At 43.5% G+C, this 71,461-nt stretch overlaps 4 protein-coding genes across 7 annotated transcripts in view; 3 read left to right on the top strand and 1 right to left on the bottom strand.

Annotated features, from left to right (window-relative positions):
* Positions 1 to 494: 494 nt before the first annotated feature.
* cnga4 (cyclic nucleotide gated channel subunit alpha 4) lies at positions 495 to 9,810 on the top strand (the record flags this gene model as incomplete). Its single annotated transcript, XM_080478149.1, has 7 exons — positions 495 to 646; positions 862 to 963; positions 1,056 to 1,162; positions 1,833 to 2,416; positions 3,502 to 3,747; positions 7,495 to 7,660; positions 9,122 to 9,810. 7 exons carry the CDS (start codon positions 495 to 497, stop codon positions 9,808 to 9,810), a joined length of 2,046 nt encoding a protein of 681 aa, XP_080334275.1.
* A 1,044-nt stretch (positions 9,811 to 10,854) lies between these two features.
* On the top strand, positions 10,855 to 15,137 carry cfap45 (cilia and flagella associated protein 45). The gene is made up of 12 exons (XM_080478758.1): positions 10,855 to 10,982; positions 11,054 to 11,167; positions 12,423 to 12,529; positions 12,893 to 13,037; positions 13,140 to 13,310; positions 13,389 to 13,567; positions 13,672 to 13,801; positions 13,913 to 14,059; positions 14,140 to 14,253; positions 14,328 to 14,521; positions 14,612 to 14,836; positions 14,906 to 15,137. The coding sequence occupies exons 1-12, from the start codon at positions 10,980 to 10,982 to the stop codon at positions 14,970 to 14,972; spliced, it is 1,596 nt and encodes a 531-aa protein (XP_080334884.1). The 5' UTR covers positions 10,855 to 10,979; the 3' UTR covers positions 14,973 to 15,137.
* Positions 15,138 to 17,590: 2,453 nt separating this feature from the next.
* Positions 17,591 to 58,338, top strand: trappc10 (trafficking protein particle complex subunit 10). Its single transcript, XM_080477996.1, has 23 exons — positions 17,591 to 17,768; positions 26,816 to 26,897; positions 28,717 to 28,852; positions 33,621 to 33,820; positions 34,100 to 34,295; positions 34,472 to 34,583; positions 34,660 to 34,907; positions 34,992 to 35,138; positions 35,678 to 35,792; positions 37,812 to 37,888; positions 38,089 to 38,180; positions 39,611 to 39,751; positions 40,211 to 40,320; positions 42,751 to 43,289; positions 43,373 to 43,514; positions 45,199 to 45,357; positions 50,341 to 50,570; positions 50,979 to 51,079; positions 51,247 to 51,370; positions 54,674 to 54,838; positions 54,925 to 55,105; positions 55,887 to 56,081; positions 57,019 to 58,338. Exons 1-23 carry the CDS (start codon positions 17,708 to 17,710, stop codon positions 57,264 to 57,266), a joined length of 3,801 nt encoding a protein of 1,266 aa, XP_080334122.1. The 5' UTR covers positions 17,591 to 17,707; the 3' UTR covers positions 57,267 to 58,338.
* Positions 58,339 to 66,344: 8,006 nt separating this feature from the next.
* hcn5 (hyperpolarization activated cyclic nucleotide-gated potassium channel 5) overlaps positions 66,345 to 71,461 on the bottom strand; it is a 15,637-nt gene continuing 10,520 nt past the window's right edge. For 2 of the 4 annotated variants that reach the window (XM_080477842.1, XM_080477841.1), the window contains exons 7-10: positions 70,535 to 70,662; positions 69,692 to 69,838; positions 69,378 to 69,615; positions 67,576 to 67,971 (exon numbers count right to left, since the gene is read on the bottom strand). In XM_080477842.1, coding sequence (XP_080333968.1) covers positions 67,799 to 67,971; positions 69,378 to 69,615; positions 69,692 to 69,838; positions 70,535 to 70,662 — 686 coding nt within the window. In that variant the 3' untranslated portion in view covers positions 67,576 to 67,798. Of the gene's footprint in view, positions 67,972 to 69,377; positions 69,616 to 69,691; positions 69,839 to 70,524; positions 70,663 to 71,461 lie in introns of all 4 variants that reach the window. The other 2 variants (XM_080477840.1, XM_080477843.1) reach the window with 2 other exon arrangements.

The raw sequence follows: 71,461 nt of genomic DNA on the forward strand, positions 1-71,461 counted from the left end.
AGTGCTCCTTCATGTGTACTATAATGAAGTTTATTCTGTATATCAGGTGGCTTTGTTTAGCACGCTCACCTCACAGGAACAAGATCATTTTTTTCCGCCTTTACATATTTTAGTTTGATGATGTTTATGTATTTTACATGAAAGTTATGGAGCACTTTGTATGTTCATTGGTAGTGAAACGTAGTGATGTAGCTCAGTACTTTAATCACTGCTTGTGGCGTTTAACAGCATCGCAGGTGTGTATGTGTAGAGACCTCTGAGACGTCCAATTCAAGAGAGAGAGATTCCCAGAAGACGCCTGTGCCTCTGTTATGGTTTTCTCTCCATAGAGACCAGCATCACCAAGCAGAGCTCAGCTGCAGGGGTTGTCAGGCGGACGATTCGCCGGTGCCTCACGCTAACGGTGCACCTTCCCGGAGTGAGGAAGCATTCCGGTGAGCTGGGAAGACGCGGCGGATTCAGAAATGCATTAGTTTGAATATGAAATATGCAGAATGGATAAAGCAGGTCCTGTTACTGCTGAAAGGAACCAGTGGCAGAGGCTGTTCAGGTGGCATCGAGGGCAGAAAGTCGACGATGCAGGGGAGGAGGGCACCAAGGATGGAGGGAAACAGAACTCCTTCCTGAGACTGGTGCTGAACTTCAAGTGAGTACATCCAAAAATGACCTCAACAGTTTTCTTCAGACAACTTATTAAGCAATTGATATGATTCGCTTGCGTCAAGTTTGACAGAATTCCTCAAAACCACAGCAACAATTCACTTTAAAAAAGAAGGAAACAAAGCTCTTTGTTTTGTGTATTTCCTGCGAACGTGATTAACGTCTCCCAGTTCATCTCCTTCCTCCCGATCTGCTTCCCAGCTGGACACGCTGGGTGCTCGATCCAGCAGACAACTTTTATTATGTTTGGCTGCAGGGCATGCTGGTCCCCATCATCTACAACTGGGTCATCATCATTTTAAGGTCAGCATTTTATTGGTCTCAGATAGTGTTTAAACGTCTCACTATTTCATGTTCTTTCAGAGTAGAGAGGGTTTTGACCATGTTTTTTGCAGGACTTGCTTCACTGACATCGCACTGAGCTACCTTCCTGTGTGGCTCACGCTCGACTACCTGTCTGACCTCATGTACATAATAGACATGATCATCACGCTTCACTCAGGTGAAACACCTTCATGAGAATCACTCAAATTAATCTTTATTTTTTATAATGCACATGAAATGAGCAATATGAAGATAAAAATTGAGGTGTTCACAGATCTCAACACATATCCCAAATACTGTCGTCCCAATCACCATTTTATATGTTTTGATTAATGATAATATCAAAACACTAATATTTTCTTTAAATGTTAGGCCTGTTGTGTGGTTAGATCAGGGGTTCAAACACCAGGCCTGTGGGCCAAAACGCCGGCCATCCAGAGTAGCTGACAGAACATAATAGTCAGGCCTGAGCTGAGATATCAATGACGTTTTAAAAGTTTTAAAAAGTTTAAGAAAAATACAAAATAATCTAAAATGTGGGTTTTTAGCTCTTTGGTTTTTCTGAGCGCTCAAGGCCGTTGATCATTAGACTTGATCTATTTTAAATAATGTCTCTTCTCAGCTGCAAAGATCTTTTCCAAGCAGAGAGGTTACTTTGCAGCTTGTTCAACCCACCGCCACTTGAGGTATTAGAAGATAAGAACACTTGAAGCACTGCTTCCCTACCTCTAGTGTGAACATTCCCAGTCAGATGCATTTATTACTTCTGGGTAGTTTAAGTGTGGACTGTGACCGTGTGTGTCAAGTCCTTTTTCATGTGTTTCAAATCCTTTTCCAAACATTTTCAGGTTACTTGGATCAGGGCATCCTGATTAAAGACCTGAGTTGCTTGAAGACTCGTTACCTGCACTCTAAAGGTTTCCTAAGAGACCTGGCCTCCTTGCTGCCCACCGACTTCCTCTATTTTGCTTTTGGCATCCAAACCCCCCTGGTGAGGATCAACCGGCTCCTGCGCACGCCGCGACTCAGCGAGGCGCTGGATCGCATGGAGACGAGGACGTCCTACCCCAACACCTTCCGCATCTCCAAGCTGATGATCTACATCTTCGTGCTGATCCACTGGAATGCCTGTCTCTACTTCGCACTGTCCAACTACATTGGCTTCGGGAGCGACCCCTGGGTTTACCCCAACACCACCAACCCACAGTTTGCCTCCATGCGGCGGCAGTACTTTTACTGCTTCTGGTTCTCCGCCCAGATTTTCACCACAGTTGGAGACACCCCTCTGCCCCACAGGGAGGAGGAGTACCTGTTTATGATTGCTGACCTGCTCATTGCTGTGCTGGTGTTTGCATCGATTGTTGGCAATGTTGGCAACGTCATCACAAGCCTCAGGGACCGTGATAATGTCTTCTTCCCCAATCATGAACTGGTAAGTTGTCTGACTGGCAGGATTAAGGAAACATAATGGAATCAAAGAACTGAGACGTAGCAATCAGCCATAACATTAGGACTAATATTGTGTAGCTCTGCCTTTGCTGCCCCGGCCCTCTGAGAGCAGAAGATCCTCTAAGTCTGACAAGCTGTGAGATGGTTTTTTACATGGATGGAGCTTGTTTGTCTCACACGGACCAGGGCATCCACCTTTAGCGCTGTTTGACCGGTCCTCAGGGTGCCACTGTGAACATTCCTGTTATTACTGGCTTTATTACATTATTGGTGGGGTGTAGCAGCTTGGCTAGCAGAGCTAACATTTTGGTGTTTCACATTGGAAAAAAAGATGGTTGATGAAAAAAGATATTTTTTATGTTTTTTTTACTGAACCTGGAATTTAGACAAATATTATGATTTCCAGACAGAGACTAGGATTCTGGGAAAAGTGATCCAGAGCAACAGTAGCTCCTAAAAAATGTTTTAAAAAATCATTCTTTTTGAGTGAAACTCAAGTCAAGTTAATTCTCGGCCCTCAATAGTAGGGATCATTTTTGAGGAAAACTAGCACTTCCTATAGATACTTCAGTCATTGGATCAAGGTTTGGGGAATTTGGAGCTCAGGCCAACATTAGTGAACCATGTTTGCTTCATGTTATGGTGTGACAGAGCCCACTGCCACCAAGGGATTTGGATTCTAGGTTGTACATGGCCTGTAACAATGAGCTAGAGAGCAATCATCATCCACATGGAGGGCAGGACCCACACTCCCCCAAGCATGGCACGGCCTCGGACCGCTTGCTTTCTACCCATAGTGCAACCTGGTGCTTTAGGCTCACCATCCACTTGCTGTTAACAGAAACGTGATTCACCACAGCAGCCGACCTCGTCCCATCGCTCCGTGGTCCAGTTCTGATTCTCAGATAACTGATTTAGCTCTTTCAGCAATGGCAAGGTGTCAACATTGGCAGGCACCCACTGGTACTTCTGATGGACTCTAACCACTGCAGACCAGTGACCAGGGGTCATCCTGTTCCTGCTGATCGGTGTTATCGCCAATGACACTCTCTTTTCTTCCTCTCTCAGGTGAAGGCATACCTGCGTAGCCACCACATTAGCAAGGAACTTCGACAGCGAATCGACAACTGGTACCAGCATCTTCACATTAACAAGAAGATCATGCGGGAGAATGAAATCCTGCAGCAGCTGCCTGTGCACATGAGGACAGAGATTGCTGTCAGCGTTCACCTTTCCATCCTGTCCAAAGTCACCATCTTCCAGAGCTGTGAGAAGAGTCTGCTGGAGGAGCTGGTTCTCAAACTCACACCACAGGTCAGGGCAGACAGACTGTAGTGGGCTAATGGTGAACGAGAATACACCACAGACACACTGTCAAACACAGGGACGGATAATGTCTCACTTTCCTTCAATAGGAAAGTGAGACATTATCAGAGTGATACCTGTTATAGGAACACTGAATACTACTACTACTACTACTACTACTAATAATAATAATAATTATAATAATAGTAAAAATACTACTACTACTACTACTAATAATAATAATACAAATACTACTACTACTACTACTACTAATAATAGTAAAAATAATAATAATACCAATAATGATAATACAAATAATACTACTACTAATAATAATATTATCAATAATAATACATTTTATTTCAAGGTGCCTTTCTTGGCACTCAAGGACACCGTACAATCGGTTGGAGCAGTGCATTAAAACAGTAAAGTTTTGAACAAAGTGTTTTGACTTGAGATTTGAAGTGTTGGAATGAGTCCAGGTTTCTCAGTTGATGAGGTAATGAGTTCCAGAGATGAGGAGCAGAGTGGCTGAAAGCTCCTCGTGGTGGAGAGACGGGTGGAGAAGTAGAGTGGCTGAAAGCTCCTCATGGTGGAGGGACGGGTGGAGGAGCAGAGCTGCTGAATGGAGGACGAGCTGATGGAGGACTGGAGTGATATGGTGGTGGGAGTAGCTGATGGAGGACTGGAGTGATGTGATGGGTGGAGGAGCTGATTGAGGACTGGGGCTGATGGAGGACAGGAATGATGTGATGGGTGGAGGAGCTGATGGAGGACTTGAGTGATGTGGTGGTGGGAGGAGCTGATGGAGGACTGGAGTGATGTGATGGGTGGAGGAGCTGATTGAGGACTGGGGCTGATGGAGGACAGGAATGATGTGATGGGTGGAGGAGCTGATGGAGGACTTGAGTGATGTGGTGGTGGGAGGAGCTGATGGAGGACTGGAGTGATGTGATGGGTGGAGGAGCTGATGGAGGACTGGGGCTGATGGAGGACAGGAATGATGTGATGGGTGGAGGAGCTGATGGAGGACTTGAGTGATGTGGTGAGTGGAGGAGCTGATGGAGGACTGGAGTGATGTGGTGGGTGAATGAGCTGATGGAGGACTGGAGTGATGTCATGGGTGGAGGAGCTGATGGAGGACTTGAGTGATGTGGTGGGTGGAGGAGCTGATGGAGGACTGGAGTGATGTGATGGGTGGATGAGCTGATGGAGGAATGGAGTGATGTCGTGGGTGGATAAGCTGATGGACGACTGGAGTGATGTCGTGGGTGGAGGAGCTGATAGAGGACTTGAGTTGATGAGCACAGGAGTGATGTGATGGGTGGAGAAGCTGATGGAGGACACGAGTGATGTGGTGGGTGGACGAGCTGATGGAGGACACGAGTGATCTGGTGGGTGGAGGAGCTGATGGAGGACTGGAGTGATGTCGTGGGTGAAGGAGCTGATAGAGGACTGGAGCTGATGGAGGACTGGAGTGATTTGGTGGGTGGAGGAGCTGATGGAGAAGTTGAATGAGGTGGTGGGTGGAGGAGCTGATGGAGGACTGGAGCTGATGAGGACAGGAGTGATGTGATTGGTGGAGAAGCTGATGGAGGACTGGAGCTGATCTGGTGGGTGGACGAGCTGATGGAGGACACGAGTGATGTGGTTGGTGGATGAGCTGATGGAGGACTGGAATGATGTGGTGGTCCAGACAGGCAGGAAGTGGAGAGAGTGTTTCAATAATCCAGACAGAAAGTGGAGAGAGCTACAATAATCCAGACAAGAAGTGACGAGGCTGTGGACTAAGATGACGGCAGTGTGGGGGTGGGGGAGGGGCGGAAACGATTGATGTTTCATAGATGGAAGTAGGCAGACCGGGGAACGTTATTGATGTGACACTTGAATTATAGATGCCAAGTCAGAGCTTAAAGTCACAGAGGTGCTTCACTGGGATTGTTATCCAGCGAGTCCAAGTCAGTCACAACACACATATGTGTGTGTGTGTGTGTGTGTGTGTGTGTGTGTGTGTGTGTGTGTGTGTGTGTGTGTGTGTGTGTGTGTGTGTGTGTCTCTCAAATGTCTGTTATTTGACTGTAGGAGGAAACTGGATTATACAGGCAAAACCCACACATGCAGAGAAACAACATGCAAACTAGACTCAGTCACCCTGACTGCTCTGGAACCAGTTCCCCTCACACATTCTTCTTCCTGGGATGAAGTCAGGGTTATCATATATAAGCAGTTTTAGTTCACATTTTTTCTGTGTAGTTTGGAACTTCTTAGGTCATTTTGTCAAACACATTTTATTTCAGGAGCCAAATTTCATCTTGAGCAGTAAAATAGTTCCATAACAACCATTAAATTTAAACTCGAACTTTATTTTCTTTGTGCAGCTATACCTGATGGAAATGTCTACATTTCTGCAAAACAAAACAATTCCTGTTGAAAATAAGTACGATGGCAACATAAGGCCAATTTTAATGGTGCTTCTGGTGCAAGTCACAGTGAAATGTCCACAAGACGTCTCCTGAGCTGTTTTTACCAGACGCCCCCTGACAGCATGGCGTGGCAGCTACTTTGCTCACCATCAGGTCACTACCTTAAGGCATCATCAACAATATGAGCTCAGGTCGAGTGTGGAAGAGTCACAGTGACGCTATCAGATGAATTAACAGAGAGGGTAAGTGGTAGCACTGGGCCACGGCCTGACTCGTCCTTCTGTCAGAGCAGGAGTGTAAAATCCTGCTATTCTCACTGCTCCGACACGTCCCAGGGTCGGGCTTTCTGCACGGCTCACTGAGGACACATGCTGTGGATTGTGAAGTACTGGAGCGGAGAACTTGAATTTGTACAATGAAAAAATGAAGAGACATCACAGACAGAACCAACGGACCTTTGCACTGCCTGCCATCACACAAACCCTCCGACCGGAACCACCAAGCAAAATAACCGGCAGCAGCACCGGACTCATTGATAAACTATCAAAGCAATAAATAAATAAATAAATAGATACATAGATAAATAAATAAATAACGAGACAACTAGATAAATAAATAAATAAATTAATAAATAAATAGATATATAAATAAATAAATAGACAAATAGTTACATAGATAGATAAATAGATTAATAAATAAATAAATAGATACATAGATAAATAAATAAATAAATAGATAAATAAATAGATACATAGATAACTAGATAAATAAATAGATACATAGATAAATAAATAAATAACTAGACAACTAGATAAATAAATAAATTAATAAATAAATAAATAGATATATAAATAAATAAATAAATAGACAAATAGTTACATAGATAGATAAATAAATAATAAATAAATAAATAGATACATAGATAAATAAATAAATAAATAGATAAATAAATAGACAAATAGATACATAGATAACTAGATAAATAAATAGATACATAGATAAATAAATAACTAGACAACTAGATAAATAAATAAACAAACAAATAGATTATAAATAAATAGATACATAGATAAATAAATAAATAGACAAATTGATACATAGATAAATAAATAGATTAATGGATAAATAGATAAATAAATAGATAAATAGACAAATAGATACATAAATAAATAAATAAATAGATTAATAGATAAATAAATAAATAGATTGATAAATAAATAGACAAATAGATACATTGATAAATAAATAAATAGATAAATAAATGGATACAAATAAATAAGTAAATAGATATAAATAGATATAAATAAATAAATAAATCGGGTCTGTCTTGCAGGTGTTCAGTCCAGGAGAGTACGTGTGCAGGAAAGGGGACGTGGGACATGAAATGTACATCATCAAAGACGGAAAACTGGCAGTTGTAGCAGATGACGGGGTGACGGAGTTTGCCGTGCTGAGCGGGGGGAATTTCTTTGGGGAAATTAGTATTCTTAACATCAAAGGTAAGTCCTTCGCACATGTTCTCACAACGTCTATTTATCGCAGGAGATGAAGACGTGTCGTTGGAAAGAAACAGACAGATCTTTGACTCGGTGTTGTGAATAGCTGCAGTCGAGAAGCTTTTTTTATTTTACTTTGAAAGTCAGGAATATTAGTACCCACAGTTTAACAGTGTTGGTTGCTGCAGCAAAGCCAGAAAGCTGACGTAATAAGAAAGGTTCATTCATACTGCAGATTTCTGAACATCGTTACGAAATGCATGTATGCCAGAAGAAAAACAGAGTAACAGACCGCTGAATGATTTTAAGATGCTTAAGAGTTGACAAGAGGCACAATTAGACGTTTTTATCGTCATTGAAGAACGACGATTCCCACTGAGAAGGAGGATTTAATGCGGCTGTGGTCTGAGAGCAGGTTATCTTCCAGTGCCAGGATTAATGGTTCGACTGCCATTTTCACCTCTGAATCAAGAGTTTCTCCCAGTGGTCACTTCCTCCTCACTCTGAAAGACCTGACTCAGCAGTTTGCATGAGCAGTGAATTCAGCTGTGGATCAGTCTCCCACTGCCTCCCATCATGCACAGGATCTCACATCCAAGTTTCCCCACAAGCCCAGAAGCAGTGAAGATTGATTAGTTCACTGGACTAATCGATCTTACTTTATTGTGCTTTACTACCGTTTATATTTCTTTGCGGGAAGCATCATGTGGTGATGTTACATAACTGACATGCCCACTAAAGTCCTATAGAGGGTCGTAACGTGACATTCCCTCTACATCAGGGCTGTCAAACATAAGGCTCGTGGGCGAGAGGCTCCAATCAGCCAAAGCACCGAGCAAATGGGAAAACATGTCAAAGAAAACATTGATTTTTAAAAAAAAGGAATGTCCTAACAACACTGAGACGCGAGCTGAGATATCGGTGACGCTGCCCTGAAAGAGAGCAAGCTCGGTGCTCGCAATCTAGAACATATCTAAAACATTCTTTGTGCATGTTTTTTGGACATTTCACTATATTTTGCGTCTTTAAAGTCAGCTTTATGTTGAAATTGTTGTCATTTTTGTTTATAATTGTTTGGACTTTAGTGAGAATCGAGACTTTTCATCATGTAAACAAAGAAAAATGTTAAAGTTTAAATGTAAAGGTTATTACGGCACAGTTTTACCTGTCCGCTGTGTGAAACTATGCAGTATGTGGCCCCTGAACTGAAATGTGTTTGACACCCCTATAGAAGTTTGGCACTATAGAAGTAACAAATGTAGTCAAAAGTGAAAGATCAGACTTTGTCACAAACAATAAGCAGTCACATGGACTGAAACAGGATCAAATTGAAGATTGTAACAGGAAAAGCCTTACATATTATGTGAATTAGTGACATCATCCCCTAACAGTTTGTGTTACACCTTTGCCTTTGGCTTGCAAGTATCGTTTGAAGTTCAAACTGAATTCCCTGTTTTCCTGCAGGAAATAAGTCTGGCAATCGTCGCACGGCCAACATCCGGAGCATCGGCTACTCTGACCTGTTCAGCCTGTCCAAAGAAGACCTGACAGACGTGCTGTCCGAGTTCCCTGCAGCCAAACGTCACCTGGAGGAGAAGGGCAGACAGATCCTCATCAAGATGGGCATGTTGGAGGAGAACGGGGAGGCGGTGGAGGCGACGGTGGAGAAAGTGGACGCCAAGATAGGGAGGCTGGAGAACAACTTGGAGGTCCTGCAGACCAAACTGGCTCGACTGATGGTGGAGTTAGAGTCCAGCAGCCGGAAGATGCAGGCCAGGGTGGAGCAGCTGGAGGTGGAGGTGGCAGCATTGTTGGCACTGCCAGATGACGGGCAGGAAGAGGGCAGGGCACAAGGAAGAGGGGAAGGGGTCGGAGGAGAGGTAGAGTGGGAGCGAGAAGAGGCCGAGGGAGAGGAAGAGGAAGAGGAAGGTGTTAGTGATAAGATGGATAAAGAAGGACGGGGAGACGATGGACATGAGGTGACCAAAGAGGGAGATGGTGAGAGCACAAAAAGTACAAAGGAGGATGTCGAAAGGACGATTGAGAAAGATAACTCAGGGCTGAAGAAGGAAAATATAAAAGCAGAGGAAGGAGAGAATGGAGATGAGAGACCCGGGAAAGGAGATGGTGCTGAGATTCAACCTAAAGATTAGAAAAAGGAGAAACAATCAGAGGACGGTAGAGAAACGTTGAAAACGATTCCAATAAAAAAGATGATGGGCAGGGAGAGTGAGAAAAAAAAGTCACCAAAAAAATGGTGATTAAAAAAAGTTTGAAGTTCATTTTGTGTGTAGATCGTAAAAGCAGATCCTGGAAGCCTATTTGTATATATTAGTGTTATTCACGGTTTCGCCTCCAGATGGCAGCATTGTATTACTCACGTCTCTCCTATAAACTTGTTAAGGGACTTTACAAGCTTCCGTCCCGTTAATTGCAAAATGCACGAAAACAATTATAAATTAATTACAAGGTTCTGAATGAATTTCACCAAACTGTGACGAGGGATTATTGAATTTGTTGAATCTTATTTGGAATCAGAAATACTCTATTCATTTTTGGGGGGAAATTCTTGTAACCTAGCTCGACACAGAATGAATAGAATAGAAGTTGAAGTAATCAATATTGCAGAATCAAGGTAAATAAGTAATATTAAATGAAATACTAATATATACAGGGCTAAGCTGGTGTAAGCATGGCAGAGTAGGATTAACAGGCAAACACAACAATCGCGATTTACAAGGAGGACTTATTGCCACAGAAATGAAGGATCTCCGGTGGCGCTGATGTGCACTTTGGTGGAATGAGTCTTTAACAATTTCAGTTAATACATTATTATTATAGATTATTCGTAGGCTGAACCACCGAATAAAGACTTGTGTGCATCACAAAATCCTTTAACCCTAGTTCATTCAAGTCGCTTGGTGTCTATTACTCTTGTTTCGTGTCATTTAGCAGCTGTGTTAATCATAAACCATGTTCTGGCAGAAAGGTGGTCACAGCGGGACTCGAACCTGCGACCTCCTGGTCCGTTTACAGTTCTAATCCCCAATACCCTCTTGAGTTCTGTCATACATGAAACATAGAGAAATTAATGGATAAATAAATTAATTCTTCCCGACTTCGCTGTCCTCTGGGTTTGTTCGCTATACAAAAATACATTTAAAAAGTTTAAAACCGGAAACAACTCTTCTGGCCCCGCCCCACGTTTGTTCCCATGGCAACAATCAACAAACCGTGTCACCCTGGAAAACCGTGCAGCCGTCGTTCTGGTGAATTTATTGAAGTGAATACTGCGCACTGGTGAACACTGCTGAGCGGAACGATGGTGAGTTGGAACGGTTTGGTCACGTTGCGCCACTTGACGTCGAAATACTTCATCGGTAATGATCCCGACAGAGACGCGGCGGATCCGGCTCCACGTCCTCCAGAACCACGTCTTTACCCGGCCGGTACCGGACGATTGCACCGAACTCTCACGTGGATGAAAACCTGTTCGGGGACCCGGACCCGGTAACAACACTTCCGGTCCTTGTTGTGATGTGGTTTATAAAGCCACCGAATTTAAGTTAATTAAAGAATGATGAAGAGCCGTGTGTGTGTGTGTGTGTGTGTGTGTGTGTGTGTGTGTGTGTGTGTGTGTGTGTGTGTGTGTGTGTGTGTGTGTGTGTGTGTTTAAATATGTTTAATGTTTAATGAAAAATAAGACCAAAAAACCCCCCACCCACAGAGAAGGAACTGTTTACCCCCCTCCCCAGAGGAAAGCCAGGATGACCAGGATAGAAGGAACTGTTTACCCCCCTCCCCAGAGGAAAGCCAGGATGACCAGGATAGAAGGAACTGTTTACCCCCCCTCCCCAGAGGAAAGCCAGGATGACCAGGATAGAAGGAACTGTTTACCCCCCTCCCCAGAGGAAAGCCAGGATGACCAGGATAGAAGGAACTGTTTACCCCCCCTCCCCAGAGGAAAGCCAGGATGACCAGGATAGAAGGAACTGTTTACCCCCCCTCCCCAGAGGAAAGCCAGGATGACCAGGATAGAAGGAACTGTTTACCCCCCCTCCCCAGAGGAAAGCCAGGATGACCAGGATAGAAGGAACTGTTTACCCCCCTCCCCAGAGGAAAGCCAGGATGACCAGGATAGAAGGAACTGTTTACCCCCCCTCCCCAGAGGAAAGCCAGGATGACCAGGATAGAAGGAACTGTTTACCCCCCCTCCCCAGAGGAAAGCCAGGATGACCAGGATAGAAGGAACTGGCCTCAGTCACAACACAGAATGTAGATAAATCACTTTCTTTATTTACATGCTGACATGTTTACATTGATTCACAGCAAAGTTATAACATTTTCACATATTGCTCCTTTCCTCACAGAAATGACAGCACAGGGTCCCATCTGGCTGCTCTCTCAATTGGGAGGTCGCAAGTTTGATTCCCTACCTGTCCACATGTCAAATGGATTTCACTTAATATTCACTCTTCAGCTGCTTGAGCAGTCCCAAAGCACTTCACATTGTCAATCACATTCACCCATTGAAAGACATTGACACACCAGCAGAGGCGGCTGCCACTCATGCAAGGCGCCTCGTCCTTCCATTGGGAGCAATTAGAGGTTCAGTGCCTTGCTCAAGAACACTTTGACGTGCGGACAGGGGAAGATGGGGAATTGAATCAGCAACCTTCCGTTTGAAAAACAGCCAATCTACCAACGGTCCATGAGACATATTATCTGCAAAATGTGACAGTTTTCCTTGATGACTCTTGTCCAGGTGGGGACACGGGGACACTCAGGTCCTCAGGAAAAGGTGAGATCTCAGAGGAACATAGAAGGAGAGACGATTCAAATCATCACCAAAGACCTGATCCGGAACCTCAGGTAGGATCGATCCGTCTGTGGGTTTTGAAGAGCACCTGTCAACAGACACAATTAAATAATTAGCTCCAAATGTAAAAAGTAATTGTCTCAGTGAGATTCTAAATGTCCAGTGTGAGGACAGTCTGCCTGCTTTACGCTCTGTCTTATTTGGGAACCAGAGGGAATCAATCACTCCAAAGTCAAACAGGAAGCTGCTTCCACTCTGTGGTATGAGTCGCCATGGCGAATCAGTCAGGACAACTTACTTCCTGATTTTTAATCAAATGCATTCTTTTTCCCTGGTTGGCTTTTGCCCTTTTTCTTCTCGTTTTGAGTCTTTTATTGTTTCTATTTCTGTAAGTGAAGTTGAGTTGATTCTGCCAGGGTCCCGTCGAAGGATCCTTCAGGACCGTCCCTCATTCTGCCACGTGCTCAGTTTGAACGGATGACCTCTGCGTCCGGCGTCCTCACCAAAGAAGAGAGGGAAGCCAGAAAGAAGGCTTACCAGATAAAGAAAGAAGAGAAACTCGTAAGAAACATGACCCTCTTCTGAAAAGCAGTGATATCTGAGTCTCAGATTAAATATAAAACGACGAGCGTTTCACTGTTTTTGATCCGTCTCTTCGCCCAGAAAGCCTCGGAGGAAAAGAAGAATCTGATCCTTAACGTGGACCGGTGGCGCAGGGAGAAGCCGGTGCTGACTGAGCTGGAGCTCGAGGCCCGCGACAGAGCTCAGCGTTTGGTGGATCGGTCCAACGCTTTAAGAATGGAGCAAGAGGACGAGATCAAACAACTCAACCAGGTAAGACGCAGCTGCTGAAATGCAGTTTAAAACCTTAGAGAAGAGCGCGAGCCCCCTAAGCATGTGTGTTTCGCTCAGTTGATTCTAGGAGCTCAATGTCAAGCCGTTCGCGACCTCCAGATCCAAGAAAAGAAAATGACCCAGGAGGAGATGGCTGCGGAGGAGAGGCGTCTGGATGCCATGATGGAGGAGGAGCGCCGCAAAGCCGTGGACACTATAGACAAGATTGATGAGCTGCGCAAACAGCAGCGGATCAGGTGCAAGACACACTCAGGAAAACCCCTGAGACATCTGTCATATTTAATATATGACTGATGAGCAGAGAGCATTTCTGAGTACGGTATTATGTGTTTCGTTGCAGAGGAATGCAGCATATTTATGACCAGATCCAGCAGCACCAGGTGGAGAAGCAAGTGCAAGATGAAATGAAAGACCAAGAGAGACAGCAGTTCAGAGACAAACTGGAAGAAATGAACCTGGAGGACTTTAGGGTAGGTTGAACGAAACTGAGACAGTGCCAATATGCAAATTGATAAATGTGCTAAATACTGTACAGTGGCTTTGGGTTGAGTTTTCCTCTGTGACTGTTCGTCTTCTTCCAGGCCCTGGAGAGGAAACGAGAGGAGCAACAGCTTCTGCAGGAGGAGATCATGCGCATCAATGCTGAGACCATGCACGCCAAGGAGCAAAGGAAGGAGCAGGAGAGGCTGGCTGACTGGAGAGATATGGAATACATCCAAAAGAAAATGGTCAGAGGAAAACCAATCTGACCTTATAACCACGGAGTGTTTTCTCATGTTTTCTTTATGCTTACATTTCATTTCTACAGGAACGGGAGGCCGAATATGAAGCAGAGCAAAAGCGAATTAAGAAGGAGAAAGATTTGGAAATCGCTCAACTCCGAGCCCAGCAAGAAAGAGCAAAGGACTACAAGGCAGAGCAGGTCAGGAACCATCCCAGAGGAGGACTTCAGACGGTCACCAATGTAAAATCTTTAACGTGTGTGTGGTTTTGAAGGATGAGCTTCGCGCTCGGAGGAACCAAGAAGCTATGGAAAGAGAATGGAGAAGAAATGAGAAAGAGAGAGCCACCAAGAAAGCCCAGGAGGAAGCGATGCTGAGGGCGGCACGCTTGGAGCAGGTCCGTCACAAAGAGCACTGCCTGTCCACCCAGGCCGGGCGGGAAAGGGCCGAGTTCCACAGGGTGCTGAAGTAAGACTCGTCTCTGTGTTTGCAGCTGAATTTCACCTTTTCCATAAAAATTCAAAACGTTATTTGCAAGGTTCGGTGTCATCCACCCAGAGTGCAGCAGGCAGCGATCGTCAGAGAGAAGGAGCAGCAGGAGAGGCAGCGTCAGGACGCTCACCGTAACGTGCAGGCCATCCGGAAGCAGATGCAGGAGCGCGAGCTGTCGGCCGTAGCCAGGCGCCGGGAGTTCTTCATGGAGGCCGATCGGCTGAGAGAGGAGGCCCGGCTCAAGCAGCTGCGCCTTGATGAGATCAAAGAAAAGAAGCTGAAAGATCTCATGTGAGTTCTGGAGATTTGCCCACCAGTGAAATGACGGATCGGGTCTCACACGTCTGTTTCCGTTGGCAGGGCGACGGGACTCTCTGACAAATACTGCAGGGAGGTGAAAAGAAAGACTCGGGTCTGCTTGGTGTGATTCAGTCGTCACTGGATATATTGTCAAACACTTTTCCGTGGCCTTCGTCACTGTGTTGAAGCTAAAAAAACAAAAACACAAACAAGCAAAAAAAACATGTTTGCTTATTAACCTGAACCTGAATCATGTATCAATGAAACAATAAAGATTCACACTCAATGCTCAAAAAGTCAAGTGCACTTGGTAGCTGCAGCTCATCTACTGAATCATTCCGATCATTCCGATCAGAATGGGTTATGGTTATGGTTAGGGTTAGGGTTGGGGTATAGTTATGGTTATGGTTAGGGTATAGTTATGGTTATGGTTATGGTTATTGTTATTGTTAGCGTTATGTTATGGTTAGGGTATGGTTATTGTTATTGTTATGGTTATGTGGGGTTATGGTTATGATTATGTTATTGTTATGGTTATGTTATGGTTATGTTATGGTTAGGGTATGGTTATGGTTATGGTTATTGTTATTGTTATGGTTATGTTATGGTTATGTTATGGTTAGGGTATGGTTATGGTTATGGTTATTGTTATTGTTATGGTTATGTTATGGTTATGTTATGGTTAGGGTATGGTTATGGTTATTGTTATGGTTATTGTTATGGTTATGTGGGGTTATGGTTATGTTATGGTTAGGTTATGGTTATGGTTATTGTTATGGTTGTGGTTGTGGTTATGGTTATGGTTATGGTTATGGTTATGGTTATGTTATGGTTAGGTTATGGTTATGGTTATTGTTATGGTTATTGTTATGGTTATGTGGGGTTATGGTTATGATTATGTTATTGTTATGGTTGTGGTTATGGTTATGGTTATTGTTATTGTTATGGTTATGTTATGGTTATGTTATGGTTAGGGTATGGTTATGGTTATGGTTATGGTTATGGTTATTGTTATCGTTATGGTTATGTTATGGTTATGTTATGGTTAGGGTATGGTTATGGTTATTGTTATGGTTATTGTTATGGTTATGTGGGGTTATGGTTATGGTTATGTTATGGTTATGTTATGGTTAGGTTATGGTTATTGTTATGGTTATGGTTATGATTATGTTATTGTTGTGGTTGTGGTTATGGTTATGGTTATGGTTATGGTTATGGTTATTGTTATGGTTATGTTATGGTTAGGGTATGGTTATGGTTATTGTTATGGTTATTGTTTATGGTTATGTTATGGTTAGGGTATGGTTATGGTTATTGTTATTGTTATTGTTTATGGTTATGTGGGGTTATGGTTATGATTATGTTATTGTTATGGTTATGGTTATGGTTATGATTATGTTATGGTTATGGTTATGGTTATGGTTATGATTATGTTATTGTTATGGTTATGGTTATGGTTATGATTATGTTATGGTTATGGTTATGGTTATGGTTATGGTTATGGTTATGGTCAGGGTTAGGGTTAGGGCAGGGGTGTCCAAACTCGATGCTGGAGGGCCCCTGTCCTGCAGGTTTTAGTTCACTCCCTGCCTCCCTCATTGCAATCAAGTGTGCTGCAACTGGGGGGAGCTAAACCTGCAGGACTCAGGCCCTCCAGGACCCAGCTTGGACACCCCTGGGTTCATGTAAACAAGAGTGATATATGAGCACACATAGAAGAGTCCAACCCAGCCTCATAATATGGACCTAATATTCTTACAAATGAGTAATGAGTAACCATTGCACTTTCATATGCTGCTGTTTACTGGCAGGTAGGTGAAACCAACACACACACACACACGCACTCGCACACGCACACGCACACGCACACGCACACGCACACGCACACACACACACACACACACACACACACACACACACACACACACACACACACACACACACACACACACACACACACACACACACACACCTCTATCAGTAAGACAAAGGTTCAAACAAACGTCCTATTTCAGCCGATTGTAAAAAAAAAAATCATTACTTCCATAAAACTACAATGAGCATGTGGGTATTTGAAAATGTTATTGAAGAAACATTTTTTTCAAAAGTTGTACTTCAGTGTATGAGGTTGTTCTTTATTGACTGTTGATAAATTGACATGCATTTGGATGGTGATATGGATTGCTATTGGTAAATAGCTATTACATACAAGATATACACAATTCAAGCTTTTTATATATATATATATATATATATATATATATATATATATATATATATATATATATATGCATATAAAGAGAGAGGGATAGAGAGATAGATACATGGATAGATTCAAATTAGTTCAAATAATTTTGTGTCTACCTATATTTTGAATATGTTTTTGACACGTTTGGAATGAATTTCAACAATGAAAATTAATATACAAAATTAACAATAATAATAAATCCAAAAAACGTGTGATAGATATAGAAATATATTTAAACTCGAGTTAAATAAGTTATTTTTAAAAAAGAAGAAATTACAATATCACAACATTGTGGGGGTGGATCGCTTTCATTGCTCAGTTCCTTCTATTAAAGAAAAACAAATGAAAGAAATCGCAAAATTATTTGGCAATTTGGCTTAAAGTTGATCGTTACCTGTTCATCTTTGCACAAAAACAAATTAAGCAGCGATAACAGTTTATAAGCAAAGCAAAATGGGGCGCTGGCCCTTTAATGACGCACAGGTGACGCACTTCCCGGAACTGCTGTGGGGACACGGGCCCCATCGATTCAACACAACCGCACACATAAGCACTTGCTAATAATAAAGCTCTGTTTGTATGTCATTTTCATGGAGTTCTACCGCTGAACACCTATGGAGTGTCAAGAGGAAAAGCCGATCATCTATACCATGGAAAACAAGCCGATTGTAACATGTGAGTTTAAAGGAGACGTTTTCTTTCTGCTCGCTGTCTTCGTTAGCTCGCTCCGGCTAAAGCTCGCTGTCCCCCTCAGCCAGCCTGGAGACGCTGTTTGTCCACCACTGTTTATAAAAGGTGCTTTTTCTGCTCGTCGGGGCTGCGCCAGACTCATGTCGGCACTTTAGGGGACTGGTTGTCCAGATGTCTGATGCTACGCGGCTGTGTGTTGCAGCTAGCTCGGAGCTACATTGAGTACCAGGCCCAGCTAACGATGTCACGTCACGGTTACTTGCTGCAGTTTTGTGGAAGGATTCGTTCTCGTTCCCCGCCGTACGGCCACACCTTCCCCACTCCTCCACATTGGGACTGGGCACTGGACTCAGTTTGCCATTCATAAATTGCTGGGAGTCTAATGAAGGCGTCTCGGAGGGGTTATTTTAGGAGGCGACGGTGGTGGTGGGTGCCAGCTTCATCTCACCCTGCAGGCTGCTCCATTTTTAGAAACGAACACCGGTGCAGGAGCAGACACATGCAACTCCGAGGTCCTCATGTCGCGATAAATCGTGGGTGTGACAGCTTGCCAGGGATATATTTTACTATATAGTGAGCCATGTGGGACCTGCTGGGCACCTGTGTTTCATTGGAGGCTTCTCAGACCTGCTGTATGCTTAAATCAGATTGTCCACTGGTGACGGATTATTAGGACGAGGAGCAAACATTACCATAAAGAGCCACAGCACACTCACAGGTTTCTCTATCTTACACTTATATATGTTCAATAATGCAATCTGGAACCTGGATATGCCGTAAAAGCCTCCCAGTCACACACTAGATTGAAATGCATAAAAACCTCCAATGTCTTATCTCTATACATTCATTTGAATGAGTGGACTTGAAGGGCAGGGTGTCTCCAGCAGCTGGATTGGCAAACAGTGGTTTACTGGATCACCTTCATTTCTTTGAAGCAACCTTTCATAATTTAACCCCTGCATATCTTTGCAGACATGTTTTAGATGCATGCCTCCACTCTAACACACCCTACCTGAGTAATGAGTGTTTATCGTCATTGGATTTATCACTGCAGTTGTTAAGACTGTCTCCTCACAGCAAGATGTAGGTTCAAATCCAGCCACTGGGATCATTCTGAGGTTTGCATGTTCTCTATCTGGACCTTGTAGTCCACAGACATGTTTTCCTAAGTCATGAGGTGACTAAACTGGATATAGGAGTGAATGTGTGTATGGGTGATTGCTTATCCAGGAGCCCTCAGAGTCATTGGCAACCTTCCCAGGGTGCACGCGGCTTTTCACTCAATGTCAGCTGGAATGAGGAACGATGGCTGTAACCTTAGGCTGCATATAGAATGTGTAGTTAGCACAGACAGACATTTGAACTGTGCTCTGCAGGGAGTCCCCGATACCTTGGTTGGAAATCACTTGGAGGGGTACCTGGGGCATCCTACATGTTTTAGATGTTTCCTATTTGATTATAATGAATGAAAGCACTGTGAAATCCGCTGAAGGCCCATTTAACAGTAAATTAGATGTTATAGATGAGAAAAAAAACACCTCAAACAAGCAAAACAGGACATTTAACACTTAAGCATATGATGTTGATGTCTTTGTGTTTTGTAGTTTTTTTTATGCTGTTACCGAGGTTTTTCAGGGATGGTTGACTTTGCTGTTTTTAGTTATTTCTTCATTCTGGTGCTTCCGATTTCTGGCTAGTTGCCACTGTTTATGTTAGTGTTGAAATAAGTTCAATTTAATCCATTTCAAACACATTCTTCAGCAAAAGAGCTCCATCTGATCCATTTACATGCAGAGAGTGGTGTGTAAGCAACACAACACTTTAGCATGTAGCATGCCTAGTGTGTAAGCAACAAAACTCTTTTGCATGTAGCATGTAGCATTGCTGGTGTGTAAGCAACAAAACTCTTTAGCATCTAGCATCGCTGGTGTGTAAGCAACAAAACTCTTTTGCATGTAGCATGTAGCATCACTGGTGTGTAAGCAACAAAACCCTTTAGCATGTAGCATGTAGCATTGCTGGTGTGTAAGCAACAAAACTCTTTTGCATGTAGCATCACTGGTGTGTAAGCAACAAAACCCTTTAGCATGTAGCATCACTGGCGTGTAAGCAACAAAACTCTTTAGCGTGTAGCATGTGCCGCGGCTCGGTGTAAAATCCTCCTGATCCACTGATCAGCTAAACTGCTGAGTGACATCGGGCGAAGTGATGGTCCAAATGTCTCTGGTGATGAAGTTGCTGGTTGTTGTCTGAACTGTCTTTCAGCTGTTGATATGTTGGCAGAACATAGTTTACAGTCTGATTTTACTGTCTCATGAGAAGAATGGCTCACATAAGGTTTACTCTTCTCATTCTATTTAAAATCTCTTAATCCACGACATCGCTCGTCCTCTCTTGCATACCTGCGGGCGACGTTGCTGACAGATGATGTCACGTAATATTCGCCGGGTTGTATCAGGGATCTTTAACAAGTACAAGTATGAGTACTTTGTAATATCGAAACAGATACTGGTATCAATATCAGTGCACCCCAGATGAGACCATATATTGCTTTTAATAGAGGTTGAGCAAATGCCATTTTCATGCTATAGCAGAGATGATGTGGTAAATAGGCGACGTTCGTTTACTACGTTTGCTTGTTGTCATCGACTGCTATGTAGGAGTCTCTTTCATTTTGAATTCTTTTCCCATTAAATAAGGAATCTACGTCACTTTATCTCTGTTTTTCATTGGCCACCCATGACACCCGGAGATCCTTCCGCTCACTGTGTTTGATTTAAATTCAGATCACCTGCAAACTGTATCGACATGCAATTCTTGTAGATGAGGCACATTTTCATTTGGAAAGCAAAGGCACGTGTCGCAATGTCAATTTCCCGTTGTTTGCACAACATCCAAACAAAAATTCTTTTTAGTATGCAGCGCTCTGCCTGTGCTCCCCGAGATGAGCAGCACTGTGTTTTCTGCCGAGTGTGACATTGCCTCACGCTGTCACAGGGATCCAACGGCTGTTTGCTTTGCTGCCTTGTGTTTGATAGCAGCTCAGCAAACATTCCAAGTTCAGATTTCTTAGAACAGCGGTTCTTTAGCGTCACACTTTACTGCCAAATGGTAAAACAAATCAAAAAAAACACTCAACTTTTCAAATACACTGGATGAAAATATGGTCTGAATAAACCTGAGATAGCTGACTAGAAGATCAAATGATCAGCAAACGGGGATGTAGAGAAGGAAATATTCCCCTTGTGTTCAATTAGCTGCATCATCTATACCAGATATCTTCACTTTAGTAACTTAAGCCATTTTTTTACAGACTCAACTGTTTTCATGCACAAATATGCAATAAAATTAACCTCCACTCAGATGCAGCTTTTCACTTTAGAAGGCTTCATCCCCTGCAGAGGTCTCTCTCCTCTCAGCATCATGAAATTCATCCCTTTGTCATCAGGGACTATTTGCATGTGTGAACAAACTTTGTCACATTAGTATCACAACATAGTGTCAAGGAGTGTGAATTACCAACACTTCATTGAGTTTTAGCTTAACTTTTTATCTTAACTGCTGAAAACAGACTTCTGTGTCACAACTCACAATTTGAGAATCAATGTTTGGTCAGTTTTAGATGTACTGCAGCCTGAAAATGTACCATCAGCTGCAGTAACTGAAATGTGTGCAATGCTCCCTCTTTAATTCTTTTGGTCGCTAGTTTCAGATCAAGGGGGGAAAATGTGGATTTTTGCCAAATTCATTCTGAAAAAACTACCAATTGGGCTCAGAAATGACGACTTTGGGATGTTTGCTCACCTTATTGCATTTGATAAGATAGCTTGCTCACAATATCCAATTCAAGCTGCATTGTTGTTGTCAGTGAACTCATGTTTGGCTGTGCTACAGGACTCTGGACGGATTGGGCTCACGATGACTTCATTCTGCAGGTTATTTGAGGATTTTCTCATCCTAACTGTGAGCTGCACAGTATTCTGTCTTTTATAGAACAGGCTTTGTTCTCAGTTTAATGGCCCACTTTCAATGTAGCTTGAACAAGTGCCTCAGTCAGTGTTGATGGAAACACACAAATTACCACCATCAGTGTAAAAATACTCTAAAAGAAACTCTGATATTAGTTAGACTTTATGGTCATTTTCCACACCTGCTTATCCAGCGTATTCATGGGGGGGGGGGGGGGGGGGGGGGGGCTTAAGCTGATCAGAGCTGATGTTTGGTAAAATACAGAGTACACCCTGGACAGTCCATCACAAGTCAAACACAGAAATGTATGTAGTACCCTGTTTACCCCGACCCTGTTACTGTGTATATAGGTTTGTACATTTTCTGTTGTACAAGAGGGTTCTGCATTTTGGGATGGATATAAGGACTTGGTTGATTTAGGTTTTTCCTACTGTTTTTGAATGTACCATGTGCCGTTCCGGTTGCTCATAGGGGGAGACAGATGTCAATCAAGAAGGGAAACGTTGGTGACATTCTGACTTTTAACCTATTGAGAGAGGGGGCGGGGCAGAGAGAGGGGGACGCGCGAGAACTACGAGAGAGTAAACGAGGAGGAAGAAATAGTTTGATTCGCCGGCAATCAGGAGAAAAAGGACAGAGTTTTACCCTGTTGAGGGAGACGGTGTTTGTGAGGACTGTGGTCTGGTAGCGCACTTGTTTCAGTTAACTCCACCGGAGCAGGAGCGAGCTCGCTGGTTAGCATGGCCACCAGAGGAGGAGCGTGGTGCTGAACTGTCGGCGGGAAGACCACAACCGGGAGACGGGAGGACAACGCAGGTGGCTGAGACTGGGACGTGGACGTCATCCCAGCAGCCGTGAGGATCCAGCTACTGGCCCTCTGGAGAGATGGTCTCTGACGGAGGCACACAGCAGGCGTCACTACTGGGGTGCAGTTGAATCTGTTTCAGCACCAGAGGTACAGATCTTCTTCACGGTTTGTTTTGAGCTCCAACAAGCGCGCCAACTGGTACCAACAAACTAAACTATAAAATCCTGGGTATTTAACAGGTATTTTCACTGGAAACTGATCAGAGTTCTGATATTTTGTTTGTGCAGTTCATGTAGTGAGTTATTGTTGATGTTAAAGTGTGTGATTATATGTATGTTTTCCAATTTGGTTTGAATGACGGGCTAAAGTATATTTGAGTATTTGGTTGTTGGGCTTACTCACTTGACTAGGAGGGCAATGTGTACATTTATTTATGCCGACTGTAAATTCAGAGCCATCAACGAACTTGGCAAGTCTTGAAGCCCAATTCGGATTTCTTGCAACCTCCGTCAGACTGCAGTGTGAATGTTATTCAACCACAGAGTGACTCGCATGTGCAGAAGAAGACGTCACGTCGAGTGTTTACGGGATACTTATGGATGCTACACATGGTCAGCGCGTGTATATCCATTTTCAGGTGGTTGTGCAATAGGAGCCAACAGAATCTGGACAAAATGACGAGAGGAAAAAGAGGTTAAAACAGGTTTTGTGGAGCAGCGGCTGCTTCCTCCGGACAGAGGCATGAGTGGATGTGGAGTCGGAGTGGTGGGGTTGGGATGTGAGGAGATTCACTGACAGTTTTTCCAAACATTAATCCTGTCACCTGTGTCTACACTGTCTGTTCCTTCCATTGTCTCTTCACACATTTTCCAGTTCCACTTCCTCCGACGCAGATTGGTCACATCAGTCTAAGGCCCCGTTTACACGACAACAAATACGAGTGTATCCACAAAACTTCCTTCCCTTTTGGGGGTTCTGTTTACACGACACCGGTGTTCTGATCCACTGTATCCCTCAAGTTTTTATCTCGGCTCCCAAGGAGGAAGATTCTTTCATGGTCACTGTTCCCTCCTGCAGAGACTGATGGAGGCTACAGAGCCTCTTACTGAGCCTCTCTCCCTCCCTCCCCTCCCTCCTGATCATCCAGGTGTAAACAAACATTGCCGACCCGTAGTGGTACGACCCGTAGTGGTACGACCCGTAGTGGTACGACCCGTAGTGGTTTGACTCGCGGTCCATATTCTAGTTTTGTGGTCCAGATCAGTAGTTTAATAGTTGAGACTCTCCCTGATATCATCCGATGCCTCATCAGTCCATACGGATGTCAGGTTCTCTCCATTTTCTTCAGGTTTATAGTGTTTTGTTCTCTGCACACATCTGTGTAGTTTCATTACAAAATCAAGCAACAGCGCCCTCCTGTGGCCCGGCATACTAACTACATTGTTGTCATGTAAACGGGGCCTAACGTCAATGAGGTGGAAATCACTTACCCTTGACTTGACCGTTCAGACTCTGGTCGCATTGAAAGACATCAGGTACCTATCCCATTTGGTACCACATATGATGAGGCCTGGGTCTGCTGTGTGTCATCAGGATTGTAACCTTCACAGAAAATTGAAACTGGGTCACATTTGCATGCAGTGTGAACATCGCCTTGAACTAGAATATCTTTGGACTGTGTGAAAGCCTGAGAACATGGAGGCGGAGTCAGTGCTACCTCTCTGGCCTCCTATTCTGACCTCAGGATCCTTCTGCATTTAGTTTGCATATTCTCCCTGTGCACACAGTCTTCTGGCTGCTATAAAGTAGGTATGGAAGCTGGATGGCTGAATGAGCAGAATCACTATTACTACTTTCACCCTGCTTGGCACAAGTGTCCGTGCTAAAGTGATGACTGTGTGAGCTTTCCCACCCTTTGGCTCCCGGGTCAATTGTTGCAAAGAGTCCAGGATTTCATTTCAGCTGAAATGCCTCTTGTTCAGCTACGGTGTGTTTTTTAAACGGCTTTGTCAATGATGCATGAATGATAGTCACGAGGAGAGAGATAATCAAAGCTAAGTTTGCAGTAAAGAGCTTTTAATAGCTGTGCTTCTCTCCTGTGAGCAAGTTGAAATGGCTCATCGTGCACTTTGGTACAAGACACATCTACACATGACGGAGTCTAAGGATAGCATGTGCCAAGCTCAGCGGTGTAAATAATATGACTGTATTGACCTGTAACCGTGGCTGATTCAAGCCTGGCTGGTCCATATAAATATCACACATTAATCCGCAGCACATCACACACATTAAGGACATTGCGCTGCCTCTTTAATATTGTCAAGGATCCACACAGGAAGCCAACAGTAGGCTTCAAATATAAATGTACACAGGAATTCACTGCAATACAGCACTGCTTTCCAAGGTTTTTATTCAAGGGCTTAAATAATGTGCACAAAAGATAGAAAGAAGGTTTTGAAAATCTTTTCAACTTTCACCTCCTAATTGAGAGCTGCTTCTTGCTTCATTTGGTTTTTGTCAACGAGTTTGGAAGTTTTGTTTTTCCTTTATTTTTTTTAGTGCTTTTACCACCAAAGTAAAAGTGGCATTGTTTTTGTTTTGCTTTTTGTTTTGCAAGCCCCTGACAACTTTATCCAAACCCTCTTTCGGTTGCTCCATTTCTGTTTTTTACTGAATCTATTTTACAATCTTTAATTGAAATTCTCCTGGTTAGTTTTTTTTCCTTCTGATGACGTTTAGCTTATGTGCAATACAGCGGTAATGTGGGCTTTTCTGTGTTGAGTTTGCTTTATCTCCCTGTGCTGTGAGGACGGTTTCAATGGGGTACAAAAGTTCTGGTAAATTTGCAGAAACTGTCCATGAGAAGTTAAGCTGGAGAATTTTGGAAATATTCCAAATTGGAAACTTGTCATGGGAATTAAGGGAATTTATGGGAATTAACTGGAAATTGGGGGTAATTTAAACAAACTGTATCATATACAAACATAAATGTAAATATTTGTGTTTTGTCAGAAGCAAACATCCATGTAAAATAATACAATTAAAAAAACATGACATTTCAACTGATTTATTTGAGTAGAACTTTAGTGACTAATTCTTGAACAATGAACAATTATTTTAATGAACAACAAGAACATGAACTCCCCCACCCAATCAAAAGGTAAAATGCCCCCCCACCCCCCAAAAAAGTCCTCAATAGCCCTGCAGTAAGCAGTGCTGTGTGCATGTGATTGAGGAGTGGACTTGCATTAAATCTGATTGTTTTAGCCAAGATTATGCTAAAATATATTTTCCCCAGCTATATTTAAGCTCCCTGTGGAGGGCCAACCTTCAATTTAGTAAATTTCTGTTTTAATCCCGTTAATTCAAATGGAAAGATTCCAACTTTGAAAATTCCCGGAATTTTGCAACCCCAGCTGTGAGTACTAAATTTTCCTCCCACAGTCCTAAAACACGTATTTGAGGCAAATAGTTGTGACTCAAAATTGCTTGTAGTCGTGTTTTTGAGTGTTTGTCTCTGTGTGTTTGACCTGAGATGGACTGGAGCTCTATGGGTCCACTCTGGATAGCCAGCTGGGCCACAGCCTTATATTTTAGGCTCAATTCTCAAAAGTTTCTAGAATTAATAGCTTCACTGGTAATGATGGGAAATTATCATTTGAGGCACTTTTGCTTGTCTTTGATTGCATCCATGATTGTTATGAATACACGATTCACCCCCTGTAGGACATTCTCATGTCCTTCACACTGATTGAAGTTTGCCTTCCCTGCTTTAGATCTTTAAAGCAGTTCACTGAAAGGAACAGACATGATGCCCCCACTGTGAATCTGTCCTGACAAACCCTCAGCATCCCATGATGCATCAGCCAAATTACAGTCATACGACCAGGAATTATTCTGGATGCTTAAGGGTCTTCTCATGGTTTAAAAGTGAATACATGTGCTCTACAGTATCATCAAACAAGACTTCTGATATTTGCTTTTTGTTCTTGAAGTGAGTAAAACTTTTGGTCAGAATTACAGAAAATTTCAACATTTCCGTACCTTTTCCACCACTGTGTGTAAATACAAAACGCTCCTGAAACGAAAATACAAAACCGACGCGTTTTCTCTTGGAATGCTGTCTTGTTGATACTTTTCTCATAAGATGACGATTATTGCTTTTGCTCACAATCTGGAGTTTAGATTTCCCTTCACCCCCGAGCTGATTGATATTTCTTTTATGACCTGTTCTGTTTTTCCTGTTTGATTCTAGGTGCTGGAGATCAGGGCTTGTTCACATCTCTCTATACCTCGTTGGCTCAACAACTTCCCCGAGAGCCGATGGAGTGGAGGAGGTGAGTCCAATATTACAAACATCCATTTCACAGAAACATCCCACACACACTCTGGTCAGCTTGAAAGGGTCACAGCTCCAAATTTAACTGATCAACACAACAATTTTAAACTGCTGCTTTGAAAACACAATGTCAACACCTCAGGGAACAGCGCATACTCATTGAGGAATGCCTGGGAGCGGTCAGTGCACATATCATGAGTTATGACACTCACAGGTGCTGTCAAGCAGCAGGAAGGAAGGAACAGCTTGTTTAATGCCTGTGCAATTTTCCTCCATCCCAGACAAAAGATGAGAGAATCGTGGCAACATCTTTGGTCTTGGGTCTGAATCAGTGGTCCTACGTCACACTGTGAGACCGGTTCAAGGACTGCCGTTGTCATGGTCTTGCAACCAAAAACAATCAGCGATGAAATTCAACCCAAATAGATGCTTTGTGACTAAAATGGCAAAACGCGCCCAAAAAAAAGTGTGTGGGACATAAACAAAACATAAAACATCGTAGGCTGACGTTCAGCTTGTGTTTTCATCCTGCAGTCTGCACACCGCAAACTTTATCAGATTCATGTTGTACTGGGTGGGACTCCCACATGATCTCGCCCCATTTATTTATTTTTTGATTAGAAATTAAGATAAAGACACATGAGCCAAAGGTTAAAGTATTAATTAGTTTAGCTGTATAACATGGCTTTTTTTCTTTCTTAACCATGCAGAGACAGTGTTTTAATAGACATGGGTTTTCAGAATCAGTCAGTCAATTGCATCAAGGTGCCGCAGTGGACGCTCCTTACCAGATCCATCCTGTGAGGCTGATCGCTGCAGAGATGACCTTGGCAAGGGAAAAAAGCCTAACAACAATATTTGTGTCGGAAAGGATCTCAAATTGCAACTTTTGAAAAGCAAATAAAGGGTTTTCTTGTTAGATTTTTGTGAAAAAAAGGAGCATTAAATGTAAACATTTGGAGATTATACTCACTGCGTTGCACTAAAAAGATTGTAAACAATTGGAAGCACAGTGAGGTCATCATACGTTTGTTTGAGGCCCTGTTTACACAACATTTTCACTGAAAGGCTAAACTTTCTTTGCGTTTTTGTTGTCCGGTTACATTTCCGGTTACATGCTCGGACTCACTGAAAGCGTAACGTTTTGAAAATGGCCCCCACGGTGGAAGTCATTGAAAACACTTGTGAAAACACAACCTTCTGCAAAAGCTCGGGCCCCATCTCGTGGAAACGACGGTAACGCCATGTTCACCACGGCCGTAGTAAACATGTGCAAGTCGATGGACAATAACAAGGTTTCCTCCAGAGTGTCATGACTCCTCGTCCAGATTCTGTGTGAGAGTTGAGTCACTTTAATACCAGTCCAAGTTTGTCGTCTGTCCACTAGAATGTCCTTGTACGCAACATTGTGAATGTTTGTAGTGTATTGTATTCAGCACACGTGTGTGTGTTCTCATTACAAAAACAACCAACTCGTGGTCAGGCATGCTAAATACTTCGTTTTCAGCGTTTCTGCCGTTTCCGTGTAAATGGACATGGTCATTTTCAAAACGAAAATGCAATATCGATGTGTTTTCACTTCACAAAACCTTGTCATGCAAACGGAGCCTTAACGGACCAGCCTAAGGCCCCGTTTACACGACAACGGATTCTAGTGTATCCGCAAAACTTTCTTCACTTTTGGAGGGCCCCCTGAACCGAAGTGAGTTTGGGAGTTTTGAGAAATCTCAGGTTTTCATATTCAATAGACAGATTCAGCGAGGCAGTGGTCGTGCTCACTTTAAACACTGTAACACTCTGCTTTCTCTCCTGTGCAGGACGTACGGCCGAGCACCGAAAATGATCCACCTTGAGGCTAATTTTGTCCAGTTTAAAGAGGAGCTCCTCCCAAAGGAGGGCAACAAGGCGCTTCTCACCTTCCCATTCCTGCACATCTACTGGACTGACTGCTGTGTGAGTACTTTGAGAACAACACCCCGATCCCACTCTGTCCATGCAAACAATTGTTCATGCTATAGTCCATTACATGCCAGAGGGTGTTGGCACACACTGGGCTTCACATGCACTTTGCAGGGCTGCACAGGGAAAGCAGATGAGCAAAGCAAGAAGTGGAGTGGGAACCTGCTGCTGCTGACTGAGCAGCTGCTCAGTTTAAGGAAGTGCTGTCATCAGCTCGTGACTCATGGCATTTCCCAAGAACCGTGCCTGTTGTTATGCCTGTTGGAGTAGTCAGTGAGCGATTCAATACAGTGGAGAAGTTTGAGTGTTTTGGTCTTTATTTGGTCCTTTGATCCAGACAAAAAGGTAGAAATATAGAGATTGTTGCATTTAGGTGTGATGAGCTTTAATTATCAGGTAAACGAGGTGTCTGATCACCAACAGAGACATGATAAGAAGAGTATTTGTAATATTTTTTGTGGAGAACGTTCAAACAAATGCCCGGTAAAAATAGCCAGAAACATGTAGAGACGGGGGCCAAAACGTGCTGCCTGTTCAGAGATATTCTGGGATGCTTGCTGTGTCCTCACGCTCTCGTTTTAATGGACTTACTGGCACCACGCTTCAAGCCCCGTCTAAGTAAAGTGAGCTAAGTGGGCAAACAGGCCAGAATCAGTCTTAACCAAAGCCAACATTTGCACTGCTTAAATTTTAATGAGTGGAAATCAATACCGCCCTGAGAAAGAACACTGTATGCAAAGTGCATGTGGGTTTATTTCGCGATTTTGCTCAAGAGTCTTGGCATGAAAAAGTCTGCTTCCTTCACAGATTTGTTCCTAATCATTGGAAATGTTGCATTTGCTGCACTGGATTGACAAATCATTGTAAGAAGTAACGACCAGAAGATTTCAACATGTAAACTTGCAAATATATTATTCCTGAGCAGCTCTTCACCCGAACTTTCACCTCACACATGTGGCTGCAGCACTGCTCTGGAGAAAACAAAGAGCTAAGCCGTGTCAGAGGAGTGATCCCAAGGCTAAATGGAGAGTTACGGAGAAGTCCACACTCATGCACAACCTTAATATCGGAGGATTTTTATTTATTCCTGGAGCTCCAGCTTATCCTCATTTTTCTGCACAGTGCAGCAGATTCTCATGTGCGCAGCAGCACACGACCACAGGTGGTTTGAACAGGTGGGCGGAGCCCTAGACAAGGTTTACCGCGGTGAGTTACGACCTGACAGGCAAATAAACCCATCGTGGAGAAAATAGTGTCAGTTACAACGCCTGAGAACCGAACTCGATGGCTTTACTGTCATTTTTCCCACACGGCTGAATGACTTTCATAGGGAAGAAGAAACATAGCTGCAACACGCCAACATTAGTTCCTGCGGGTGTCCCAGGGACATTGTCCCCATCACATTTTTTAGAATTGAGTATCGGACGGTTTTGATACTCGTTGGCGTATTTATGGTGACATGAGCTTGTTCTTTGTTTATTGTTCAGCATCTCCTGGACTTTCCTCTTTCACACGCTCTGCTGTTTGAGACCTGTAGAACTGTGTGTTTCAAACACCTGGATTAAGTGGAACGTGAACATCAGCAGTGACATGCGGCAAACATCAGAGCTCCGGATGTTTGGAGGAAAACTCGGGCCGACCGATATGGATGTTTTGGGGTCGATTCCGATATATCAAACGATTACATTGTCTTTGTGCCGGGGTGATGTGGCGATGTAAGAACGTGAATTAGTAATGACATGCGTCACTTCCAAGATGGCGACGCCCGGCCATTGTGGTGGCAGTGATAAAAGCATGGGCGTAGAACCAGCGAACATATCGATAAAGCGTGAATGACACGACGAGGCAGGTCATGGGAAACTTATTGAGTTGTTGTTTATTTCACAACCTAGTTAACTCACCATCCAGTAAACATCCAGTTCAGTAACGGCGGTGAGTTTCAGTTGGTCAACTTTTGGCGGATTACTGAATATTCTCCGGTGGCTATAATCGCCTGATTTAATCGGTCACACCCTAAGTAAAACTAATAGCGGTCACTTCTTGGCAGGCGGTGTCTGGAATCTGAAATTGAGATGGCAGAACCTTCCACAGATCCAAAAGCTTTGTGGGATTCGCAGAGCAGAGTTTTCCCCCTATAAAGAACATTTAAAGCGCACCCCCCCCCCCACAAGTCATTTACTGGACATGGCATAGCGTTGTGGATATATTTGTACATATTCAATAAAAATACTTTCATTCATATAATTTGTGCAATTTTGACATGTTCAAATGACGTAAATATACTAAAAGGTAAACAACAACACTGAGAAAGTGACCTTTGCAACATAAAAACTAAACTGCTTCTGGCTTTTGAGGAAGTTTCCACATCAACAGTGAAACATGAACATGAAAAGTGATATTTTGTTGTGTAATTTTTATTTCAAACTAATTAGATATTACTTCATACTTATTTCAAATGGGAAAATAAAAAAATCTAATTGTTTAAACTAAGGCAACTTTGCAAAATATACTTTAACACAGTTATTTTAACAGGATTAAGGAACCAAAACACTAAATAGCTCAGAGAAAAGAGACAAATCAAAATGCAAACTTAAGTAACTGAGGTCATTTCATTTCATAACATTTTTTTTATTTTGAACATACTCAAATTAAAATATCAAAATCAACAGTGCTCACTGATAAACCAAAGATATTTAACCAATCAAGCAGCCGTGAAGTAACAGTAAAATAGATTAATTTGGCATGTCCAAAAAGGAGTACAACTTATTAGATTCCATCCCTTCTCCATGAATAAATATGTTAGCAGTTTTATATTAAAGTTAATTATCTTTTGAAAATGTTTGAATACATTACATATATTTATATAATTGTATATCATATATATCTAATAATGTACAATCATGGTTATGGATTGATATTATTTGAAATATAACGAGCTGTCTGCTCTTTTTGGGACCGTTATCTATTTGAGCTTAACCACCGCTGCTGGCTTTAGCACAGCAGCGGTGCTCAGGTTCACTGACAATGCTACTTTTTGAAAACGGCTCCCAACGTGGAACTTTTCCAAAACACTGGCACTCCGTTGTGTAAACAACGAACACTCTCTGGAAACGTCTCAATTAGAAGGCAAAGACGCTGTCACTGTGCGTGCGCTCCACCACTCCACCGCCACTGTGCGTGCGCTCCACCGCTCTGCCGCCACTGTGCGTGCGCTCCACCACTCCACCGCCACTGTGCGTGCGCTCCACCACTCTGCCGCCACTGTGCGTGCGCTCCACCACTCCACCGCCACTGTGCGTGCGCTCCACCACTCCACCGCCACTGTGCGTGCGCTCCACCACTCCACCGCCACTGTGCGTGCGCTCCACCGCCACTGTGCGTGCGCTCCACCGCCACTGTGCGTGCGCTCCACCACTCCACCGCCACTGTGCGTGCGCTCCACCACTCTGCCGCCACTGTGCGTGCGCTCCACCACTCCACCGCCACTGTGCGTGCGCTCCACCTGTGCGGTAAATGGTTCTGCTCAAGCACGGGGAGATGGACAATATCAACAATGACGGCCTCCTGAGTGTCATGACTCCCTTTATTTATGTAGTACCAGTTACAACATGGCCACCTCATGGCTTTTTACAAAGAAAACCCAAACAAGCGTGAGCGAGCGTGGATGACATTGGACCAGACGACAAATGTACATACAAAAGTTACACAAGCTACACTACCCCCCCCCCCCCCCCCCCCCCGGGGCTTGTTACATAACAGCTGACTCATCATATTATCATATTATATCTCTCTTCTTCTCATCCCAGCCAATTTTAAACGAACACGACCGTCCCTCCAGCATCCGTCCTCCTCGCTCACTCACTCACACCCCCTCGGTCACTGCAGGTGAAGGAGTTCAGCTGTAGGACGTGAACCTGCTCGTCAGCATAGTTTCCTTCTTTAGATCATATCTGATGTGTAAACAGCCTCTTTGCTCAACATACCAAGACCAGTTTACTGTATAATGGGAGAGTTATGTTTTATGTGTTGTACGTGTGTTTACCTTTGTATGTGCATACATATAGTGTATTTCATCATTTGTTTATCATTCATTTATTTTAAGTGTGTGTGTGTTTACGCGTGTGGTTACATAGTGTAGGTTATATTTCTTATCTTTGCCTATGTGTCATCGACCTTATATATAATTATATCTTGGTTTATGTTGCTTTAACATATTCAAACATAGTTTATATTTTATAGCATTTATTTAGTGAAGTGACAAATAAAATGTTCTCCTGGACACTTTTTTTTTAAGAATATTTTGAGTATGATATTCAGTTAAACCTCACAATTTGCATAATTGTAAAGAACTTAAATTAAGTGACTGTCCATCTATGTTACTGCGAGTGTCTCTTTGTGAGAAATGACACTTGATGACCGTTAACAGTTGTCCTCGACCTGGACTGCAGGTCTCTTTGGGGGGTCCTGCAGAGATCATTCAGGAGCTTCATCTGCTTAAAGGCTGCCAAATTTAGATTTGGCAGCTGTTTGAGAAGGAAACAACCAGACCATTTTTAAAATTGTGGGGGGATCAAGGAAGGGAGAGTTGGAGTGTTGCTCTTTGGCATAACCCTTTGTTATTAAATAAAGATTTAACAGTGGGTCTAAAACCGTGGGGGCTACAAGAGCTTAAGATACTAAAAATAGCCACTAAAAAACCCACTAAATCACACACACGACCAACAGACAGCGTGTTTGATAAAAAAATGCACCTTATTTGCAGGATACAGAGTCTTATAAGAGCACAGTGAAGGAGGACATGATGCGCTGGCAGAACAGCCTGCGGACACACAGCTCGCCCGACTGGGTCATCATCGTGGTGGAAACCAATGACACCAAGAAGAAGAACAAGACCAACATCCTGCCCCGGTCGTCCATCGTGGACAAGATCCGCAGTGATTTCTGCAATAAACAGAACGACAGGTAAGAGATTTAATTTTCCATCACACTGTTTGAAATATTTTAGACTGAGTAGAAGAAAAATCTGGACTCATGAGACACAAAAACCAAACAACTACTCACGAAAATGACTCGAATCTCAACATGAAGCTATTAAATTATAGCCACAGATTCATTTGAAAAATGACTGCAGTTGATTAATATTCCATTTATTGGTAGAGGAAGTGTATGATTAAGAATTGTATGTTGAAACATAATAAAAGCCTGCGATCTCTGATGAATGCCTCCATGTTGCCCTGCCAGGTGTGTGGTTCTGTCGGATCCCCTGAAGGACTCGTCCCGGTCGCAGGAGTCCTGGAATTCGTTGCTGCTGAAGCTGCGGACGCTCCTACTGATGTCTTTCACCAAGAACCTTGGCCGATTCGAGGACGACATGCGGACACTCCGAGAGAAACGCACTCAGCCGGGCTGGAGCTTCTGTGAATACTTCATGGTCCAGGTAAGCACAAATGCTTGAAATGCTGTCAAATGTCGGATCTTCAGGCTCTCAATTCAACGTTTTCAAGTGAGATCAGAAAACTTTTGTTCCCATTTGGATGTCCGTGGACGTGACCCTTGTGTTTGATCTGTGGAGTTTGCGGTTGTGTCACGGTTCTGGCGTGTCTGCTTGTGCAGGAGGAGCTGGCCTTTGTGTTTGAAATGCTGCAGCAGTTTGAGGACGCCTTGGTCCAGTACGATGAACTGGATGCTCTTTTTACCCAGTATGTCCTTAACTTTGGCGCTGGAGGTATGTCACCATTCCTCAGGACGTCTGTGAAGTTAGATTAGGGAGTACTGTAGTTTATGTCGGTTTCTGCCCACAGACACTGCAAACTGGCTGGGCTCCTTCTGCTTGCCGGTGCGGAACTGGAGCGGCCTGCTGCTCCGGAGGCCCATCGACATGGAGAAGAGGGACGGTATCCAGCGTGGAGAGGCCAGCCTGTTGGACCTGAGGAGCTACCTGTTCTCTCGCCAATGCACTTTACTCATCTTCCTCCAGAGGCCCTGGGAGGTGACCCAGAGAGCGCTGGAGCTGCTCCACAACTGCGTCCAGGAGCTGCGCCTGCTGGAGGTAAACACACCCGTACGGTGGCATCTTTGGTAAAGCTCAGCCGTATTTCGCTGCCTGAACCCTCTTGTTCATTGTGTGTGTCAGGTGTCGGTAGTGGAGGGGGCGCTGGACTGCTGGGTGTTTCTCAGTTGTTTGGAGGTTCTGCACAGGATCGAAGGCTGCTGCGATCAGGCCCAGTTAGCAGCCAACTGCTCCCACACTGTCGGCCTCTGGGCTTATGCTACAGACAAGGTAGGACATTGTAGTTCAGCGAGCAATGTTTCATCTCAGCTGGGCCGCACCGCTAAACCACTTTCTTTGCCATGGCTCAGAGCATACGAGATGAAAATTTCTGTGTTTTCACAAAAAGCAAAGCCAATTTGAATGAATCCTTCTGATGCAAAATACAGTGAAATGTCCACCTGAAATGTTTTCCTGGAAATATTCACAATTTGCTTGGTGGTTGGGCGGGCCAGATTAAAGCCTCTTGCAGGCTGGATTTGGTCTCATGTTTGACATCCCTGCCGAAACAAAAGCATTGCCAATAGACTTAATGTCAGGTAAATTGTATAACCCTCTTGGTTCTACCAACCAATCAAAACTATTCAAATATAAGTAAGTGTGCGATTTTCTCTTAATTTCTTTCTTCAAAACTTACGTCTAGTCTTTTATTTTCTCATTCTTTTACCTCCTTATTTGAAAAATCTAACATAAATATTAAAAGTAATAAGATTTTAAACATATTTTCAGTTGAAATCTTAAAATTTTGCCGTGTTTTCTGACGTTTCCAGCTGAAGTCTTTAGGGGAGCTCTGTGGCCTGGTGTCGGAGAAAGGACCCACATCGGAGGACCTCAACAGGACAGTGGATCTGTTGGCCGGGCTGGGAGACGAGAGACCCGAGACGGGTGAGTCGTCTGCTGCCAAGTGGAGCGTGTTAAGCAAATATTTGCATATCTTGCCGGATTCTAGCCAGCAGTTTAGTCCAGGCAGATGTTTTCCATCGCTTCGAGTATCTTCTTCCTTATCAGAGGGCAGAAGCAGACACTGATCAGTAAACACTGACCTCGCCTCTCAAGATTACAAAGTGTATACCAAGCAGTAGGAGGACATAAAACCTTTTTTATTTGATTCTAAATCTTCACTGCATTTTTCAATGTCCACAAAACATTTATTCTCCCGTGTTTGAGGTTTTAGTAAATATTCTAGCTCTGATCACCACACGGAGATGCACTTTGGCTTCAGGCCTTTCTGTGTGTTTGCCTGTTCTCTTTGTGCATCAGTTAGTTTTCTCTAAGTAGTTTTCTTGAAAAACAAAAGTCACAAAACGTACATTTAAAGTTAATTCTCCTCCTTTAAGAAGCGAGGTGCAAAGATTACTATCCTGGGCAGCTCAGCAGCGAGCGGCAGGCCTAACAAAATGTCATCTGCAATGTTCGAGTTGGTGGCTGAAATTGAGCGTATGTAGTTGTGAGCACCCCAAACTACAAGATGAATGGATCTTCAGTCTATTGGTTCTGTACCTATAATGAACTTGTGTTTCAGCTACATTTGACATTCTGCCCTGTTCAACATACGACAGGCGCAGATTATCCAAGAGTATGGGAACTCAACCAAACCCGAAGAATAATGTCATAATGTATGGAACGTGACCATTCAAGAGACGCGTCAGTGCAGCATTAGCCAGAAAACCACAAGAGCAGCGGACAACAAAGCTCAAGCTTCACATGTTCTGAGTGTTATTATCTTCATGGTGTCCCCTGATGTTTTGCTCATGATGTTTTGTGTCGTCACGTAGTTTGTAAAACATGTCTCCTTGCAGCATGTAACCATCTATTCTCTTTTTTTTTTATTTTGCAAAAACTGACAAATACAAGTGGAACTATAAAGGACTTGTACTCTATACTCTATTAAGCATCTTCAAATAGATCAATTGGTTTCTTCTCATTTGCTCTTCCATTTTCTTTCTTTGCAGGATGCTGCTTGATAAAAATAAATGATCAGTTACAACTTTTCTGATTGTTTTGATCCAAACTAAAAGATGCCATAACTTCCAAATGAGTAGGTAGTCATGAGCATTGATTAACCCTTTATAGGGAGCTCACTAAAATGTGTCAATCAAAAATGTTACCAATAACTGGCAAAATATAGAGACACTATGACATGCACATTGTGAGATTAAAACTGGTGTAAAACTGACAAATCACCGAATTTTTAGTAAAAACATTTGGAATAAATGGGCCTCAGCCAATATTGAAGATTCCCTATCCACATTGTATTACTGCTGTGTTGCAATGCAATGTGCTCTTTATTAAAAGAACACTATATATGACTTATTGTGCGTTTGTTGAAAATGGGTACTGTCGTTTGCAGGTTGTTTCAGGTTTCATTAAATTTGGCTTCATGTTGAGGTTGCAGTAATTTTTGGTGGTAATTGTTTGCTTTTTTGAAAATATAGACATTTTCATCACGTATACTCTGCGCCACAACAAAGAAAAACTTTAAAGTTTATATTAAAAGGTTATTAAGGTATTATTATATTGGAAAGGTCCACTCAAGATGAAATTGGTTATTTGCCCCCTGAACTAAAATGTGTTTGACCCCCTGGTTTAGAAGAAAATATAAAAAGATGCTCAGATTAATAATTGTGGAGTTCTATCTGAGACATGTTGAAAGTTGTATTGTGGCAGTTTCCATGTGAGAAATCTCAGTTCTTGTTCCTGCTTTTGAGCGTCTGTTGCAGCCCCGGCTCTGTCAGGGCCCCCCCGGCTCTGTCAGGGCCCCCCCGGGCTCTGATTCTCTCCCTTCTGAAACAAGTGCCAGCTTCTTCAAGCAGACATGTCAATTAAATGTTAATGATGAACACTGACGTCGATTCCCAAACCCAAATCTGGTTTTTAAACTGGTCTTTGTTTTTCCCTCCACAGTCAACAGTTTGCAGAGCCCGTACAAAAAGCTGAAAGAAGCGTTGTCGTCGGTGGAAGCTTTTGAACGGCACTATCTCGTAAGTCCCGCGGCTTGGCGGGAGCCGCAACAAAATGTGTTCGGGGGGCCCCCCAACACATTTTGTTATCTAGTTTTTTCAAAATCAGTTTTCTGATGTGACGTCCAAGAATCTCAGCGGATACAGTAAATTGAATTATCTTTTTTCCTCACTTCCCCTTCGCCCTCCTCCAACGCCTTGTTGTCTCCTTCTTGCACCAGGAACTGTCTCACGCGGCTATGGAGATGTACAGAGCCATCGGCCGGCTGAGGTCGGCGCGACTGGTGGGGAAAAGCCTGGCTGAGTTCTACATGTAAGGAAATGTCTGCTCTGGGTTATACAGGTCATGTATGTGTGTTTTCCACTCGTCCCTGTGTACACTAACAATAGATCAGGCAGCAGTTCATCTTCACACCGTGTGATTTCTAGTTTCTCCTGGTTCAGTTGTGGCCAGTAGGTCAAAGGTCATCCGCAGGTACTTTGCTAAGGCAGTACAGGTAGATGGTCAGTCCAGCTTTGTTTAATAAACAGTGTAGGAGTGTGGCCGTTGGTTTCCATGGTAACAACATCAGTGTTTACCGTTTCTTAGCAAATGTTGACAATGAGAGAAAAGAGTCTGTTAGTCTTTGTATTTTATTTGTATTTATGAGGTTCTCCTAAAGGCATTAGTGGATGGTTTGAGGAGTCTTTGAGTGATCGCATCATGTGTGAAGAAGTTTTCAAGCCGGGCAAGTAGGTAAATCAGTGTTTCACCTCTTTGTACTGTTATTACAACTGCCTGATTTGTGTATGAAGTGTTATGTAAGTTAACAAGTCCAAAAGTCCACAACCTCATTTGAAATGAGTAAAATTCAGTCTGTTGCTCACAAATCTAAATAGTGTGAAGAACCCTGGTTTATGTGGATGTTATGATATAGAACTGCTCCACTGGTGCATTTACACAGGAAGAACTTCAGTTCTAATATTTATTTTACCATTATTTACCGATAAGATGTGTGTTTGCTATTAAAAAAACTAAAAATACAGCTTTTCAGGATTAAGGACATCACAATGTTTTCAAGTGACAAACAGAAAACTTAATTTTTTTAACTTTAGTGTTTTGGGTGTCTGTTTACACTTGGAGCAACTGAAAATGCAAGTCAAAACGATGCATTTTCACTGAACATGTTGTCTGTAAACAATCTCCCTTTGAAACATTTAAAAAAAGTGACTCTTGACTTGGTTTCTAGACAGACACAAAATGTCTTCAGCTCCACCGACAGAGGCAGATTCAGTGTGTGTACAGATCAGTGGTTTGTTAAAGCAGTTTTAGCTTTTTTGGGGAACTGTCATTCACTTCCAGCTTCAAGACACCCACACAGTTCCAAAGAGAAATGTAATCTCCAAGATTTATAAAAATGTCAACCGTTGTGAGTGGAGACTTTCAAAGAAGTGCAAATTATGCAACATTAATTTGTATGAGTTACTGAAAACGACTGCAAATTGATGTTGCTATAAGATGCAAAAAACAATGAGTCTCTCACATCTCATGGTGGGAAATGAAACGTATCTTTCTCTTTCTACCTTCACTTCTTGATCACACTTTAACACTGTAAATGCAGATTACAGTTTCAGCGTAGCCACATTATTGTGAGTAAAACCTTATGGATCAGTGGCGCTACAAGCACACCACTCGTCTGTAATTCTTTCTGCTTTTCTGTAAAAATACGCTCATGTATTTGTGTGTTTGTGTGTGATTATCAGGAGGAAAGGGGATCCCGAGCGGGCTGACAAGTTCTTACAAGAAGCCCTGAAGTCGTATGTCTCAGAGGGTTGGAGCCTCCCTGTGACGCACACCAGAAGACAGATCGCAGAGTGTCAGAAACTGCTGGGCAGGACTGAAGAGTATCCTTTCAAACCACTGAGATCATCTATATTTACATTCCACCTCATGCAGGCTACATGCAGCACCTGAACACAAGAAATTCAGACCAGACCAATCCAGCTCACTTAGGTTACAAACACAACAGTGTTAAAAGAGAAGAGATGGGTGAAGTGAAAGTGTGGAAGCCCGGTTCATTATCAGTGTAATATTGTTCCATAGCACCAGCTTTAATACTTCTGCAACTCATAATTGTATAAAAGCTGTCTGAATGGACACATGGCTGGAGGTATTTTCTAAATAAACAGGTGGTTTGTGCAGAATTGATTAGTTATTGAGTCTTGCTCATTGAACTAATATGAGGGTTTTTCCCATCTATTTCTCCTTGATGATTTAAAAAAACAACATTAAAGTCTTCCTGCTTTGGCCTCACATCGATGAGATACTCTGGTTTGTTTTCTTTCCTTTACAACCGCCCGCAGATATTTACAAACCAGTGCCTTGTTGGCTGGTGACGTGAATCTGACCACAGAGGAGAGAAATCACTTTTGTCAGGAGATTCTGACCTTCACTGGGAAGACTGGAGACCAGTGTAAGTGATAACCAGAGCAACACGACACAGTCGAGAAATGAAACCTGATCTGGATCTGCGTCATGTCACAATACAAAACGGCTTTTCTTTGGAACTGATCAGTAATCGTAATTTCCTGGAAACTTTCGGGACCCCGTCACCTTGAAACGCTGCTACCACGCATGCGCACCACGGCCGTGTTAAATAGTTCTTCTGCACATGCTCAGTAGATGAACAATAACAAAAATCTTGTCATGCCTCCCAGTCCATATTCTCCTGGGACTTTTACAGTGGAGAGTCACAAATACAAATCTCTGTGTACTTGTTATTGTTAATGTTTGTAGCATATTGTTCTCTCTGTGTATGTCTGTGTGTGGTTTCCTTACATAAACAAAAACAGCACCCACTAGTGGCCCAATATGCTAACGACATCGTTTTCACTGTTTCAGCCATTGCCGTGTAAACAGATGTCATTTTTTCAAAACGCTGTGCAAAAGGCAAACTTTTCAGAAACAAAACAATCCGTTTTTACAGGGAACGTCTTGTAAACGGGGCCTCAGCTGTTAACCTCCAGCAAAAACCAGTTTGTGTGCTTCAGTGAATCTACTTTAACAGTGAAAAGTCTTCAACTTTAAAAAAAACAAGAATGTTTCTTCTTCTGGCATGTGGCCCAACGATGAGCTGTCGCTTCACGACTTCTTAGGGTGTGCGCACGCCTGTTATGTTTGGTGTGGCTTAAACAAACTCAGGTGTGATTTCTGACTTGAGGTTGTGAAAGTGAACATTGACATGTGAACCCTGGAGAGCAGAACCCAGCGGACGTAGTCTGTTGTGAAAGGCAGGTGCTGCGTTCAGACTTTTCTCAAGGAGCTGTTGTAGGAACAAACGCAGGATGTGACGAGCATCGGAAGCACCACGTCCTCACAATACACACATTCCTGACACCTTTATACACTTTAAAACCCATGCAGGAGCTCTCAGCTTGTACAGTCGGCCATTACAACAACTCAACATGCACTGTTGAAGACATCATGTGTTGTGGTGTACGTCATCACACAGGTCAGCAGCAGTCCAACATGTTTGGTTTACATTTGGTTCTATGTTAAAAAAACAAAAACAGCAGTGTGAGCAGCAAACAAGCCCAAACTTTCTCTTCCAAAGTCTGACACAGGAAAGTGTAACACGAGAGTGAACCCTGCCTGAGTTGGTGTAGAAAGCTTGCATCCCGTTCCAACTGTGTCGCGGTGCTGTGCGATGACTATTGGTGCAGATACTAGTGGGCTCATCTTCTGCACTTTGTGATGTCAGCAGGAGGTTGAAAAGCCAGGACATGTGCCAGACGGTGTTAATAACAAGCGGTTCAAAGTCTTTAAAATGCTGCATCTTATCTGCTTCACATGGCAGTGTTTAGAAACCTGAGAGAAACTTGTGTGAGGAATTGGTTTTCAGACTGAATGTCACCAGAAAACATCTGAAGAGTTTAAGAAAGTTGCAATGTTAAGCCTGTGAGTCCGTGTCCCTTTGCTGGTATATAATAATGTTAATATCTGGTTATTCCATGTGTTTTTATTGTTTTTATTTTAGGATCTGTTTAACACAGCAACATTTTCAAGTGGCCACAAATAATTTTCATTGCATTTTCCGTTGCCGTGTCGGAGGGTGAAAATAACGCGTTGTGGAAAGGCCAATGGGTTCGTGTTGGGTAGACGGCAGAAGTCTGGCTGCTGGTGATCTGCTGCACGGCTGCCCAATCTACTGCCTTAATCTACTGCACAAGTGCCAGTAGATTAAGAATTAGAACAAAGATTCCTCCAGAGTGTCATGACTTCCAGCTCATATTCTCCTGGACTTGGCAGTTTTATTTTGACAGTCACCGTAATAACAATCCAGCTTGGCAGTTTTATTTTGACAGTCACCGTAATAACGATCCAACTTGGTGGTCTGTCCGCCAGAACTTACGTGTTCTCTCTTTGTTAATGTTTCCTGCATATTGTTGTCTGCGTGCATGTGTGTGTGTTTTCATTACAAAAACATTCAACAGCTCCTACTAGTGGTCCGACATGCTCACTGTATAAATTTCAGCACATTGCCATGTAAACGTGAAGCTTTTCTGAACCAAAATCAAATTTGCTTTCACTTGAAACGTTGTGTAATTGGAGCCTCAGACAACATTTATCTTTCCTTAAACTTTTTTCCAAATTTGAGCCTCGAAAAAAATGTTTTCCTATCAATAGGGTGGCACATTTTCAAACATACACATTTTCATCAGGTATACTCTGCACCACGACAAAGAAAACCTTTAAAGTTAAAGGTTATTATGGCACTACTTTGCCGGTCTCGCCCACTCGAGAGGAAATACTTGTAATCAGGCTGGTCCTGTGTTTGGACTAATACAGTATGAAGATCTTCAATCTCCGCCTGAATAGGAACTTTTGTGCTTTTTGTCCTCAGCTCACAAAGTTACTCTCAGCATGAGTGTTTTCACTCAGCTGACGCGGCTGCAGTTCCACCCGGCGACGGCGTCGGTTCACTCTGGAGCCGTCCTGCAGGTGGAGCTCACGCTCAGGTGCTTGATGCCCGTGACGGTGCACATTCAGCAGCTGGGGGCCATCATCCACTTTGACCTGGATCATGGAGGGACCCTTGGGAGAGCTAAAGGAGCTAGGAGACAAACCAAGCCAGGGACAATAGAGTTTACCCAGAGTAACTCGGCGGCGGGCCCCCACACATTCTCGTCCTTGGCCGCCGGACCCTCGTTGGAGCTGGACGAGATTCAGGACAGGAGTCCCACGGACAATTCCCTCAACTCCACGGGAGTGGTGTGTAAAAACACTCATCTGCTCATGCGTCGGCACGACAGCACCTCGCCGCCGGACACGCCCAACTGCATCAGCCCGCCCACTGTGTCCATGAAGGAGGGAGCACAGATGCTGAAGGTGCAGGATGTAACGTTAGAGCCCGGCAACAACAGCATCACCTTCACAGCACCAGTAAGACACGCAAAACTGTAATTTGGCTGTTCCTTCCTCTTTTTTGTGGTAAACTTGTCATCTTTCATCTGTTTTTATTCCAGAGTGGACAACCAGGCACTTACACACTGCGCCAGCTGTGTGCCACAGTGGGTGAGGTGCAGTTTGTCCTGCCTCATATCTACCCATCAGTGCGCTATGAAGTGTATTCTCAGGAGCCCCAGCTCACCGTGGAGCCTCTCTCTGGTATGACTCTTGTTCTTATCATCTGATTGTAAGGGTTTTCCACCAAAGAGAACCAGGTTCTAGTTCAGGGCCAGTTCTTAAATGAGCACCACCAAAGAACAGGTTCTTTTTCCACCGTTAACGGAGCCAGTGAGAGCCAAAGTCTTGGCGTCACTCCAAAACGTGATACGTCACTGATTTCACCAATTTAGCACTGACAGCGCTCGTAGAAGAACCAGGAGACGGACTGTAACAGTGGTTTGGTCCTGGTCGCTCCATCTAGTCTGACCTGAACCTCGGATGAAAACATTGAGTCTCCTCGTCGCTCTATTGCGGGTTTTTCATGTCCGTCTTGTTTTAGTCCAGAGACCCGGAGTGGACATAGAGCAAATAATAATGTGAATGAGCTTGGGTCTTATTTTTCAACATTTGGGCATCCATCCATCCATCCATCCATCCATCCATCCATCCATCCATCCATCCATCCATCCATCCATCCATCCATCCATCCATCCATCCATCTCCAGGTGTCAGTCTGAGCACCGTCACCCAGATCACATAGAACCCATTAAGAACCTTCCTGCAGGTGGTGAGCCCACAGGAAGGTGGCGCCCAGCGTGGGACATGAACCCTCTACCTTGAGACTGAGAGTCTCATGCTCTACCAGCTGAGCTGGCCGGGGGCTACAATTTGGGCATTCCATAGTGACTTTCTGCTCCTTTCACTTTATTTCTGGACGTTTCTGATTAAAGTTCTCTTTCACATGAAGCCGTTAAAAGGCTAATTTTATGTCTAAAAACTCCAAGCTTTCATTTACAGTAGTTTGTAGTTCATTTAGTAGTTCCCGATGAACCAAAATTCTGGCTTCATTATAAAGAAGTTCTGTGGAGCGTCTGATAGCGGGGCGCCCCCTGCTGCCTCATGCAGACCTCAGCCTGCGGTCAGAACGCCAGACAAGACCTGGAGGTGAAGTTAGTTACAGTGATGTCACCATGAAAAGCCTGAAAAACACTGATTCTAGATTCTAGATCCACCAGCTGACTTGGTGTGACAGCAGGAACTCTGCAGCTCAACACTTCAATTAAAACCACGGCTCTACCATCGCCTTGAAATTATCTTCTTCCCTCATTTCATTAACTTGAGGGAACAACTTATATCGTTCCCACACATTATTATTATTATTGTTTTCTCTATAACCACTCCAGGGCAACCGGTTCACAATCTCTTTCCCCTCGTAGGTAGTGATAACTCCAGTGATAACTCTGCCCCCAGCTGATGACGTATCAGGTCCCGCTCTGGTCCAGCAACAATGTGGGGCCGACTTAGCACCAGTTTAGCCCCTGATAGGCCGGGGCTTTGGCAGTGGAAAGACAAAGAACTGGTGCTAAGGCTGGCCCTGGATCAGAACTAGAACCTGGTTCTTTCTGGTGGAAGGCTGAGAGGTGGAAGTTCCGAAGGGCCTCAGTCTTTTCAAATATCAGTAGAAACTCCATTTTATCATGCAGGAATTGTTGGTCAAAGTCCACGAACAGGACCAAAATTCAAATTAATGCATTTTTGTGTTTATGTTGCTAATTCCATTAAACATGAGCGTTTTGACCACTGTGGAAGAAGATAGATGACTGTAGAGCAGCATGTGTGTGTTCCCACACACACATGCTGCTCTACAGTCACTCAGTGTGTGCGTGTGTGTGTGTGTCTGCAGAGCCGCTGTTGGCCGGTCTGCCTCAGATGGTGAAGTTCACCTTGTTGACGGGTCACTACGCGGTGAAGAAGGGAGACGCCCTGCAGCTCAGCAACACCGACACCATGCCCCTCTTGCCCTCCACCAGCTGCACCGCCTGCATCAGCAGCCCCACCGAAGGTCTGTCTTACACAGCTAAAGTTAAAATCTGATTTATCTCACTGAGGCCGTTTTGTTTCAGGTGTTTAATGGGCACATGACCTCAGTCTGGTCACACTAAAGCCTGTGGAAAGCCCAATCACAGGTTGACTTCAGTAGAAAGCACTTCTGGGTGACTTTTCCAGCTTTGTGTCATTCTTAAAAATGTTTAATGTTTTTTTGTGCTTGTAGGTTCTCCTTAGAGATCAGTAAATAATATGCACCAGTAAAATGCTCCACACTGCAGTTTTCTTTACGATAAACACACACATTGGACCTTTAATGATCGTGGTTTTACAAACTCCTGCACTGGTTTTACGCATTGGATCAAATGAAATAGTCTCAGAAATACAAAGCTTTGATTTGATTCATTGGTTCTCACTGACCTCAAGCTGAACAAGTCAAATTAGATGGATCAATGTACTTTAGCGATCCTGAGTTCCAGCAGGTTTATACAATAGATGATAAACATACTTTCTCCTAGTGGTGATACAAAAATATAGAACTCTATATAATATCTACATTTATTGCAAGCCCATTTAAGTTATGTCCAAAAAAGAGAAAATAACTAATATTAATGTAAATAATATTTAGTCAGTACAAGTGTATGAAATCCGTTGTGTCACTGAGTTTGGTTGAAATAATCTCTCACACTCGCATCATGTTGATAATTGATGGAAAGTTTATTTATTTATTTTTCTCTTTTTATTGAACTTTTTAACAGACATTCTGCAAACAACTGGTACACAATGGATGGATTGATTGATTGATGGTTGATTTTACAGTTAACATAATGCTGGTTCTGATAGAAAAGAGCACACAGAGATTCTCAGCTTGTTGTTGGTGGGAAGTAAAAGAAGTTCCTAAAGCAGGACTGACCATGTTTAGTTTATGGGCCAGATAAAGCCTCATGTCATCTTAAGTGGACCGGGCTGGTAATATTGTGCTATAATAACCTTTAAATTTAAACTTTAAAGTTAAATGTGATGGAAAAGGTCTGTTTTTGCTAAATCTTTTGCAATTCATCCTATAAATGTCTTCAATCTCAACATAAAACATAAACATCAAACTTTCTGGTGCAAAATTCTGTAAAAGGTCCACAAAACTCCCATCACCGCAGCGTTTTGCATGTTTTTACAAACTCACCCTGACCATGTGGCTTCAAGGCGAACCAGCATTGAGGAAGATCGCAGGTCTCAGTTTTGCCTTATGTATGCTACGCTTCACAAAACTGTTATAATCTTCATGGTTTCATTGGGATTCTTACTATTTGCTTGTTTATTTCCTGGGACCAGATAGAAGCTTATTGTGTCCCAAAGGAGACTTTAGTTTAAAGCCTTCTTGAAAAGGAAAGTCTTGATCTGGCTTTTAAAAGCATGAACGTTCTCTGTAACCGTCGGGTTCTCTAGCAGGCTGTTGCATAAAAGAAGTGTGTCGTGCTGGAAAGAAGCCTCAACGTAGGTTTTTGTATGAACGGCGGTAAAGATTAAAAGGTTGGTGCCGGAGGACCTGAGGGTACGCGATGGTTCAAGAGATTAAAGTACATCTGTAGCTGTCCTTAAGACTTTAAAAAAAAAGCTTTAAATCCATCCTACGTTTACCTTACTAAATAGAAAAGTCTTGAGTAGAACCTTAAAAGTAGAGCCTGTTTCAGCCTCCCTAACTGAAACTGGGATCTGGTTCCACATCAGAGAAAGCTGAAAGCTCCACCTCCATTCTACTTTTAGAAAAGCTAGGAACCTCCAGTAAGCCAGCACTGTGAGAACCAAGTGTTCTTCTGGGGAGATCTGGGACTAGCAGTTCTTTAAGATCTGATGGAACCTGGTTGTTTAGAGCGTTCTAAGTTAGAAGGAGGATTTTAAATTCTCTTCTAGATTGAACAGGGAGCCAATGAAGCGAGGTTAGTAGTGGAGTGAGCTGATCTCTGGTGCTGGTTCTTGTCACGACTCTGGCTGCTGCATTTTGAATCAGTTATTGTTTCACCCTGATAATAGGGAGTTACAATAGTTACTCTGGAAGTAACTAATTATGGATTCCTTTTTCAGCATCACTCTGAGTCAGCATGTTTCTAATGTTGGAAATATTACGGAGGTGAAAAAAGGCAGTCCTGCAGATTGGTTTAATGTGGGAGTTGAAGGATAAATCCTGGTCTTAAAGAACTCCCAGGTTCCTCACAGTGATACTGGAGGACAAAGTAATACCATCTTGTGGTACTAGATCTTTAAATCATTTCTCTCTCACATGTTTTGGGCCAAATATAATAATTTCAGTTTTATCAGAGTTTAGGAGCAGGAAATTAGGGCTCATCCAACCTTTATATCTTCAAGACAAACTTCTAGTTTAGAACGTTGGTTATTATTGTTTGGTTCCATAGATAAATAGATTTGTGTGTCATCTGCATAACAATGGAAGTTAATGGAGTGTTTTTTAATAATATTCTCTTCAGGAAGCATGTATAAAGTGAAAAGTATAGGACCTAAGACAGAACCCTGTGGAACTCCAAGTTTAACTTCAGTCTGGACTGAAGAGTTATTATGAACATGAACAAAGTGGAACCTGACTGATAAATATGATCGGAACCAATTTAGTACTGTACCTTTAAGCCAAATGATGAGTTCTAGTCTCTGTAATAGGATGTTATGATCAATAGTATTAATGTTCTAATCAATAGTGTCAATGTTCTGATCAATAGTGTCAATGTTCTGATCAATAGTATCAATGTTCTAATCAATAGTATCAATGTTCTGATCAATAGTATCAATGTTCTGATCAATGGTATTAATGTTCTGATCAATAGTATCAATGCAGCACTGAGATCTAACAGGACCAGAACAGAGACCAGTTCTTTGTCTGAGGCCATTAGAAGATGATCAATAACTCTGATCAGAGAGTCTTTGTGCTCTGATGAATCTAAAACCGACTGGAAAGACTCAGATAAGTTATTTTTGCTTAAATGGTCATAAATTTTTATTTTAATTTATTGAGAGAAAAGCCCCTTGAGATGCAGCGTCTTGTTTACAAGGGGGACCTAAGGAACACAGAACATAAAGACACAAAACATAAAAGAATTGACAAGCAGCTTCACTAACCAGCACAATACATAATAAGTGTAACTCTGGACAACAATAAGACATAAAGCACCAGACAATCTTGCTCACACAACCCACTCCCGCAATCATATCAGTGAACCTTTACATACAGTCAATAAGAATAAAAATACAGCAAATTGCATATCACATGGAATCAATTTAAAAAAATAAATAAAAAATAAATTGTCACAAGGATAACAATCAGTCCTGAGGTGAGTATATAGTATATAGGGAAGACCTAAAGAGTCTATTAGAGGTTCTAGACTTCAGTGAAACAGGGAAGGGATTCCAGTCATTTGGGGCCTTGAAAGAGAAAGACCTCCGACCGGCCTCCTTTTCAGCCGAAGGAACATTGAAGGATAAATATTGAGAAGTTCTGAGAGAATAAGTTGATGTGGATGGAATTAGTAAAAATTTTAAGTACTGGGGTACATTAAAGTATACACATTTGAAAATGAATTGCAGCCAGTGACACTGTCGTCTTTCATCGGGCTGTAACCAGTTCAGTTGATCATATAATATACAGTGGTGCGTTCTATAGGGGTACTTAAATATAAATCTACAGAGTATTAAAGAGGACTTTAAGTGGTTTAAGATATTTATCGGATATATTTTGGTAGACTATGTCAGCATGGTCGATAATAGGTAAGATTAATTGTGTCATGATTTTCTTTCTTATTTGTTGAGTAATGCAGATAGATGATCGATAAAGAGGCATTAGACATGAGTATGTGCGTTTAATTATATAATTAATATGTGGTTTAAAATTTTGTTCTGGATCAAGCCAGACACCTAAGTATTTGATAGCAGTTTCTCTTATCATTATAGAGCCTTTATCAAAAGTAATGTTTAAATTGGCAGAGCGAAGGCGATGGTGTGTACCAAAGAGAATATAGGTTGATTTTTTCAAATTCAATTTTAACAAATTCAGATTGATCCAGTTTTGAGTTAAAGTCCTCCTGTAAAAGATGTTGTAGCTGAGAGAGGTTTGTACTCGAGAAATAGACAACAGTGTCATCGGCGTACAGATGAGTATGACAGTTTTTACACATTTGAGGAAGGTCGTGGATGAAAATGGAAAATAAAAGTGGGCCAAGAGTAGAGCCCTGTGGCACACCGTTTCAACAATGCAGTGACTGGACTGAGTACCTTCAAAAGCAACAAATTGACGTCTATTGTGAAAATATGCTTTAAACCATAAAAGAGCATTCCTGCTCAGGCTTATTGATTTCAGTTTGTCTCGTAGCAAATAATGGTCAACTAAGTCGAAGGCTTTTGAGAGGTCAATAAATATAACACCTGTATACTGATTTTGATCACAGGAAGAGAAAACATCATTAGTAAATTTAAGTAAAGCTGTGGCTGTGGAGTAACTGACTTGTAATCACTTTTTCTAGGATTTTAGAAATAAAAGGAAGGTTGGATATTGATACTCAGTGACTGAAACTACTTCCTGTAGGATTTTAGAAATAAAAGGAAGGTTGGATATTGATACTCGAGTGATTGAAACTACTTCCTGTGGGATTTTAGAAATAAAGGAAGGTTGGATATTGATACTCAGTGACTGAAACTACTTCCTGTGGGATTTTAGAAATAAAGGAAGGTTGGATATTGATACTCAGTGACTGAAACTACTTCCTGTGGGATTTTAGAAATAAAGGGAAGGTTGAATATTGGCCTGTAACTTGCTAAGACACCTGGGTCAAGGTTGGGTTTTTAAGAAGAGGCACGTTTTACACTAAAGAATATTCAGAGGGTAGTGATATTATTTTGAGTGCTCATTATATAGACCTCAGCACACAGGAAGATTTGATTAAATGAGACTTGTGGATCTCTAAGTGTGTTTTAGTTCTCATGTGGCCTCCTCTGTGCTCAGACTCGGTCAGGGAGAGCATCCTGTCCATCCAGTCCTCTGAAAAAGTGACCAGCATCAGCCTTCCTGCCACGCCGCCCTACCACACGCTGGAGTTCCAGCTGGAGGTCCTGTGCATTATCCCGTCCGGGGCCGAGCGGCCCCCCAATGAGAGGCTGACCAACGGGGAGGTCCGCCACCGACCACGCAGCTACAGCCACCCCGACACGCCCATGACCGCCATCGATCAGAGGGTGAGACTCCGGTGACAGATTGAACTAATGATTTCAGATTGTTTCCAGAAACATCCATTCTTCCATGTTGCTTAAAATCAGACACATAGAATTACTCCTTTACGTTAAATTATTTGTTGTAATTCTCATAAACCGTTGTGGGACATGTGCTCAGTCACAGTTTGATCCTCTGGAAAATTCAGTTTAAGAGAATTTAATACTTCGTAAACATCTTAGTGTGGTTTCTGACTGTTGGTGGAACAACACTAAATAGTTTTAAGAATCTTTACTGTAACTCACAGTACTGACCTTTGTTGTATAATTCATTCAAAAAGAAAGTAATAACTTTTCTGCTGATTGAACCACAAACCGCCCACTTACTGTTTAGTTTGGGTTTTAGTAGTTTCATCGCTTAATCTCTCACTGCAGATGTCTATTGACTGTCCGTGGTCGATCTACTCCACGCTGCTCGCCCTCACTTTCTACATCCCCTTCAAGACCAAACATGCTCTGCTTTCTGCTGGTAACAGGTGAGCTTCCAATGTCTTCAGAATAAAATACCTGGCATCAAACTTTCAACTCGTAGATTTGTATATCCGGCAATTAGTTTGCCAATAGGAGTGTTGCTTAATGCCAACATTTCTCTTTCAACATTGACTCTATCCAGCCGTAAACATGTCTGACCTCTGACCCGCAGAAAGTACATCCAGGTGTGTGTGCAGAACGTGTCGGAGGTGAACTTCACGCTGGCAGAAGTGAAGCTGGTGAAGAAGCAGCAGGCCTCTTTGGAGCTGCAGTCACTCAGCACTAAAACACAACAGGTGAGCTGGACAGGACAAACATGAAACTGCACTCATTAAAGATTATTAGATAAAATAGGCTGCAGGATGTCTGAGACTATGATGATTACTGTGAAACCTGTGATGTAGGGACACCCTACAATCCAAGGGCAAGTATCCCCTGAAGACAGGTGTCCTCTCTTCGGAGGGACAGGTCACGAGGACAAATTGTAGGACCCAATCCCCGGACACAGAATCTGGCTTTTGGGACATGGAACGTAACCTCGCTGGGGGGGAAGGAGCCTGAACTTGTGCGGGAGGTAGAGATACCGTCTAGATATAGTTGGGCTCACCTCCACCCACAGCTTGGACTCTGGAACCCAGCTCCTCGACGGGGGCTGGACACTCCACTTTTCTGGAGTTGCCCGCGCTGAGAGGCGGCGGGCTGGCATGGGCTTGCTTATTGCCCCACAGCTCAGCCGTCATGTGTTGGAGTTCACCCCGGTGAATGAGAGGGTCCCGTCCCTACACCTTCGGGTAGGGCACAGGTCTCTGACTGTTGTCTCGGCCTATGGACCGAACAGCAGTACAGGGTACCCGACCTTCTTGGAGTCCCTGGGAGGGGTGCTGGATAGATAGTGCTCCAACTGGGGACTCCGTTGTCCTACTGGGGGACTTCAACACCCACGTGGGCAACGACAGTGAGACTTGGAAAGGGGTGATTGGGAGGAACGGCCTCCCTGATCTGAACCCGAGCGGTGTTCTGTTATTGGACTTCTGTGCTAGTCACAGTTTGGCCACAACGAACACCATGTTCGAGCACAGGGGTGTCCATAAGTGCACTTGGCACCAGGACACCCTAGACCGGAGGTCAATGATAGACTTTGTGGTCGTGTGGACATGTGTCTTGGACACTCGGGTGAAGAGAGGGGCAGAGCTGTCAACTGATTACCACCTGGTGGTAAGTTGGATGCTCTGGACGGGGAGGAAGCCGGACAGACTCGGCAGGCCCAAATGTGTCATGAGGGTCTGTTGGGAACGCCTGGCCGAGCCCTCTGTCCGCGCAGTCTTCAACTCCCGCCTCCAGGAGAGCTTCTCACGGATCCCGGGGGAGGCTGGAGACATTGAGTCCGAGTGGACCATGTTCTGCACCTCCATTGTTGAAGCTGCTGCTCGGAGCTGTGGTCACATGGTCTCTGGTGCCTGTCGTGGCGGCAACTCCCGAACCCGGTGGTGGACACCAGGAAGTAAGGGATGCCGTCAAGCTGAAGAAGGAGTCCTATCGGCCCGTGGTGGAGGCAAAAACTCGGGTCTGGGGGTCCTTTTCCACCGGAAAGAACCAGGTTCTAGTTCTGGTCCAGGGCCAGACTTAGCAACAGTTCTTTGTCTTTCCACTGCCAAAGCCCCGGCCAAACAGGGGCTAAACTGCTGCTACGCTGGCCCCACTTCGTTGCTGGGCCAAAGAGGAGCCAGAGAGGAGCCAGACCGGGGGCCCAACGCGTCATCAGCTGGGGGCGGAGTTATCTCTGGAGTTATCGCTACCTAAAAGGCGGAAGCGGGCTGTACCGGCTTTCTAAAAACTACAGCGAACACGGAGCCCCAGAAGGTTATAGAAAAAAAATAAACGCGCGGGAACGATACAAGTCGCTCCCTGAAGTTAATAATACGAGGGAACGGGATTATTTAATCCGCGTTCGCAGAACGTTATGGAACGTTATGGATCGTTAGGTTATTGAGCGTTATGGAACGTTAAGTTACGTCATGGATTGTTATGTTACTGCTTCTAGCTTCTGCAGCTCCACCGGAGCTTGTAGTCCCTGATTGTTGTGGTTATTAGGTGACGTAGCGGACCGCGGTGGGGGGAGGAGGGGGGAGATTACGTCATCTTTTGTCCACGGATGATGGTCTTTGCTGAGCGTACTCCACCACATGTTTACTTTTTAGATGTCTTATCAGATTAGTTGTGTTAAACGAAGCTCTGGTGCTCCACCTCTCGGGACTGTGGTGAAGCTCTGGTGCTCCACCTCTCAGGACTGTGGTGAAGCTCTGGTGCTCCACCTCTCAGGGCTGTGGTGAAGCAAATAGTCCAACTGGCCTCAGGACTGGTTTGGTTATCAACCTTAAAATACCTCCAGACTGCTGGTTGATCCTCTCAATGGCTTCAGGCTGCTCACCTCAGTTTACGGCAGGTCGCACACGGGGCTCGCTTTACGGCAGCTGACGTGAAAAGGGTTGTTTTTTTTCGATCGGCGGGGTGATCGGCTGGATTTGCCGATTCCCGATCACTCACAAATCACCAATACCGATCCGATATCTACTGATCTGATCAGGACATCCTTAGTTACGTTATTGAACATTATGGATCGTTACGTTACGTTATGGATCGTTACGTTACGTTATGGATCGTTACATTACGTTATGGATCGTTACGTTACGTTATGGATCGTTACGTTACGTTATGGATCGTTACGTTACGTTATGGATCGTTACGTTATGGAACTTTAAGGAAGTGAGTCCAGAGTGGAGTATGGATTCAATCATGTATCACCCGCGACCTGAATATTCCAATAATCAGGTCCAGTCCAGGTATTTTGTCCGTTTCAGTGTCACTCAGCTTAAAATTTCCCAGGAGAACCTGTCTGTTGTCCTCGTCAGACAGGTTGTCCTCGTCAGACAGGTTGTCCTCGTCAGACAGGTTGTCCTCGTCAGACAGGTTGTCCTCATTAAGGTGAGTTAACAGGTAAATATGTGTCTGTGCACAGTGACCTGTCCAGTACAGGGGGTCACTCATACCAGGTCCGCTCCTCACTGGTTCTACTATATTGTCTTTAAATATAGATCTTGGCCTTCTGTCACCATCAAGTTTAGCATTACATTTTTGCTGTTAATTAACATAAATGCTATCAATTATGTTTGCATTTATCTTCGTGTTTAAAGAAATTCTTAATGAGTCACACTGCTCAGAACTTAGGATTTAAGACCCCATGCATTTTTTAACCTTGTTTCTTTCCAGCATTTTTTTTTTTTTATTTAAAGTTTATATGAACATTCTTCAGATTTCGTTCCAATGGACATGAAAATTAAAAAAAAAAAAAAGGAAAGAAGACAATGAAAATATATTTTAAAAACAAATGTCCCAAAAAAGACATGGTAAACAACAGGAATATCCACTCAGTGTCAGTCTCACATAAACAATGCGGTGTGTTCATGAAGCACAATCATTTTTATACATATCGGCAACTGAAAAAAATAAGAAAATGAAATCAAGTTAAAGTTTCCTGGTGTCTCCTTGGTGTTTATTTTTAAAGAGTCACTGATCAGAGCTGGATGTTGTTCTGTGTGCAGCTCCTGTGCAGTAAGCACAGCGTCTTCTGCCTATGGGAGGTGCGGTGGAAGGACGACCTGCCCTCGTGTCTCCAGTGTGTTTTCTCTGCCAGCTTCTCCCCGAGCAACCAGGACGTCTCCGCCTCCAAACCCTTCCACTACCAGTTCCAGCTGGAGAGAGTCACTGTGAGTTCATCTCACCACCCTGGTCTTGATGTCTGAGTTTACTGGAGTGGAGAGCTGAATGTTGTGTTCACCTCTCTCCTCCTCAGACCCTGTACAGTGTGCGAGCGGAGATCTTGCCTCCTGCCGGCGAGCAGAACTGCCGCTCGGGTTTCCTCTGCGGACTGGAGGTGTGTATAACACGACTGACCGAGCCTGCGGAGGGAGAGCTGGCGGAGGAGAGCAAGACCGACACCGACGGCCTCAAAACCACCAAACTCATGTATGAAGGTACGAGGCCAGGTGGATCCTCACTATACAACCGTGGGTTTCGTAGGAAGACTGAACATAAACTGAGAGGAGGTCAAGGTACCAAAACTCCCTGAAACAGCGACTTTTTCTTAGATGATCACCAAATAATGAAGTTTTAAGCTCGTCTCTTATCAACTAACTTGCACATTTGCAGCATTTAATGGAATTCAGATAAAAATGGAATTCAAATAACCTTAGTTATCAACTTTTTGTATTCAGATTACCGTCCCATATCAGAGTTAGTGATGAATTTGTAATTGATTAAGTGGTTAATTAACAGATGGATTAATCACTGTTTTGTTAAACAGGCTCCAATAAAGTGTATGTTTGCACTATATTTTTACTTTACGGATCAATAGAGAATCATCATGCAAAATGGATTTCAGAAATCTCATAATGTTTGTCGAGTTTTATCATCCATCATTGAAGAATGTAAACCTGCCCTCCAGCCTGGTTTTCACCAAGACATTTACTATATTTATTAACATTAAGATGATAAAGACACAAGGAAAACAGCTGTTTGTAATGTTTCCAGCTTACATGCTGTTTCAGTCTTTAGTGTCCGCCACATATTTTCCTATGGGAAATATTATAAATAGCAATAAATCTGCAAAATAAAAGGAATAATGAGCCATTCAGAATAGATAGATCACTACACTGGGTGTCTTGTTTAATCATAGAAAAGCATTAAACACTCAGCGTTGTTGTCTTAAAGCCCGTGGCTGTAGAGTTCACCCTGTGAACCCTTCCGTCTCCTCAGTGGCCGACAGCAGCAGTAACTGGGCGGTGTGCGGGAAGAGCTCGGGAATGGTGTCCATGCCCATGACGGCCAACGCCACACACAAGCTGCAGATCGAGGTGATGCCCCTGTTCGCCGGCCATCTGCCCTTCCCCAAGATCAAAGTGCTGAAGTACCTGCCGCACACGGCAGCGGTGGCCATCCAGCCGGATCCCGGTAAGATCACCGCTCGTCACACTAAAACCCACATCAGGAATCCCGCCGCCTCGTCTGAACGTCTCGATTCCCTTTTTGGTGACTTTATTAAAAATAACGTGAAGCAGTTGTCGTCCCTGCAATGCCCCCCAGCCTCTATTAGCCCCGATCACCTGTCATGTTTCCACGGCAACGTTCTGAAAGCGATGTCTGTTTACACTGAAACGGCAGAAACGCTGAAAACGAATGATGTAGTTTTCATGTTGGGCCACTAGTCGGTGCTGTTGGTGGTTTTTGTAATGGAACCACACACATGCGCACAAAGAACCATACGTTCTAAACATTAACAATAGGAGAACACAGACGTCTGTATGGACAGACCACCAAATTGGATTGTCATTACGGTGACTGTCAAAATAAAACTACCAAGTCCAGGACAATATGGAATCATGACACTTTGTTCTGATAGTCTCTATTGAGCATGTGCAGAACAACTATTTACTACAGTCATGGCTCGCATGCAGTTAGCAGCGTTTCTACATGGAAATGGCATCCAAGCGTTCCCACGGCGACGTCATAGGGCTTCAAAAAGTTCCACCTTGGGAGCTGTTTTCAAAAAGTTGTGTTTTCAGTGGCTCCAAAACACAGCAAAGGTTTTGCATCTTCACTTGGAAAAAATAGGCAAAAGAAAACATGATTTCAGAAATGTAAATGTTATTCCCAATAAAAGCTTCAGCATCTACATGTGAATTAATTCAGGTTGAATATTTTAGCAGAATGAAGGAAACTATGCAGAAATGTTTTAAAATATAGGAAGAAAGAAATCCCCAGTTAAAAGCAGTAAGCGTGAGGATTCAACAGAGATCAGTCAATAACGGCGTCTGAAGCGGCGCCGGGTCGTCTGGGTGCGTCCCCCAGTGCACTCTGGGTAATGCCTCCATGTCTTGCCGTCCCCCAGACAGCTGCGTGGAGAACGACAGCCTGTCCCTGCTGGACAAGACGCTGGACGACCAGGCGGACACGGCCAGCATCCGCAGCCGGGGCAGCGTGCACTCGGTGGGCAGCGGCGAGCCGCAGCAGAAGGGCGTGGCCATGCCGCGGCTGGAGCCCTTCAGCCCCGGACAGGTCTTCAACCACAGCCACGCCCGCCAGGTGCTGGTGCTGCCTGCCACCGACGACCACATCATGGAGGTCAACGCCACATGACCCCGGCGTCCAGATCTCCCTGCACCCTTCATGTCAGACTGACCCCGCCCCCCTACACACACACACACACACACACACACACACACACACACACACACACACACACACACACACACACACACACACACAGCCGGATGGACTCCGCCCCGGGGCGGATCGGGTCCATGGGTGAGGCGGCTGCAGGTCGCTGGTCTGAATCTTGTGACGTTGACGAGCCAAACTCAGCTGCTGATCAAACAGCTTGTCTTTGTTTCTTTCTGCCATACTTTGTACATAGCTCATTGAATGGATTTATAGTTCTAAATATAAAGATATATATGGACCGAGCGATCAGATCGGCGCCTGTCATGATGTTTGAAACTGAAGAAAAACACTCCTGATTGTCCCACGATGCACCAAAGCCCTGGATGTGTGTGCGCCTGGACCAGCTCCTGCAGTACTGGACCCTGGGCTGAGTGTTGTGCTGCCCGGCGCCTCTCCGGTGGTCCTCTTTTAGAGGAACTCCTCTGTCCTGCTGGTTCTGAAACACACTTCTCAGAGTGTGAAGAGTTAATATGGGGGAAGCTCCATGTCTGGACAGGAACCAGGAACCAGGTAGACGTCAGCTCCCTGGAAAAACGGCCGTGTTGCTCCACAATCTTGGAGGGTGTGTTTTACCTTCCACCGTTTGAAGGCCAGATTCTTTCAATTAGATTTCCACACATCAAAGAATCCCATCAACATAACATTAGTGGCAGAAACACTGTGATCTGTCTGACTTTTTCTTTAGTCGCTGTCATCGATTAGCTGCTGGCGTTCAAAGTGTGCGATGGGCCTCCTGTAGGGGGAGCCAGAGAGCTGCGACAGGCAGAGTCACAGTATTTTAATATTTGAGACAAGAAATTATAATAAAAAGTCCACAACTTTTACTTATTTGATTAAAAAGCCATGAGAAAAAATCAAATATTGTGAAAATGTAATGGGAACCACCAGAACTGATACTTTTTTTTTTTTAAATACTGAATTCTTTAACAAGAATGAGTCTTCCATTCAATTAAAAATGTCTAATAGTTTGTTATTCAATCCAAATGTTAAAAACAAACAAACAAGAAAAACCTGTTTTGAAACTGATCCTGCAACATTCTGTAAAATGTTTGGTAAAGACATTGAAGTGTAATTCCTTTTCCATAAACTCCCAGACTTCCAGCTGAGAAATGATAACCACTTCATTTACTCCAGAGAAAGTGAAGTTAAAAGACTTCAAAATAACTAAAAACTGGTACTTGCTCTCCAAAAAAAACAATGTACTTCAGTGTACTTTTCCGTCTTGGGCAGGATAGAAGCGACTAAAATAACTTTAATTTAAGGGAGAACTTCAGCAAAAAACTCAAGTTTGAAACCAGCGACGACTCGAGAGGCTCGGGCCACGTGTGTGTGTGTGTGTGTGTGTGTGTGTGTGTGTGTGTGTGTGTGTGTGTGTGTGTGTGTGTGTGTGTGTGTGTGTGTGTGTGTGTGTGTGTGTGTGTGTGTGTGTGTGTGTGTGTGTGTGTGTGTGTGTGTGTGTGTGTGTGTGTGTGTGTGTGTGTGTGTGTGTGTGTGTGTGTGTGTGTGTGTGTGTGTGTGTGTGTGTGTGTGTGTGTGTGTGTGTGTGTGTGTGTGTGTGTGTGTGTGTGTGTGTGTGTGTGTGTGTGTCGATGAGACTTTATCAACAGGATCAACCAGTGTACATCATTGTCTCTCTGTGGTCAGTGGATTGTTCATGTACTGCAATTGCATATTTATTGTGTGTGTATGTATGTGTGTGTGTGTGTGTGTGGCGCCAAATCCATGTCTGAGCTATGCACACAGACCTGCTGACGATGGGCTGAATGGCTGAAGGAGTGAAAGCCTCCTGCTCCTCTGACCACTGTACATACGGATCTGTAAATACTGATTCAAATGAAAATCATCTTTGATTGCCAACTATATTAAAAGAAAAATCATTGGAACCGAATTGTGTTTGTGTTGTTTTGCTTTGTGCCTGGAGACAAACTCACTTCTTTCTCTTCTTTTATTAAACTCTGAGTTGTTAGCAGAGCTGCTGAGCGACACACACACACACACACACACACACACACACACACACACACACACACACACACACACACACACACACACACACACACACACACACACACACACACACACACACACACACAGAGACATTAAATGAGAGGAAGAAGATTAAATCACTTCTGAAAGACTAAAAGACCATTAGAACAGGAGAATAGTGAAGAATTTAAAATAAGGCTGATTAAAATGGTAAATTAGAATGTTTGCAGTGAGTAAAGTAATAAACAATGTAGGGATGTAAACATTTGTTTTTCTGCCTGATTTTAGCAGTTTGATCCTTTTCCAGCAAAGAATAGAACCGAAATACTTTAAAGTCCTTTAAGCTCCACGCAGAATAAATGGAAATACATTTGCTGGAATGTTGTTTTGGACGAGAAAGTTCATCCTGACCTGAAAGAGCTGCTGGGAACTGGAGGCCTCACAGTGACGGAGATTAAATTAATCTTAATGGAACGATTGAAACGATGTCAATACCTCTGGAGGACACAAGGTGGGGCTATAATCTCACCAGACAATCTGCTTCATCTCAGCTCTTCACAATAAAGCTACTTGTTGTCTGCAGGTGTATTTATGTCTGAACCTGACGTTGCTCTGTAATTAAAGGTTTGAGTTAATCCCTCAAACAGCCTAGTTTAGGAGATTCGTGACTTTCTATAAATGGCTTTCTGAAGTTTTAGGCTTTATAAAAAGTCAAATTACTGATTGAAATTGAGTCGATGAAACTCAAGTAAAACTCAATCAGCCGTTTCATAACGACGTTGCCTGGATTTATTCTTCATTTCGCGGCTGTAGAACCTTCAGAACAGAATTTAACTTATTAAATCATCACTGTTTATCACAGTTGTGAGAAGCTCGTGTTGTAAATGTGTCACATGCAGAACTCCTCCAGCATAAAGACACAAAACTCCAATCTCATGCATTCTGGTGGTTTGTGAGATTTATAGATGATTAAAATGATGTAGGGTTTTAGTTACTGATCCAATGTTTCTCTGTAAATCAGTAATAAAGCACAATTATCATATAAATGAACCACTGCTGTTGATTTAATGTTGTTTTAGTTGATAGTCAATATATAATCTGACCCTTGAGTTTAAAAATCAGGAATCTAAACCTGTTAAATGGAACATTTAGTCACAATAAACCCTCAGTAGTGAGCCCAGCTGTGTTTCTCTTCAGTTTACTGGAGGTGAACGACACTTTAATTCTCCTTGTGATTGAAACCGCCGCCATGCAGCGCCGCCATGCAGCGCCGCCATGCAGCGCCGCCATGCAGCGCCGCCATGCAGCGCCGCCATGCAGCGCCGCCATGCAGCGCCGCCATGCAGCTCCGCCTCTCTGTCTCTGTTTTCCAAAGTGTCCTTGGGAAGTGACCCGTCGTGGAGCTGTGAGTGAAACACGGCGAGTCCAGCACAAATCCATGGTTGAGAACCAGTGAACTCATCATGGTGAGTGTGTTATATAAACACAGGCTTCGGACCAGATGTGTGACTGAAACATCTGCTTCCTTCTAACGGTATGTTTATATATGTTTGCTCCAGAAAAAGAATAATACAGCAGAAGAGTCGCGTGCACAATTACTCTGGAGAGCGGGGGTGGGGGGGGGGGGGGGGGGGGGGGTGTCAAACATCAGAAGTAATTATGAAAATATAGATGTTTTTGTCACGTATACTAACCCAACAAAGAAAAACGTTCAATCTTAAGTCTCAGGGGTTTTATGGCTCCATGTTCCCGTCCGGGCCGCTCGAGGGGAAATAGGTCTGTGGCCCCCGAACGAGAATGTTTTTGACTCTCCTGGTATAAAGTGAATTCTGTTGCAGGGATCTAATATTGTTAAAACAGTCTTATTATAGGAACCTGTCTTCTATTTCCTTCATGAGGGTGGAAACCAAGTCCCTCCAGTGAAAACAGCCGACAGTATTTGTGGTTCGAGCTGAAAGTGAATCTGCAGCAAATGAAAGAAAATCAATGCAATGACGCCAGAATGTAATGTATACACACAACATGTGTGTGTACTTGTTTTCCTCATGTTGTGAGGTCCGAGCCTGAGAGCTTCTTACACCACAAAGTGGAGACCGGTGCTGGTTCTTCAGTGGTTAAATGACAAAGGTTGGAATCCTGGCTGGGCCTTTCAGGGTGCCGTCTCAAGGTTTTCTCCAGGATTGTCCAAACACGTGCATGTGAGATTCATTGATGGTCTGAACATCACTGTGTGATTTTACGTCTCTGTGTGTTGGTCCTGTGAAGCACAGCTGATTTGTCCAGGGAGTGTTCTGCCTTCGCCTTGAGTTCACTGAGATGAGCTGCAGCGACCTGCAAACCGGACCTGGAGGAAGCGGTCCAGGAAACTGATGGATGAGAGGAAAGTTCTAACCCCCTCAGATGAATCTGACATGTTGGAATCATAATAGCTTGGATTTCTGTAGCGTTTGCTCAAAGGCCCTACAGAGACCAATATTCATCCACACCAGTCCGGTGGTGGTAACACAGCTGCCTTGGGGCTGCTGCCCCGGGGGTTCCTGCCCCGGGACTGCTGATTGTGGTGCGTACGGCCCCTCCAACCACCACCAACAGTCATACCCATTCATACAAGGCAATGTGGGGAAAGTGCCTTGCCCAAGGACACAACAGCAATGACTGGGATAGAGTGGGATTCGTGTGTGTGTGTGTGCGTGTGTGTGTGTGTGTGTGTGTGTGTGTGTGTGTGTGTGTGTGTGTGTGTGTGTGTGTGCGTGCGTGTGTGTGTGTGTGTGTGTGTGTGTGTGTGTGTGTGTGTGTGCGTGCGTGTGTGTGTGTGTGTGTGTGTGTGTGTGTGTGTGTGCAAGTGTGTGTGCGTGCGTGTGTGCATGTGTGTGTGGGTGTGTGTGTGTGTGTGTGTGTGTGTGTGGGTGTGCTATTTGGGGTGGGATTACATAAGTCAGCGCAGTGCAGAGGACTCAGACACGAGGAAGGTCAGACCCTCTCGTTTCCCTGTAAGTCGTCTCATTGTGCTGGAAAGTGAAAGAAAAGAAGAAATTGCAAGTTGAGATTCTTAAATATAAAAAACATTCAGAAATAAAAACTAGAAATGAGTTTGCAGTCATTTCATTTTCTGGAAAAAGCTTGAGACGTTTCATATCTGAATGATTTTATATTTAAGTTCCTTCTTTATCTTCTAAGGATAGTTTTGCATGTGTCTCATGTCTTTGTCATCTAAATCTGTCCACTCTGTCTGAAATGTCTCCAACTCAAGGTCTGGAGCCGGAATTGCCCCGTTGCCCCCCAACCCGCCATTGTGTGTTTGCATTGTCTGTCTACTGAGCGTGTGCAGTAGAACATGAAGTAGAACATGCAGTAGAACATCAGCAGCCTTTCAGAACAGTCGCATTCTGCGCCGAGGACACCGAGACAGAGTCCCAGCGTTTTCAAAACGTTGCGTTGAGCACAACACAAAGAGATTTTGCTGTTTTCTCTTGAAGACGTTCTGTAAACGTTCCTCAGACATGAACAGGGAGACGAAGTGTTCTGCAGAGCTGCAGGACGGCGTCGCTCCTGGAGGAGGTCAAACTGAGCACCAGCCTCAACACTGGAAGCCAAAGCTGCTCCACCTGGTTCTACCTGGTTCCATGTGGTTCTACTTGGTTCTATGTGGTTCTACCTGGTTCTAGGTGGTTCTATGTGGTTCTCGGTGGTTGTACCTGGTTCTAGGTGGTTCTACCTTGTTATTTGTGGTTCTCTATGGTTCTAGGTGGTTTTATGTGTTTCTATGTGGTTCTACTTGGTTCTAGGTGGTTCTCTGTGGTTCTAGGTGGAGGTCAGTGAAGGCGTAGGAGGCCGAGCTTTGTGACAGACTCACCTCCCTTCAGGGCTCATTAAATATTCATTTTCTCTTATTTTACGAGTCATTAAAAGTTGCCGGACGCTCGAGGCGACACGACTCCCACAAAGGTTTTTACATCTTTTCAAGGACTTTCAGGGAAATAATGACTTCCTGCCCTGGAGTCAATCAAGCCTTCGCAGGCCTGTGACTGTGGGATCTTCACACTCCTGTGGTTCTCGACTCAGCCTTGGATCAGCTGTGCAGTCAGCACACAAACACAAGTCAGGAAATTACAGGAAACGAAGCGGAAACTTACCGTCCGTGAATCACGCAGAGGAGGATGAAGTGATAGAAAAATAAATTCAGTTTGCTTGAGAAACTGTTTGTTTGTAAAATTCATGAAGACGTGCCGCTGTGCAGTTTAAGTATTCAGCTCTCAGACCAAAACAAAAGAAAAACGTGACAGGAAAATGTGGCGCTCCCGTGGGAATGGAAGCGTGCCGCATCTATCTTCTTAGTATGAAAATAAACTGAATATTTCATTCGGCAGCGCGGCGACCTTCTGCTGTCGTCCTCCTGAGCTGAGTTGGCAAATTCCCACGAACCGCCGCCGCAGCCCAGAACCAAACACAAACAACAGCAGCGATCCCAGAGCTCAGAGGCTCGCGCTCTTATGCTGAAATCAACATACATAATGCATGGATGCAAAAACACCATTGTTAAGTAAGTAAAATATCCCAGATTTAACCCTTCGTTGGGAAAGTCGCTGTGTTTTCACTGTGCATTGCTTTATGCTTTCTTCCTAATGGGTAAAGGAAATATTACAATATTTGAACAAATGTTCTGATTATCATGGAGTAGGTGTTATTTTGTGGAAAATCTCAAAATATAAAATATCAGAACTCTCTAGTAATAAATAATACCCAAAAAAGGCTAATACTGCGTATTTGATGCCGTTAGTTTAGTGAATAACACGTTGCATTGTAGAGCAGTAGCACCCAATTATGAATCTTTACGATTAAAATACAGTGAAGTGTTTAAATCCTGACGTATCTGAAAAACCTTTAACAACAATTCTGAATTTTCCCCATTTTGCTCAGATTGTGGGAGCCCTGCACTGAGCTCCTGACAGCTCCCTACTGTGTGACTTCATTCACCTGTGGCCATGGCAGAGATTTAAACACCTACAAGTCAATGATTCAGAGAGCCGAGCAAACACTTTCAGCAAGATCGTGTATTTTAGGGAGTTCTCTATGGAAGGCAACAATAGCACCTCTTTCAGTTTTGCTCCAATTCTGTTGGAGTTACGGCTTTAGTTTGTTATATAAAGGAAGCAAAGTACAAATGACCTGATGGTCACTGAGTGTCCATCTGTCCTTCTGCTCCCCTCGGCAAAATAACCTCTGACATCATGAAGTCCGGTTGGAGGGGAAATGGAGCTTGAATGCTGCAGCAGTTACAACCTTGTGTCTTCCAACAGAATCTCCATGATGACTGACTGATTCAGCTTCACCTCAGAATGAGAGGCCTGACATGTGACATCCTGACTCTGTGTGGACAACGGAGACGGACGTCCATGATTCATGGTACGTGTTAGTTCTTCTGTGGAGCAGAGGGGTTTTCACCGTACGGTGATTAAAGAGAGAAGAAGAAGAAGATGTTGGGGGCATGACGACGTCAACAGACTGAAAATAATCAAATTTCACTTTAAAACAGGAAATAATAGATTGAACACTGAAGAAGCAACAGTCTGATTGATGGTTTATCAAGTCGTCAGCAGAGCTGAAGGCTAGAAGAGACGCGTTTGTATAAATCAGATGTGTTCTTTAAGGATCTATTTGCTCCGACTCTATTTATATGAAGTTGTACTGACTAGTTAAAGAGCTGCTGGATCGCCGGTGGATCTTGTTTCCAGGAGAAAAAAGAACTTTGCATTAAACCGATTTCCATCTGGTCTGAAGGTTTAGGAGTCACAGATTTTAATCTGTGTACATACTGTATTTATTTACTGTCTAATGAAATAAACTGTATTTACTCATTAAGTATTTACAGGAACATTATTACCACTTTCTTCTGTTGTGCTTTGAGCATCTTCCTCCACCTGCAGGAGGAGCTTCAGCTGAACATAGTCACTCTAAAGGTACACGCACATACATCCAAAACTCCAACTGAGAGATGAAATAAAAAGTACCCTCGACGTTGCTTCACTTTGCCATGTATTTATTTTATTGTTAATATTCTGTACCACTTCCTGTTTCCTGTCTGCGTCCTGCTCAGAGTCAGGTGACACGAGCCGATGTTTTCTTCCTTGCTGATGTGCGACGACATGACGTATGCGTGCTTTTGTAATGAAGGGACGTCTGCTCAATCTGCTTCTTCAGTGGTTTTCTTCTTTACATTTTTGAGAGGTGCGGTTGGAAACTCCTCATGTATCGCCCCCTGCTGGAGGCGCACAGGTAGCACGGTGACGTGCAGCACATTTTATTAGACAAACTAGTGAAACACAAAGCCACACTAGTTGTTCATCTCTAGTTAGTTGCTCCACACTGTAACCAAACACTAATTCTCATACATTAGCCTGTTTTTTCGACATGAAAAGCGTAAATGAGCAATATAACAACTACATGCTGTACATTTGAGGCAGTTGTTTAAATTTGTCATCCGATAAATTCCAACCAGTCCAGAGTCCACTCATTACGAAGCTCACAGTGTGTGACGGATGAGCCTCAGTGCTAAAGCAACGTCTGCTTCAAATTGGAGTTGAACCGGAGATTTGTTCATAGTTTTTATTTCAAGGACTGATTTGCATAAAGGCACTTATGTAAGTTCTTTCAGTGACGTGTAAAGAGTTACTGAACATGCCTCGTGGACCTGTCGGGGGAATTCGACTAAAATAAACAATTTAACGGAAGAACTTTTCAACCTTTTTCTGTGTTCCAGCGCTGCACCCTTGGTTTTTACTTAGTGTGCAGTTATCAAAGTCACTGCAGTGAATCACGTGTCCAGACTGAAGGATGTGACCTTGAATGTTCAGTAAAGGAACCACAGCTTTGTCTCTTCAACACTGAAGAAGTTCACTTGAAAATGTTTCAGGTGATTGATTAATATATCAAATATCCTTTTTTCCATCCCAGCTGGAAAAAACCCACAAGAAATCTTCTAGAACAGAAACTAAATCTGAACCCGACTTTGGATAACAGTTTATTTGAAGACATTTTTGGGAGATTTGAATCTAAGTTCTTCTGACCATAAAACTGAATTCTGTGCAGCAATAAGATTCAGAGATAACATCAAGGTCAGTACAGTCCAACGTTACACCAGATTGGTTGTTGAACTGCTAAAGAAGACACAAAATAATGATCCAGACATTAAAAGTCCCTCGAGGATTTCACAGCCCTTTGGAGTTTTGTGGTTAAAAACATTGTTTTTCAGACCATTTTTCTCAGTTATTGTGATGCAATTTGCAGACAATTATGTCATTTCTTTGTAGAAAATTGCAGGAAATAAAAATTGCAGGTGAGAGGACAGTCTGGTTAAAATAACTCCTGAGTGAGTAATGCAGCTCTGGAGCTGGACAACATGCCTGCTAAAGAACATGGACCCAGTCCAGCCTCCACCCTCCACCCTCCACCCTCCACCCTCCAGCCTGAGCCTTTACTCTTTTCTTCAGTGGGTAAATTTCATCCTGGGTTTTGTCTGCTGTGTCTTTTCACTCAGGCTTCTCTGAATGAGAAGATCCTGATGACGAAGAGTGTTTATCTTCCCTTTAGCAGAAGATGCAGAGCACAGGAGGATGCTGGTTGAGGGTGGAAGTCTGGCTGCAGAACCGTGAGCCACCAGAGGGGGCAGCAGAGAGGACCCTGAAGACGTGAGATATGAACTACGAGAGGTGACCAGGCCGTTGGGAAGGATCAACCCATGTAGAACAATGAGGCAGGTCATGAAAAGATAGCGTTTAATCAGACTGTGAAATAATCTCTGTATTTTAATTTTGATTTATTGTGAGGAAAGCCTCTTGAGATGCAACATCTTGTTTACAAGGGGGACCCTTATTGTGTCGGAACCTCTGAGTTCCTGGAAGGATGGCGGCACCCCCACCTCGCTGGACTGTACTGCTGCCAATCAAAAGTCTAAACATCAACCTGAAGCTTGGTGCACATGAAAGGCTGGATCCTTCCATCCGTTGCTGCAGAGAAGAAAAACGGTGCATTACAGTAGCTAAAGCAGATCTTCCTCCCTATGGTGACACTTATTTCTTTTTGTGGACATATGGTGACACTTACACGCCGTCACTTCACCGGACTGGGATTCATCACAGACGGACTCCTTGTGCTTCTTGCTCATCATCAATACCTGTTCCCTAACGCTAAACCAACAATATGCATCGACATTTCAAAAGCTTCAATAAAGAGGCGGAGAGCCGTAGTTTGTAATCCTCTTTACTGCTGAGATCTTAATAGTTTATTGCTGCAGACGGAGTAGTTCCCATAGTGGAAACACTTCTCACCAGTAAATAAGAGTTCCTCCCATACCCATGTGACAAAGTCTTACGTAACTGGATGAAAAGCTGTGTAAATGCATAGCTTATGTCTTCTTCATACAGTAAAAAGTACACGATGTACAGTTTGGTTTTTGTTTTTTGGTCTTACTCCAGTCCACCATCCGGGTTGACCTGGAGCTTTTTCTCTAAGTCCTTCTTAACGTCCGGGAAGCCCCGCAGCGCGTCCTGGAAGTCCTTCCAGGACAGAGTAAAGCACTGGCAGTCTGTCAGCGCTTTCACCGTGGCCAGATGTTTGCCTTTGGTCAGCATGCATGTCTCTGTTGTGCAGACAGAAGGAAGCACAGGGCCGTGTGTTAATGAGCGAGTAAACCCCGCTGATGGAGATGAGATCCGACAATTAATCCCAAATTAAATAACCGGACCTCGCCGGGTTGGTTTGGGAAGCCTGCTTAGCTCCGCTGAGGGAAGCTGCCAAAAAGATTGGGACCTGTTCCCAATTAAAGCTAGAGAATTAAGTAAATCACCCAAATTGGAGACAGATTAATTCACATTCAGAGGTCTTCTCTCTGCTTCCACTCCAGCAAATAGAAACTGTAGAATCAAGATTGAAGGAGGAGAAGCATTGACATTAAAAAAAAAAACCATCCTTTCAAACATGTGATATATTTTCCAGGGATGCACCGATAATACCAGGATCAAATTAAATATTTGTCCCATTTCTCTGGGGCTCTGCTGCTCATCCCACAGATGCATGCTCCTGACAGATGTGGCACCTTTCTAAAAGAAAAGGACAGGAAGTATCACACAGAAGTACAGACACTAACATACGGATTACTTTTAAATACTGTCATACTGTCTCACCCACAATCTGCTGTGTCTAAGTGACCAGTGGCCGTATGCGGACGATGGTGTAGTAAATGTACACGTTGCTGTGAGATTCTACAGAACTGGAGTCGCTCTACTCACACGTCTCGTGTGCAGAAACGTCTTTCAGATGGAGAACGAAGCGTTGTGGTGCAGTTTGTGAAACAATTCTGCCAAAATGAAGCAAAAGTTCAATATGGCGTCAACGGGGCCAGGAAACTGTGTGGTTCAACCTGTCGGCCAATCACTGGCTCCCTGACATGTCACAGGCTAAGCTGTGCTGTGATTGGTTGATTGGAAGGAAGGAGACCCTCCTGTCTTGTCCAGGTGCGGGACACTCACCGTCTGTCTTTAGTTTCACACAAACATTTCATTTGATGCTCAGATCAGTTTGTAAAGTGGCTCAGAACGGATTCTCAGGATTACTCTGGCCTACGATGTGTTGTTGTTTTTCTTGTTGATTTGTTTACAAACTCCAGGCTACTTCAGAACCAAGCGCTCACTGCAAAGCTAAAAGATGGACGATGGCGTGTCTGGCGCTAATAGCTAATTGCATCTTCTGCAATATGCTGCAATAATTTCCTCTTTTCCCCCAAAGCCTGAGTCATGTGACCTCATCAGCTGATCTGTTGAACAGATTTGAGGACATTAGAGACACAATGGTGAGAAAACGCTCCTGGTTGCACGGCGGTCCCACTGGCACGTGTCTGATACTTATCAGGTCTGTATCTGATCTCAAAGTATCTCAATGCTCACATCGTCCAAAGGCACATCCGGTCTGTCCCACACTGTCCACCGACAGTGGAGCTGCAGCCCCCGTGTGGTATTATGATCAATAATCAGCGTGGATCCGACTCACCTCCGAAAAAGTCTCCGTCACACAGCTCCCTCTCGTAGGACTCGGCCTCCTCCAGGACCTGTCCGTGGTCGATGAAGAACATGCGATCTCCCGGGACGTTCTGCCGGACGATGGCGTCGCCCTCCTGGAAGACCTCGTAGTCCAGTTTGAGGAGGAGCACGTTGATGAAGTTCTCGTCTCGGTTCTGAAACATCGGCACGTTCCTGAGCAGCCGGCTGCACATCACCGTGACGATTTGCTGGAAGACGAAGGCGAACGGTCAAAAGAACAATCGAGAGGAAAGACAAGTCGGATGAAGAACAGAAAACCTTCACCTCTTTGAGTGCAGACGACACAGTGTCCATCACCTCCTTCTCGTCGAACCACTTCCCTCCGTAACGGGCCTGGTAGTAGTTGTTGATGCGAAGCTGCAGCTCCGGTGGAAGCTTCATGAAGGCCATGTAATGCTCCAGCCGGCTCATCTGTCCACACACACAAACACTCCAAGTCGCTCTCAGTCATGATGCACGTCTCTGTCTCATGAGACGGCTCAATGTGTGGAACCTCGTCTATTAAGGGGCGACGCTGAGGACGTGAACAAAGTAACACACTTTCTCATCCAAAGGCGTTTCGCCTTTGTGATTATAAAATTCTGGGCGTGTCTCCGATCACTGGGAAGATTCATACTCAAGGTGAAGTTTTATCTCCAGACTTCATGAGGAGATATTTTATTTTATTTTATTTATTTCTATCTTTGATAAATCTGCCGTGTTGCTGCTCGTTTCTTTGTGGCAGATCCTCTATTCAGCACGGTGTTCCTCCAATCACCCCAAAGGAGAACTCAAGCTAACAATAGAATCAATTAGAGATTTTCTTCTTCTTGTCTGTGGAAACTTGGTCCAAACCCTCGTTTGACTACATGACCAATAAAAAGTACACAAGCTGGAGAGACAGACGACTGTGCCTGGATCAGGGCCTTCAGTCTCTCATTGTTACAGCGATGTAACTTGAACAACTTTCAACTCGGATTTCACAATTAAAAGCCTTCAATTTTGAAATTACATAGTCAAATTTCTAATTTCACAAAGTGTAGTGTAAACCGTGGTATTTAGTTCAGGTCTGTGGTGTCGGTGAAAGGATGAATAAGGTGAAACATAGTAGGTGTCACCCAGTAGGACCTTGCTCTTGTACTCTTTGGCTGCTGGGTCAACGTTGACGATCATGGCTGTAGCGTTGGCCACCAGGACGGTGTACATCAGACACCCGGACACCATGCTCACCATGACGATCCACATCTCTACGTAATCTGGGGAGCAACACCACAACATACTTTCACACTCCGTTTGCACGACAACAGAAACAGAACGTGAAACCAAACTTCGGTTTGGTTGTTCGTTTCCAACGGAGCCACACAAAATGCAACTTTTTGAAAATGGGGAAAAAGTAAGAGTAAGTGAAGAGTTGTTCTGCACATGCTCAGTAGATGAACAATCAGAACAAAATTTCCTCCAGTGACATGACTCACAGTCCTTATTCTCCTGGACTTAGTGTTTTTATTTTGACAGTCACTGTAATACTCCAACTTGATGGTTTTATTTTGACAGTCACCATAATAACAATCCAGCTTGGTTGTTTTATTTTGACAGTCACCATAATAACAATCCAACTTGGCGGTTTTATTTAGACAGTCACCGTAATAACAATCCAGCTTGGTTGTTTTATTTTGACAGTCCCCATAATAACAGTCTAACTTGGTGGTCTGTCCACTGTTCATGTTCTCCCAGTGTTCATGTTTAAAGTTCTTTGTTCTTTGCTCATCAGTGGTGTTGATCTTTTTCTCGAATTTTCAGTGACATTGTTCAGAAATGTCGTGATCTCTCTTTTATTTTTTACTACAGCACAGACACTCTGATACACATTCAGTAAAAGCTCCACGATATAAAACATTACTGTGCTCCACAAAATGAAAGATTTTATGTCGCCTTCCCAATCACTCACAGACGGATATTTCAGGAGCAAAAATAAATAAATAAATAAATACACATTTTTTTGAATTTATAAATATTATATCTATTAACTAACCAGACAACAAATTATAATAGTCA

The sequence above is a fragment of the Lipophrys pholis genome, assembly GCF_963383615.2.
Source record: "Lipophrys pholis genome assembly, chromosome: 13".
Classification (NCBI taxonomy): Eukaryota; Metazoa; Chordata; class Actinopteri; order Blenniiformes; family Blenniidae; genus Lipophrys; species Lipophrys pholis.

Bases quoted from the DNA above. Each gene is read 5' to 3' on its own strand.
- trappc10 (XM_080477996.1), top strand. From the start codon at position 17,708: ATGGAGTGTCAAGAGGAAAAGCCGATCATCTATACCATGGAAAACAAG. The intron at 45,358-50,340 runs GTCTGTCTTACA...CTCTGTGCTCAG, and splicing joins CATCAGCAGCCCCACCGAAG to ACTCGGTCAGGGAGAGCATC. The intron at 54,839-54,924 runs GTGAGTTCATCT...TCTCCTCCTCAG, and splicing joins TCCAGCTGGAGAGAGTCACT to ACCCTGTACAGTGTGCGAGC.
- cfap45 (XM_080478758.1), top strand. The intron at 13,568-13,671 runs GTGCAAGACACA...GTTTCGTTGCAG, and splicing joins CGCAAACAGCAGCGGATCAG to AGGAATGCAGCATATTTATG. The intron at 14,837-14,905 runs GTGAGTTCTGGA...TTCCGTTGGCAG, and splicing joins AAGAAGCTGAAAGATCTCAT to GGCGACGGGACTCTCTGACA.